Source organism: Heliconius melpomene, chromosome 16, assembly GCF_056956725.1.
Source record: "Heliconius melpomene rosina isolate 202511_hmr_F chromosome 16, ASM5695672v1, whole genome shotgun sequence".
Taxonomy (NCBI): domain Eukaryota; kingdom Metazoa; phylum Arthropoda; class Insecta; order Lepidoptera; family Nymphalidae; genus Heliconius; species Heliconius melpomene.
Window position 1 is genome coordinate 9275309 of NC_140404.1, and position 72089 is coordinate 9347397.

General features: G+C 31.3%; 3 protein-coding genes across 3 annotated transcripts; 2 read left to right on the forward strand and 1 right to left on the reverse strand.

Moving 5' to 3' along the window:
- Window positions 1-13774: 13774 nt before the first annotated feature.
- On the forward strand, window positions 13775-18929 carry LOC146530985 (upstream stimulatory factor 1-like). The gene is made up of 7 exons (XM_085199597.1): window positions 13775-13925; window positions 14107-14150; window positions 14344-14439; window positions 14840-14917; window positions 15261-15382; window positions 15645-15829; window positions 16344-18929. Exons 1-7 carry the CDS (start codon window positions 13873-13875, stop codon window positions 16507-16509), a joined length of 744 nt encoding a protein of 247 aa, XP_085055723.1. The 5' UTR covers window positions 13775-13872; the 3' UTR covers window positions 16510-18929.
- LOC146530986 (uncharacterized) lies at window positions 18560-26276 on the reverse strand. Its single transcript, XM_085199596.1, has 10 exons — window positions 26025-26276; window positions 25756-25949; window positions 25585-25646; window positions 25030-25198; window positions 24403-24662; window positions 23210-23709; window positions 22570-22683; window positions 20273-20421; window positions 20014-20108; window positions 18560-19871 (listed from the first exon to the last, which is right to left on the reverse strand). The coding sequence occupies exons 1-10, from the start codon at window positions 26127-26129 to the stop codon at window positions 19702-19704; spliced, it is 1818 nt and encodes a 605-aa protein (XP_085055722.1). The 5' UTR covers window positions 26130-26276; the 3' UTR covers window positions 18560-19701.
- A 413-nt stretch (window positions 26277-26689) lies between these two features.
- Window positions 26690-27833, forward strand: LOC146530987 (protein FAM177B). Its single transcript, XM_085199598.1, has 2 exons — window positions 26690-26956; window positions 27316-27833. Exons 1-2 carry the CDS (start codon window positions 26798-26800, stop codon window positions 27592-27594), a joined length of 438 nt encoding a protein of 145 aa, XP_085055724.1. The 5' UTR covers window positions 26690-26797; the 3' UTR covers window positions 27595-27833.
- Window positions 27834-72089: the final 44256 nt, after the last annotated feature.

The window sequence follows — 72089 nt, forward strand, 5'->3', positions numbered from 1 at the left end:
CATAGGATAATAGAGCTACGTATATTGGTATAGTGTTTGAAGTTGCTTGCATAGTAAGATTAGTATACTGCTTGCAGACTTCAAGGCGTCGCGGTGGCGTCTGTTTGGCGTTGTGGGAGATGAAGTCATTTCTCTGGCACAAAGACCGTAATGGAGTCACGCGTCGACTTCACTAGCGCTAGTTAGTTTTGTTTAGTATTAAATTTCTATACAAATTAAAGTAGGTAAATAGCTATTTTAATATGAAATGCAATATGTTATTGTCCTTCACGCTGTATCCCGCACAAAGTAGGATAGGCAGAAGGAATCTGATAACCTAGTGTTAACATTTTGTTACTATTAGGTTCCCGTCCGTTCACTATTTTCCATTAAATTCTGGAAGCATTTGTGTAAAGTGGTGAAACTCAATGCCATGCTTTACCTCGTTACCAGAGCAAGAATATGAAAATTAAATATTTCATTTCCTCGAATGTACTGGGGAACTGATTCCACAACCTATCGCCTTTACAGTCCCACGCTTGCTCCTACGCTGCAACTGACGTCAATTCTTCCTTTCCTTTTTAAATAAAATAAAATGTAGAATATATAGTATAGAGCTTAATATTCATTTTTATACCAAAACATAAAGCTTAGTAAAAATATCTAATTACAATCATTAAGGTTACTTCTAATTAAACTCTTGAGCCTCTCACGCACCCCAAAGCAAGTACTGATGTAATATACATGGGATGTTTAAACTTCGCGCGTGATCTCGCCTAACAAGATGAATTAAACATACGCGGCCATACACTTCATCTATTTTTAAAACGTTTTACATACATTTTTAAAGTGATAAATGTATTATTCGCACATTTTTTATCTCTACCCATCCTCCAAATATTGCGAAATGAAAAATAAATTTGATAAATCTCGCTGCACTCTTTTCTTTTTACTTCTTTATCTTCTTTACTTTTTTTATTTTCTTCTTCTACATTATATTATAGCTTTAACAGTCTTTCAGTAAATCAGTCGTAATAAAACATTTACTTACTTCAAAACAGTATTTGTTTAGAACCTAGCTTAGCTCAGTTGTTAGCATTTAATTAAACTTGTCACTGTATTTGTTTTACTTAATGGTTCTAATCGTAAGTACTGAGTTGTAAGCTAAGATTATTATATATAACTATTCTATATTTGTAATAATATAAATTAATGTCCTTCTCGGCTTTTATTTTTACACTGAGACCAGTCACGGCGCTGGAGCACAAGCGTGCTACTATAAACGGGATAGGTGCGTGATACAGAATATAATTAAAAAAATATTTTTTTTACGACAAACATTATCAAAAAGACGTGCTTTTATCATATTTTTTTTGTCTTTTATATACAATATCATATTTTTACGTTAGATTTTTTTAAATGCGCATAGGTATTTAAATAAATAACACTACTGACTGGTTGGTTATTTTAGTTGATAATCATTTATCAACCAAAAAAAATGTTTACTAAAATGTATATATGTAGGTCCTGCTCTTTTTACTAGAGGCATAATAAAACTATATTACAACTTCAGGCTGTGATGGATGTGGATTCTCTCTCGACTCAGAGCAATGAATTATTTTGATTTTGTAGGATACGTTTCCAAAATTAACCAAATAATTCAAACCTTTCAAAGTTTCTCGATTATAATTTAGAGACATTATAGCGAGTCATTATAGTTAATTAATGAATACCAAAGACCATACGACATGTCCCCAACTCATATCATTTAATGACCCACGCCATTAAAGGGCCACGAAACGACTAAATTACACCTACATTGGAAGTACGTCATTAAAACGTTAATTTTGTTTGACCCATCAAACATTGTGCATATATTATTACTAGCGGCCCGACCGCGGCTTCGCCTGCGTGAACTACTTTATTATTAATTTCTGTCTCCATGAGTACCTACCTACGTCCTATAAGTGATTTCCATGCAAAATTTGAGATTCCTAGCATTTGTAGTAACGAAGTTTCATAAAAACTTTCAACCCCAAAAACAACCCCTCAGAAGTCGAATATTGCAAATTCCCGTCTTAGCGAGCACCTACGTCCTATAAATAACTCCTATACAACATTTGAGATTCCTAGCACATGTAGTTTCTGAGATTTCGTGATGAGTGAGTGACTTTTCGATTTTATATATATAGACTAGCGGCCCGCTCGCGGCTTCGCCTGCGTCTCCATGAGTACCTACGTCCTATAAGTGACGTCCATGCAAAATTTGAGACTCTTAGCATTTGTAGTAACGAAGTTTCATACAAACTTTCAACCCCAAAAACAACCCCTCAGAAGTCGAATATTGCAAATTCTCGTCTTAGCGAGTACCTACGTCCTATAAGTAACTCCTATGGAAAATTTGAGATTCCTAGCACTTGTAGTTTCTGAGATTTCGTGATGAGTGAGTGACCTTTCGATTTTATATATATAGATTAAAAACGTTCACGTTCACGTTCAACGTCACGTTGTATCCCTCACACAGCAGGGTAAGAACAGGAAACCTAGTGTTAAGACACTCCGAACCCCACTGATATTTCATTGTAAACAAATGTAGAAAGAAAGTTTATTACAAAAAAATATTATCCCAGCAACTAACAAACAGAAGAAAAGAAGTTTAATAAAAACTTCATAAATACGAGTATTAGGTTAATACCATCTAAGCTTTATCTGATAACATTTCAAAGTGAGAAGCGCCTAAGCCGTAGAACTTTAATATCAATGATATTAGAGAGGCGTTCGGTCTATCTCCTAGGATTAATCTCTTTAGCTAAACTGGAGCCACTTCGCCAGTGGAAAATTCAATTGCATATTGATTTTCCATTTTCAATTCACATACAGGTGTATCTTGGAGAATCATTCGTTAGATTCAATTTTTATTTGCAAAAGTTCCAGATATTTGCAGAAAAATTGATATTTAAATTGTTAATTAAATAAATATACAAATAATGAGACCAATGGTGGCGCAGAAGTACAAGCGTGTAACTGTAATCGCTTCAGGTTGTGGGTTCTATTCCCATTCGTGGAAATGGAATATTTACCTTTATCTCTTTACCTCTGATTGTGAAGCCAATCGCGGCGTTGAATTCCGCCACTCAACACGCAATGCTTCTAGAATTCGGGGCAAAGTGAGAAGCGGAGTCGACACTAGTGTTTTATCTGCCTACCCTACTGCGGAATTCAAAGTAAAGCTGAAAAAAAAAGTATATTATAGTATTCTTATAACAAAAACAGTAATAGAATATTTGTAAAATATTTTCAGTTTTTTCATGCATTTTTTAATAGTAGATAACACATCAATGTGCATTTGCCTGTTCAGATATTTTGACCAAAATATATTTTTTCTGAACCAGTCAATTAAACAAACAAACAAAAGTTACTATAATAAAACTAAATTCTGTTTTCTATCAAATATTTAGTTCAATATATTTAGTTATTATTATGGATACCAAATTAACGTTGCTTTCCTTCGATGACAGATCGCCCCAGGGCTACGGCTTCTTTATGAACAATCGATACTACGAGCGATGGCATAACAAAGCCCCCGTAGAAGAAAACTTCGTAAAACCTTCACAAAACCTTTGCTGATATTTTTTATAAGTAAGTAAAATAAACGTTTTACAAATTGCAATATACCAAAATTCTGAAAAATAATAATAATGAGTTTATGTATAGTCACGTTCAATAGGAGGTCCCAAGCTATCAGAACCGGTACCGAAGATCCGAAACATGCCTAATAATTTTATCGATTGTTATTTTTTTTTGTTCCTTTTTGTTTTTTTTTTTTATTAAAACAAAAAGAAACAAAAAAAATTACATTGTGTATTCTAAATATTTCCTCGTATCTATAAATACTTCATTATATTAGAAAAAACAACAAAAATTTATAAAACTTTTATAAATAAACCCTATTTAGAATAAAATATATTAAGTAAGCACACGTAGGTCCCTCCCGCCCAACTTCCAAAGAGAGAGCTTTTATTTGCACAAACGAAAAGCTCATACAGCTTTGTGAGAAAATGTGTAGGGAAACTTGCACGCTGTGCAGGTAATATAACGAGGTGTGGTAGCCTTTGCAAAAGTACAAAGAATTTGCTTTAAGTATTTTTTTTTTATATAAAATTCCCATAACAATTTACAAAAGAATTTGTAGGAATAGCAACAGTCGTTTCAATGTTTTTATTTCAACATAAGAGTGGCCTCTCGCCGTCGGGCAAGGGCGCTTAAATGTGAATGTAAATGCGACGGGTTGTGGGTTCGATTCCCACTCGAAGAAATAAAATATTCATATTTCCTTGCTCTGGTGTCGAGGCGGCGTTAAATACCACCACTCTACATGCAATGCCTACAGAATTCGACGGAACATGGGGAACTGAGTGTTTTAACTCTAGGTACCCTGGTGTGTGCAGGGTAAAAAAATTAGACAAAAAATTGCAAAAGAATTTGTAAAAATAGCATCAGCCCTCTTTACTGAAGTTTATTATTAAACAAATTAAATAGTTGTAAGTGACGTTCATCATCATCATCATCATCAACCATCTTTTGTCCACTGCTGGACATAGGCCTTCCCCAATTCTCGCACGACACTCGATCCGACGTAAGTGACGTTACGTTCTTCAAAAATAATCATTTATTATACTTCATTATAAATCAAAATAATTTTCTTCATATATATTAAAACACGGCAAGGATAATTGAATATTAATTAAATTCGGGGGCTTGCGCAGAAAACTCATCAGTGAAAATTCGCCTGTTGATTAATGCAATGTTGTTCCAAAAATATACGGACGACCTTCCATTGTTATATACGTAAAGCTATCACATCCAATTCAGTATTTATAATTAACGCACTTAAACACGCTGATATTTCCACAGATATTTATTGGCGGTCAAATCATTATTATGACTGAAAAGTTAATTAAATATGCTTTTAAATGACATAATAAATTAATTATAATTAAAATATATTTGGTCACCAAATTTATATTAATTGCATTAAACACCAAGATATATAGTTGTTCTAGTATTAACTGTTACAGACACCAGCGTGTTTGCTCCTTTACAACTTTTATAACATGAATTAACATACATAACAATGAATTTAATTTTATTAAACCCTCATAAATATCTTAAAAAAATATATATTATCAGCCTCGCTCGCTTCGCTTTCGCTTACGCTATATCCCACATTTAGTAAGGTAGGCAGAGGGAACCTAATGTTAAGATACTTCCTTTCCCACTTTCCGCCGCATTTTTCGATGCATTGTGTGTTGAATGGCGGAACTCAACGCCGGGCCTTGGTGCCAGAATGAAGAAATGAAAATGTTTATAAAATATAATTCATTTCCCAGAGTTCGAACTGAACCCAGAACCGTCGCGTGACAGTCACACCCATGAACCACAACGCCTTAGTAAAAAGAACATAATTATAAAGTAATTTATTTAATTTACTTTTTATTATTTTGTAAACTAATAAACTACTAGGCACAAGTTTATTTATAGTAGGAAGTTGAAAATAGCTCGATTTTATGCCCATAAAGTTTCTCAACGACACTGGAAATTGCGGCAATCGTTACTGAATTGATAAACGGTAGAAACTTTATAATTGACTGCATTTTCAACGTTGATGAATTTTTTTCAATTTATATATAAGTTATACATAAAATTTCGAATTTAACAAAAGCTAAAATCAACTAAAAACTAAATTATATTACTCTTATAATATAACAATAATAAAATCAGAGCAATAAACGCTACTTTCATGCTTATATTATTCCTACTAAGTGGATTATAAGGGACATTTTTAGTTGTAATATTTCAAATAGTATCTTTACAAGCGTACGATTATAAACGCGACAAATTGTGGGTTGGATTTCCATTCGAGGTAATGAAATATTTAAACTGCGGCGTTGAGTTGCGCAACTCAACACGTAAAGCCACCCAAATTTGGCGGCAAGCCATAGTGTCTTAACACTAGGTTCTCTCTGCCTAGCCTGCAATGTGCGGGACACAGCGGTTAAGTGTGAGTCGGGCGCGCCCACCGAGGCGTCCGTACTAATTTCAGGATTGTAGATCAATAGAAACTAGAACTTATGAAACTCGACAACTTAAATTTGCGGGCTTTTACACAGATTTTGTATGAAATAAACTGCAAATATAACTTTGTAATTATTTTTTCCTATGAAATACCTAGACATTTTTACTTTTCGAAAATTGAACCGAAATTGAAACAAATCCCTAAAAATAAGTCAAAAGTAATCTATGAGTTATTTTTTAGGATTTTGCAAAAAAATATTGTTAACATTGAAAGTGTGAGCTTTACTCAACAATGATTGTGTAATCGCTTCTATAGTTTGTATGAAACATCAAAAGCTTTACTCTGAACTTGTAAGTGTTAACTTTAAGCAATCGTTTGGAAATATTTCTGTGTTATTTCTTTATTGTTAAACTTTCTGTTATATGCAAACGGCTTTTGAAAACTATTTTATTATTTCTATAGCGTTGCAGTATTTGCGGGATCCCCAAAACAATGTTAAAACTTAGATCGACCAGCTCATAATTTTAGCCGAAATTGGGAAACACTGGGTTAACATAATATTACTACAATTGACTTCGTAATAATAATAAAATGGAATAAGTTGATATAAAAATATATTAAAATTGAATTAGTCTTATTAAAAAACTGCAATAAATACAATTAATATTTATAAGAAAACATAAACTTTACAATATTTAACTTAAAGCTATATAAAGATGTATTGAACATCTTTAAAAAAAACCTCATGAATCTCAACTGAACATAAAAGATGAATCCTACTTGAACGATATATCATCTGGAAGAAGGAATAAATCACAGACAAGTAGTACCTTTGATTGATGACGGCGACTCCATCCCAGCCTCCTCGTCGTCTCTCCTCCGTAGAGTATTTCTCGGTTGGAGGCTGTTTTATGACGTGGTCTGGATGAAATATGAAATGTGTTAAATTTATTTAGACAAGTATGTATTTTTATTGCTTACTATATTTCTCCATATATTGACTGCCATTGTGTTGATATGTTAGTGTTTTAACGGTTTAGACGTTGTATATATCTCGATTATGGGTTTTTTAACTTCATTCAGTCCCTTCCTCATAGCAGGATAGGTTTAGTAGGATAGGGGTCTGGGATCCTAGTGTTGAGTCACTCCTTTCCCATTAAGATACTTCCAGTCCCCTCTTTCCGCTTAATCCCGGAGACATTGCGTGTTGAGCGAAGAAATGAAAATATTAAATATTTCATTTCCTCGGCTAGGAATCGAACCTACAACCCAATGACGTTTACAGTCGTACACTTGTGCCTGGGGCACGACTGGTTCTTTTAACTCGTTATAAAGATTTTGATAAGTGGTAAAAAATAAACTAATATATTGGTGTTTTCAAAGATACTTAACCAGTCTTAGGTTTGCAATAATTTTTTTTATAATAAATTGTACAATAAAATAAAATACATCAAGTATTACAAGATTTCACCGCTTTTTTCTCCTTTATTTTAATATTAATGAAAGATTTTACTTATTTAACAGTTAATTAATTTTGTATAAAGTACTCATCTAAAAAAATAACAAAGGATCGAATCGCCAAATATAAACTCTATCTTGTTGGTTCGTTACTCTCGGGTTCAAACAAAAGCTAATAATGTAAAGAAACTTGCTTTAATAAAAAATGTAATATAATAAAGAAAATTGACTTTTATATATTACATTTTTTATATTTAGTAATTTTGTTTTTAAAAGCCCTAGAGATGTGGATATTTTTTATTACATATTTCTATTTTCATCAGTTTTATTTTTCTTTGCATATATGCGGCTCTACATTTTTTAATATGAATGTTGTAAAAGCTTATGAAAGTCATATAAAATAAATATTTGAAAGTAAATTTTTACCTATTAGCTTATTTGTTAAAAAAAAAATACTTGATTTATCCTAAATATTACATTCTGCTGCTGTAAAGTGAATGGACTTGCTAACATGGACTGACTTATTCGTACTTATTAATATAGAATCAAAAGTATAATGTAAGTTATAAATACATAATATAAATAAATACTTAACTTTTCGTTCATTATAGGGGAATTGTGCTCAAGATGGCATACTATGATAAGATGACACACTACCAATATTGATGAAACTATTAGCGCTAAGTGCGATCTTGTGACGTTTTAGAGAGTGTCTGTAGGTGTAGGTAGTGCTTAAATTCAGTATGGCTGAAAGTGAATGCAGTATGGCTGAAGATGGGCAAGTAATACATGTTTTCGTTATTTTCAATTGCAACAAATTTTTCTTTCGCTTTTGCTTGATGATGAAAAGACATGTAAGATAAAGATTTTCTCTTTGAACTAATTATAAATGTAAAATAGGATTATTATATGACACAACTAACGCTAAAAGCGCATCCTAACCTATAAACTTTTGTCACAACGGTTAAAATTAAATTCATATATCTATTGGGTAAGATGACATACAAAACGTAAGTATAAGATGGCATACTATCTTACCCTTATAAATAGAATCTATGTTTTTTTTTTGCTTTACCTACAAAATGCCTGGCAATTACAAACGAATATATATTGGTCACAAGAAGACATGGATGAGGCTGCTAGAGCAAGGGCATTCAATAGCTGCAGGTGACGAAGCTTATTTCCCTTTTGGAAAAGGAAGTGACTGATAACGGAATCCAACCTCATAAAATTTGCAACATGTATGAATCCGGCCTTAATACTGTTTAAAAGCCCCTCAGCAAAGAAGGAACTATTTATTTGTGAACTATGCTCGACAAATAATGATGGCATTTTTATGCCACATACTAAGTATGTCATTTTACCCTGTAGATATTTCGTCTTACACTGGTCGACCTAAGTGCGATTTTTGTTTATTTTTATGATGTTTGAAAGATGATTGTTCTGAAACTAAAATAATTTCGTTGATTATGAAATATATAATAGTATACGCAATATGCTGTTCTCAGATCACTTTATTTATTTGAAATATTTGTCTTCAAACAAAAAGTATGTCATCTTAAGCACAATTCCCCTACAGATATTGCCTGGGTAGCAATACTTACAATCTTTTACATTTTTTTTTGTAGAAACCAAGTTTTGAAATTGCTCTCTTGAAGTTATTTAAAATTTCATACGTAACTTCATTATACAAAGTATATAGCTTATTACATCTAAATAACATCGACACAAAGTAAATATAAATATTAGGAAAATATAAAAGAAAATAACGCTGAAATGTTCTCGTTTCAATTATTAAATTATCCGCCAACAATAAGCTTAAAAATGTTATGATACCGATGTATTTACCTTTGATATCACAAAAAACCTTTTTGTAAGAAATATAAAAATGAAATTAAATATTTTTTTATTTCTGTTTTCGAATATCTGTGTAAGCAAAAGAGAATATATAAAACTCAACTTTTTACTGTCTACTAAGCTATAAGTGAGAAAAGTCGTAGCAATTAATTATTGACGAGATACGCGACGGTTGTGAGGTCGATTCCCACTCGGAGCAACAAAGTTTTATTTATAACTAGCGACCCCCTTGCGGCTTCGCCCGCTTTTACTACTGGATTATTCATATAATGTATGTTTGCAAAGCACTTAAGATAATGTGAAAATTAATTAAACTCTAATGCAACCCGCATTTTCGTAGTTTCAATAAGATTTTCCAATTGTTTTACACAGCAAGGATTTTTTAGTAGGTACCGTAATTTTAAATCTGTGCTACTAATCTTTTCAAGTACTTATTAAAATATTTTTAAATGACTATTTTTAGATAGTTAAATGACTATTTTTAAACGGAAAAAATTATAAACAAAAGCCTACCTACTAATAACTACTACAAAAAATATATCGCGCTGAAATAATACATTCAACTCCAATACGTGCAAACGCATCTAAATCTTCGTTGCTATAGAGACAGGCGGGTTTTTTTTCGAGCTTGTGGTTAATGCTGAAGAGGGTATTCTGTCCCTGATGAAAAGCAAGCACTACGTGGCTGCCTGTGAGGAAAATTAAATAGAATGCATTGGCCGGGAATCGAACCCGGGCCCGCGTGGCAGGCGAGCATTCTACCACTGAACCACCGATGACTGCTCATGACGCGCTTGTATAAGCAAAACGTCGCGGGGCGGCAAGGATGTTTTGATATTGTAACATCTTCTAAAGTACTTATTAAAATGAAAAACAGTAAAGACAGTTTTGATCTACATTAAATGGCCAACGTAACTAATATACTTATTTATATGCTGAGAGTAAGGGATAAGTAAAACTTGAGTCGGCACAGCTGATGTGTCAACGGCGGGATGTGTCAACAATTAAATGCGTTTTTCTCTAATACTATTCGCAATTTCGAAATAGTGTAAAAAGCAAATTTTATCTTCGTTTAACGTAGAAAATTAATAAAGTATTTTAAAGGATATGGATTAATACCATTATGGAAAAATATCCCTCGCAATAAAAAATATATTGAAATTACTATTTTTAGACAGAAATATGATCACTACACGTTATTCTTAAAAGATAAAAATATGCTGTCGCGGACTTTTTTGTAGATCTTATTAAGAGGAACAATACTTCAGTACATTATTTTCATGTAGTACTTACCATTAAAGCAGCGCATGCGCGAAAGTGTCTCAACGGGTAGGACTTTAGACACATTTATCGTATTTATGTTAATTTACATAAGAATGTACAAATAATAAACTAAATATAAACCTTCCCTGAAAAATACTCGACCTAATGGTGAAAACCGCATAAAAATCCGTTGGGTGGTTTAGAAGAAGAAGAGTTAGAAAGTTCAGACAGACACGAAAAGCGACTTTGTTTTATAAGATATAGGATAGGATTATGTTCATTTCTTCGCTCTGGCATCAAGGCGAAAACCCGGAGTTGTGTTCTCGCCACCCAACACGCAATGCCTCCAATAATTCGGCGGAAAATGGGGAACGGACTGTCTTAACACAATATTCTCTCCGCCTATCCTGCAATATGCGGAATAAAGCATGAAGCCGAATATTAATTAATTAATTATTTCAATTCTTTCCACTCAATGTAAAAAATTGAAAATTCTTAAGGGAATCGTTACCTTTTAACTAGATATCCAGCCATTGCAATTCTGCACGCGAGCTTAATCCACTTGTACGAACGAGTTCAAGTAAGCAGTAACGATATTGCATACTAACTATATCTTTTTATGAGACATAAGATTTATTTTATTATGTTTTTTTAATATTCTTCTACACCTGTATGCTGAATAGGCCAAGACTTCCCGCTCTCCGCTTTCCGCAAGATTACGAGACATAGTGAGTAAAGCGGCGGAGCTTAATTACGGTCTTGGTGTAGTAAAAATGAAAACATTTAATTCCATGGGTGAAAATTAAATCTACAACCATTTCACCATTAATTTTACCGTTAGACATACGTATTGCCTTACGATGGTTATTTTTTTATAATATTTAGATATTTAATGACAATTAAAAGTGCTAATTTATTATTTGTAAGCTTTTTATAACAGCCTTAATGGGCATTCGCTTGAAACCATTTAGCTTTAGTAATTCGAACTGAACGATACCTAAAATTTGTCGAAGAATTTGTAAACCAATTATTTAGATTTTTAATATATTTTAACAATTTCAGATAAAATTACATTACTTTCTCTAAAAGCAATTTACTGTTTATATTGTTTCTTTTGGAGTATCGTATTGTACCTTACTATGCTCTTGGGAATCTATTCAAGTCCTCGAGTCTTCTTATTGCAATGGAACTTTGCATTTGTATAAAGTAGATACCTAATTTGCACAGCGTAATTGCTTGAGTCTATAATAACTATTTGTTATATATACTGACTTACCTAATATTAGTAATATTTTTTTTTCAGCTTCTCGCTATGTTATATGGCAAGGCAGATAGTGTTAAGACACTCTGTTTTTGCCGCTACCCACCGAATTTTCTAGGCACTGTTGAGTGGCCGAACTCAACGCAGCGCTTTCACCTTGTTACTAAAGCGAAGGAATGAAAATAACTGTAATAAAGAAGACAGTTAACTATGTTTTTTGCAAATGTATAGTATATATTAAAGTTAAACCTATAATATAGTATTATTTGTGTTAAATGCGAAATTCTTCGGGGTTTTTTAAGTAACGTTTAGTACTTTTAGTCCTTTTTTCATTGTAGTCTGTAGAGTATTTTTTAATTTTTATCTGTTATTAATTTTATTAGAAATAAACAATATGTTCAACGGAATGAAAAGGTAAAATTATGATTGATATATCGTAGACAGACAAAATTGGATTTCATGTTCGCTCAACGAACAAATTAAATCAACCTACCGTGTATCTAAAAGGCCTTTATAAAATGTATGTCGAATGTAGATACAATATTAAATTATCATAACATAATTATTTAAAAAAAATGTCATAAGTTAACTATGAGGCCAATCGTCCAGGGATCTGTTCCTGCCGTTGTAAACGGGACAGGTTGTGGATTCGATTACCACTTGAGGGGATAAAATATTTAAAGACGAGTCAGGATTTATTTCATTTCTTTTACCTACAGCTAGCAGAAGATAATTGGGGAAAAAAGAGCTTTGAAGTAAGGACCGATATCAAATGCACATACTCTGTTTACTTTTATACCTGAATAAAAAGAAAAAAGTAGATACATTCAAAAATTTTCTAATCGAATTAAATAAACGAACTAACGCCACACCACGCACCGGCCAAACAAATCAAAAAACAATCGTCATTTTATATTGGACGAGTCGCATTGTGCCTAGTAAATAAAACAAGTATCGGTAAAACTAATCAAAACATTTTTTACTTTTATAAAAAGTAGAGAATCGACCCTGTCAATAATCTCTCTCTGCCTATGAAAAAAAAAACAACTTGCTACAGTTAGAAAAACGTAAAAATTACATATTGATGAATGAATTGAGGCAGTCGTCGCATCGTGGTGCAGTATCTAGCTGTAAGCGCGACAGTTGTGGATTCGATTCACAGTCGGGGAAATATATTATTATCATTTTCTCGCTTTGTCTCGCTTTGTCTCTATCACGTAAAAGTAAGTAAGTTCGTAAGTATGTCGAAAATTGAGTGGAGGATCTTAACACTAAGTTTCCTCTGCTAATACAATATCTACAGATACTATGTAAGTAAAGCTACAAAAAAATAATTATACGTATAAATAATAATAATATATAAACATATTTTATACATTTAACACATTTATTTGGCTGTTACGCAAGTCCCATTTTAGCACTATTACTAACTGATATCTAATAGTACAAGTTGAAAAACTTGAAGAATTATCCATCGCGGTGATAAATATATTAAGATAAATTATTAAAGAGACACAGAATATGGAATACAAAACAAGGCAACGCACTTTAAATTTTTTTGTATAATTTACTTTTTAATATATTTTATTGTATTTATTTCGAAATAGTTTATCCTAAATTTTGTATAAATAATATTTTTAATTTAAAGAAAATAATTGAGTTACAGCGCTATCTAGTGACGTAATATTCGTTACTTCATCGTACGAAGTTGTATATTTTTACCACTAGATGGTGCTAGTAGTTTTTAGTAAAATATTATTATAATATTAATTTTATTAATTTTATTTATATAAAGAAAACAACTACTTTTTATATAATTTTATTGCAATTATGAATATTTTTAAGTTTTACAAGTTTATTGGCGATACAGACAAAAGCTTATGTGGAGTCTGTGGCAAATTGTCTATGGCTTCATCACATGACCACTTTATTTTGTCCCCGTGATCAAGTTTAGAAAATTCAAAAATAATTACGCGCAATGGCCAAAGTGGAAGTTAAGATTGACATGCATGAAAATTCACTCGATAACAGGTAATATGTGATCATGTTTCATACGAATATATAGATCTTCATTATAATTACATAATTCTACCAATCTTAAGTGTCAATGAAGGTCAACATGAGTTTTGCAATCTGGCAAATATTATTTCTTTTGTGATATTATTTTTGTTTAACTTGTTAAATTATATTTACACTTCGTCGGTATTTACAGTGGAGATAGTGAGTTGCTGGGCATGGTTGATGAAGGATCTTTCGGTGAGTTGTACTTTCTAGTTTCCTGGTTTTGTATTTGTTGAACAAGTGACATTTATAGTTGTTTACCAATATAAATTCATATAAATATCTTTACACTCAACTAAAATTTGTCGAATATACTAATAACATTATTTAATTACTAAAATTAATGCCAGTAATAAGTGAGAGTAAATTTAATTATAATTATTTTCAGAAAGTGGAGAGTGTGATAGAACACAATTAGTTTCCCAATCGTACCTGGATAGTAATGAAGAAGACAACAGTTCTTCATACAATTTTAAAGATATATGTAAGTTTTACTAATTTAGATCTGCTGTATAGCAAAGTTTAAATAATGTTAATGGTTTAAATAACATTTTAAATATATATTTCTTTATTATATTTACATACATATACATATTAATACAAATTTTTTTCAATGAGTAATTGAAATATTTACTAAATAAGTTATGTGTAGGTTATTGCACTCAATTAAATATTTATAATTCATTTTTTATTGTTGTTCTTTGAAAAATATGGAAGATCCAGCAAATGTATAAAATCTATTAAATGGAGTGAATTGAGGTGAAAATAAAAATTATTCAATCCTTTTAATAGGATTAAACCCGCAACTATCATAATTAAAGCCAAATGCTATCCCATTGAGTCATTACTTTAGTTATTAGACAGTATATATTGTTTATTTACAGCTGGCGCAGTAACATATAAACTAGTACAAATGACTGGAGAAGAAACACCAAACACAATGTCCACAGATCAGACACATGGTTGGTATTATTTAATATAATTATTGTAATTTTTCATTTACTTTTTAGCTTCAAGCAAATGCATGATTCCTCGGGAACGGCTCAAGGGTTGTGGGTTGGATTCCCACTTGAGGAAATAATTAATTTTTATATCATTATTTTGGTAACCCAACAGAGCATGCCTCAAATGTGTGGAAAGTGGACTGGAATTTTTTATTTTACATTTTTTACACCATCTTCATTTTACATTTTTCTTTGTATGTTATTTCTGTTTATGCCATGATATTCAAATTCAAATCTTTTGTGTATTCATTTAGTAAATTAAATTTATTTTTATAGTAGTGATATTTATTGCTATTTCCAGTGATTCCAAATGGAGAATTTTATGTAATAAGTAATCCTGTACCAGTATTTGGAACGGGCGCTGCCCAAAAGAAAGTTATGAGACGGCAACCTCTACAAAATAAAGCTATCACAGCCAAAAAGGTACAAAATTTTGTCTAATTATGTTAATTGCTTTATGCTTTACTTTTTGAAGCCATAAAATGTCTTAATGTAAATCACTTTCGGGGAGTGAATTAATTGTATATCCTTGCTCCGATAAAACTTGACTTTTGTCACTTAACTTCAAAAATCGGCACAAGGTGGGGAATCTAGTGTCTCACCAATTGGTTTACAGATTCCTTCTGCTTATCCTGCTGTATGCGTGATACAGTATGAAAAAACTAAATTGTTTTCTATTTAACAGAGAGATGATAAAAGAAGAGCAACACACAATGAAGTAGAAAGGCGTAGAAGGGACAAAATAAACAGTTGGATCACAAAGTTGGCAGCATTAGTGCCTAACTCTGGTCTCCCAGATACGGCTAGTAAGGGAGGCATATTGGCAAAAGCCTGTGATCATATTACAGAATTGACAGAGAAACAGAAAAAGTTAGTATTAGTTTAACTTATTGTTTTTAATATTTTTAAAATGGTATCCTACTGTAAAGATATATTGTTATTTGAAATTCTTATATGCTTATTGCAACTAATTTATGTAATTATGTATTTATATAAATAACTTGTAACATTGAATTGAATTTCATGTTTCTATTAACATTATTTTGGAATAAATAAGTAGACAAGTGGCATTATTTTTTTAATTTAGCTTGAGCAAGTTTACTATTAATATTCTTTTATGTGGCTTAAACACATTTCATAGAATACCAAGTGTACCACATGAATCATGCATCAATGACAAACAAGGGTTATTTCAGAACTATGTATTAAATCGTAATGTTATCCTTTAAAAAATACTTTACTATTTTTGATACACTAACCACACTAAAATTTTTAGAGTCATCATCATCTCTCAAAATATGATTTCTTTTTTAAATTTTGTCATTTAATGAAGTGGTATAATTAGAATATAATTTATTGATTCATATTTGTGTTTTCCTTTCAGATTAGAAAAGTTAGAAGTTGATAATGACAAGCTGGTATTAGAAGTTTTAAGGCTTAACCAACAATTATCCGAGCTTCAAAAGGAAAATGACTCATTAAGATTTCAAATAGCTGACAATTGTATAGTGTCTAGTATAAACCATAGACCAAAAGGACAAAAATCTTAGTTTAAATATAATAAAAAAATATTTAGAAGTACCCGAACACAGGTCTACAATAAAAGCTGATTTGATAATTTTTACTAAATTATGTAGTTATTAGTTTGTTGAATCCGAAAATGATTTTTTTTTATAAATGATTACTTAATTTGCGATTTTTTTTACCCAATACCACTACTCTAAAGATATATAAGTAGTATGTAGTGTCTGTGAAGTAAATAAATAATGGATTTTATTCACTTAAATGTATTTAAAGCTCATGCTTTTGAATTTTAAAATTGTTGATACTTTATTTGTGTGTAGCTTGTCTTAGAACATTTGACTGGCTACTTTTTCGCTTTACTTATTTACTTATTTAAAAATGCAAAAAATGTCAACGTCTCCATATATTTTACGATTTTATTTTCGTTTTAATTACATCAATTTCTTTGAGAATCAATTGAAATTGTCTAAGCAGTATTTTTGATTGTAGACCTGTAAATAATGGAAACTGAAGGTGCTAAGTTCTAAGCTTAGTTGTTATTAAGGAAATAATGTTATTGAATTGTTAACTGTTTAATATGGTCTGTGTTTTTTTGTCGATTATTATTATTTTTTTAGTTACTATCAACATGTATATGAATTTGTTCGAAATTTTGATTCTTTGTAAATTTATTTGAAATGTAATTTAAAAAATATTAACATTATTATGAGAAAAATGTGCCAGAATCTTTGAAAATATGTCTTGTCAGTTTGTTATTCTATATATAGTTTAAAAATAATAACCTTTGGTTTTAATTCATTAACATTTTAGCAGGAATGTAATAAATACAGATAATGGAGAATACTATATCGATTTTGGTTGTTGATAAAAAAATATTTTGAATTATTTGTTTGTGTTGGTGAATTTCTTCTAATATTACTTTTTTTTAACAAAATTGACTTGACAGTTTGTAACGTTTGTATTTTTGTATTAAAAATATTTTTAATTCATCATCTAACCGTGATATTCTTGACTTTTATTTTTATTTATGGCACTTTTGATTTAAATTAATATTCCATAATTTGTTCATACATTAAACTTACCACTATTAATATATTAAATGTTATAATAGCGAAAGGTTACAATACAATGATAATAGTGAATTTAATAATTATTATAAACATATTTAGAATACAATATCTATTTAGTATTAAAATTTGTGTTAACAAATTCACATTTTCATTTCTTTTTAGTTGTCACTCATAATATATTTGTACCAACCTAGAATAGGTTTATAAGTTGGCTTGTAAGCATAATTTTTTAAATCATAATTTAGCTCCTTAGTTGTTTGTAGTAAGAGAGTTGTTTAAAAATTCGAAGGTTTGGTTTCTGCAGAAAAACAGTCCTATCGATTTTGTCATTTATTAACCCTTTATTTAATTGATTAGTTAATTAAAATCTCTGCCTAATCTTAACTAGGCTCTTTCTGCCTACCCCGCTATATGCGGGTGAAAAAAAGAGACGCTAAAAAGAGAAGAAAATTAAAATAATCATGCATGCAAGTCTTTTTATCACCCCATACAGGGCTGGTATAGATATATATGTAGTTTTAAATTATCTATTCATGTGAGTACGATAGGTTTAAAGGTCGTTTTTTTATTAAAAAATATGTTAACTTTTGGAACTTAATTATAATGTTGAATTTCAGATAAACAGATATCCAGATAATAAAAAAACTTAAATCGTTAAAAAAAAACAATATATGTATTTATTTTTAAATATTTGGTACAATTACTAGTGTTCATTATTTAGTCATTTAATTTGTCGTTCAATCAAAAGTTATGCGCATGGGCGCATAACATATATATGGATATAACAAGTGATTGTACCTAATTGGATATAAATTTTGCATATCACTATTATGCAATGACAATATTTTAAATAATCACTAAAATTATTTATGAATCTGTTTTTCGGTTTACAATATTATTATATTTTTTGTCAAAATCACTTAGTTTAAAGGTTTGTACCAAATTTTATATTTAGTAATTAAGTTTTAGTTTTATGTAATTGTTATATAATAAAAGAAAACAATTGTTTTTGGACACAATAATAAATGTTTATTAATATTATGATAGTAAACAAGACCATTTTACATTACGTTTGTAGCATTATTTTCGGTAGTATTTTTTTTATCCATATATTTTCTTGGCTAGACCCATTGCTAAGAAGCAAACCTTTTTTTTTACAGTTATTTATTAAATTATTTGTTAATGTATACATTCAAAAGTTGCAACGTGTCTTAAATGATACACCAATTTTTCGTGTTATAGCATTAAGTCAGTCATTGTTTGTAAAAATATGACCAATTTACACGAAATATTGAATAAAACATGTTACTTCTTAGTCCTGACTTTATTTACTTGACATTATTTTGTACATAAAATAAAATTAAAATAAGTTGTAATGGTGTTTTTTTAACATTTTCATAATTCAAGCTTTCTTCTATATTATTATTTATTAGCCAAACATAAATAAAAAGCAGAAATAATGCAATTTTTTTATTATAGAAAAAAAAGAATGTAGCCATAAACTACTATTTCAGTAAAATTTTGGTTAGTGTACAATAATAGTATATACCCAGATTTTTAAACAAAAAAAGAACTAGCTTTCTTATAAAAAAAAACTAGTGTAAAGAAATGTAACAAAAAAATAAAAAAGACTTCTTGCATAATATTAACCCAATATGAACTTCACTTTTTAATCATCGGATAGACGCGGGGACACTTATGCGGTATGCATATATTAGATACTTATATATACGGGCGCCCGGTCACACTACCGCTACCCCGCAAACCATCACAACGCTAAAGTACAGTAGAGCGCGACGCCGAGTGTCATTTACTGCGCCAGTTTGTATATTTGAAACAAAATGGCGTGGAACTTCGCATATGTCTTTATAACACATTTAAACTTCTTGTCAGGATATATCATATAGAAGACATTATAATATAATAAAAAAATTTTTTTTACATTATTTCTTGTTCCTTTAATGGACTGAGACATAATTTCACGAAATTACCAACTGGTTTTTTTATTGATACAATGATTTATATTTTACATTTACACTTAGACCCAACACACAAGGCCATATATATCATAGATATATCTTTATGATTTTGTATAGTGTCTCAACATTAGAGTCCCTGTGCGGTATCCACAGTACAGTGTAAAAAAAATCAGAACACAATAGCTTCAGTAAGTATTATTTGGTGCATAGTGTCTGTCTTTTCCGCAAGTTTTCTTTGTTGTTGTTCAAGACATTGTTTAGATCTGCTGTGGTGTAGCTTCAAGTCGTACGATTTGCAGAATTTTGCATCACAAAATTGGCAGGCAAAGGGTTTTTCACCTGGAAAGAAATAAAATGTAATTATAAAATAAAACATTAAAAGAACTATGATTTTTTCATCATTTTACGAACTGTAGAAAAAATAATTGAAATGTATTATGTAAATATAGATAGAAGAGAGATAGAATATACAATAAATTACCACTGTGACGTTTCATATGTCGGCTCAGTGTGTCTTGTCGCGCAAACCTTTGAGGACAAAAGCTACACGCGTAAGGTTTCTCTCCTGTGTGATATCTGGAATTAATACATAATTGTCATACAAATATCTGCAGGGAGGAAATCATATTACTTAAAGAGGCTTATATTTATAAAATTTAAACCATCCTCCTGAGTGCCCGCATTTAGGAGGGTAGTTAGAGGAAACTAAGTGAAGCTAAAGAAAAAGTATACTTTCTTACCGCATGTGTATAGTTAAATCTGAAGTTCTATAAAATCCTTTGCCACATTCCTCACAGTTTAAAGTGAATTTATTTAGATGTCTTCTTTTATGAATATTATAATTGGATGAACTACTACATATTGCCCCGCATATGCTGCATACATAATTCTGAAAATTGGTTTAATTTATTTTCAAAATGATTTAAAATATTATTCCAATTTCCACATTAACGAAAAATTTTTCTTTTCTACATTAAATCGAATTTAAATAAAAATATTGTTGGTGATAATTATATGTCTCTTTAATTTTATTTCATACTAGCGGACCCGGACGCGGCTACGCCTGCTTGAAATATAAGAATATAATTTCTATAGAAATAAAATTTCAATCTAGATGAAATGCTAAAAGTGACTATTATATTTATTTTCATAAGGATGAATATCAAAATGACGCGGTAACGAACGCGGTCGCGTAGCGACGACGGTTGTTATTAACATGGCAGAATAAATTGCATGTCAAATTAGAAAGTATTTTAAGCTATTAGTATATATGTGTAATGTAATATTATATAGCCTATAGCACTTCTGAAGAATGCAGCTTTCATACAAAACAAAAACAAAGTAAATCGATCCAGTAGATCCAGAGATCTTAGCGTTCAAACAAACAAACAAACAAACAAACTCTTCCGCTTTATTATATTAGTATAGATGATACATAGAATATTAGACTTTTAGTATTATTTAGTGGATTAAAATCCATAACTATATATTTTAATCCACTCAATCCAATTAATTAGAATACTAAAAGTAGAATCCTCTTATAATATAGCTTCATACCCATTATATTCCAGCTTATAAAATACTAGCGACCCTCTTGCGGCTTCGCCCGCTTTAACTACTGGATTATTCATGTAATGTATGTTTGCAAAGCACTTAAGATAATGTGAAAATTAATTAAATCCCAATGCAACCCGCATTTTCGTAGTTTCAATAAGGATTTTCCAATTGTTTTACACAGCAAGGATTTTTTAGTAGGTACCGTAATTTTAAATCTGTGCTACTAATCTTTTTAAATACTTATTAAAATATATTTAAATGACTATTTTTAGATAGTTAAATGACTATTTTTAAACGGAACAAATTATAAACAAAAACCTACCTACTAATAACTACTACAAAAAATATGAAACCAAATATATCGCGCTTAAATAATACATTCAACTCCAATTATCCAATACGTGCAAACGCATCTAACTAAATCTTCGTTGCTATAGAGGCAGCAGGGTTTTTTTTTCGAGCTTGTGGTTTATGCTGAAGGGGGGGGTATTCTGTCCCTGATGAAAAGCAAGCACGACGTGGCTGCCTGTGAGGAAAATTAAATAGAATGCATCGGCCGGGAATCGAATCCGGGCCGCCCGCGTGGCAGGCGAGCATTCTACCACTGAACCACCGATGCGTGTAAGGCAAGCGGGCACGGCGGACGCATGGCGAGTGGCGAGCCGTTTCGCAGCAAGGATTTTTTTGATATTGTAACAACTTCTAAAGTACTTATTAAAATGAAAAACAGTAAAAGACAGTTTTGGTCTACATTAAATGGCCAACGTAACTAATGTACTTATTTATATATAGTAAGGGATAAGTGAAACTTGACTAACATACAGCTGATTCATATTCAACAATTAAATGCGTTTTTCTGTAAAACTATTCGCAATTTCGAAATATTGTAAAAAGCAAATTTTATCTTCGTTTAACGTAGAAAATTAATAAAGTATTTTAAAGGATAAGGATTAATACCATTATGAAAAAATATCCCTCACAATAAAAAATATATTGAAATTATTATTTTTAGACAGAAAAATGATCACTACACGTTATTCTTAAAAGATACGAATATGCTCTCGCGGACTTTTTTGTAGATCTTATTAAGAGGAACAATACTCCAGTACATTTTTTTCAAGTAGTACTTACCATTAGAGCAGCGCATGCGCGAAAGTGTCTCAACGGGTAGGACTTTAGACACATTTATCGTATTTATGTTGATTTATATAAGAATGTACAAATAATAAACTATATATAAACCTTCTACGAAAAACACTCGACTTAATGGTGAAGACCGCATCAAAATCCGTTGGGTGGTTTAGAAGAAGAAGAGTTAGAAACAACAGACAGACACGAAAAGCGACTTTGTTTTATAAGATATAGGATTTATTATCAACAAACATTTTTCACAAATACAGTGAAATATTATAATAATTATTTTCTTGAATTAACATAATGCCCAAAATGTAATTACTAAAATAATAAAGTTATTTCATACCTTCCCTACATCTTTTTTTGTTCTAGTTCCTGTGTGAATGCTTAAATGTTGACCAAGTTTAGCTTCTGATGAAAAGTTTATATTACATTTATCACAATTATATGTTTTCAAATTCTGAAAGAAAAAATATATAATATTATTATGGAACACAAGATCTAGGGACTATCTATAAATTATGTGACAAGGATTTCAAGATTTGACCAGTTCTTGATAAGGTCACATGAGTCTCCTGTACCTAGTGTGACATCATATATTTTGTCACAGAAAAAAATAACTTAATTAAAACAGCACTTCAGATGTTGTTTTGTTTTGTCCTAGTTTTAATATTTTAAAATTTGAAGCCACAAACCTTAGGACCCACCCCTAGTCCCACAATGTCACACTTCAATCCTCTTCCTCTACATGTCACATATATTTATGAATGAATACTTAAGAAATAAAATAAATGATAAGATGAGATGTCGCGACGATTGTGGGTTCAATTTGGACTCGAGAAAAATAATTATTGAATTACTTCATTTACTCACTTGTTACCACAAGACTCAACACCTCGCAGCTTAGGCGGAAAATAGAGAACGTATCTGCTATATGCGGGATACAGCACGAAGCTAAAAAGTATGATAAGAATAAGATAAGATACCTGATGACTAGCCAGATGTTTGGTAATACATCTCGACGACATAAAGATTTTCCCACAATAATCACATATATATTTTTTACGAGTCCGTTTAGTTTTGGGGGTCTCTATTCTAAACTTGTGATGTTTAGTACAATGCACTTTCAAAGCAACTATGTTCTTGAACTGCCTTTCACACATTTTGCAATAAAAATTTGTTATACAATATTTATTTTCTATACTATTTATTTTTGTATCTTCAATATTTGTCTCTTTATTTAAATAATTTTGTATATGTTCAATTTCTTCAATATCTATTAAACTGTCTTCATAATCAATAGATTTTTGTTTACTATCATTCATTTTGAGGAATTCATCTAAAACATCTATGTCTTCTTGGCAAACATTGTTTTTGTTTGTTTTCTGTATTTCTTGTGTTGAACTTGTAATGTTGTCATCACTTGTATTGCCCAGTAACATATTTATTATTAAAGGTGTTGATGGTGCTGATAAATCTTGTAATACTAGAAAGATACATAGAAATTGAAAAAAAAAAAGGTTTTGGTGTATTGTTATATTCAAGCTGTAAGTGCTACACTATAAAAGATCTCCAGAAATGAAAAAGCAAGATTTTACATTGTACAGTCAAAACTCCAGAACATCTCTTTGAAATTCAAGGTTGTAAAGAAAAAAATGAACTACAATAGTTTCAATCCAAGATAATAAGTAAAAAATTCGTCATGACGTAGCATGTTTATTACATTTTTAAAGTATTATTATTATTATATATATTTATAATATTATTATCCCACGCTTGGGAAAGAAAAATACTTATTAGAAAACATATAAAACTTTATTATATTTTTCTTTCCTAAGTGTGGAATAACACTTTAAAAATGCAAAATATATTTAATAAATAAATAGCATTCTCTCATTTATAGCCAAATGATAATTTTAAGCAATTATCTCCCTGTAGAGATGCTAGCAACAATGATAAGTTGTAACAAGCATATAGGAACTTCGATGTAACCAATGAGAATGTATGACTGAGTTGGTCAAAGTGCTTAGACGGTTTCCAAGAGGCGCAGGTTCTCCAATAAGTATGACATAACATGGTCTATGTTATGGAAATTGTATATATGTACATCAAATTCTAACATTTATGTATATTAAAAAAATGGTATATTTATGAAAGTTTAAAATTAAAAACTATTTACCTGGTGGTGTTAAAAGTATTTCATCCAACATAATTTTTTCAACATTGACATTTTTTAATGCATTTTCCAAATTAGCATCAATTATGCATTTATTTTCTTCAGTATCTGTTTCCTTATTGAAATCGTTTATGTTAAATTCTACCACAGTTTTTCCTAAGTCTGAATTATTATCTTCACCTTTTATTTTTTTCTCTTCTTGTGTGTCTTCACTAACTTTTTTTGGAGAACCATTATTGATTGAATTTGTAGTTGAGAATGGGCTGAAACAGTTTAAAAATGTAATTGTGAAATGATTATATCCACATAGTTATTATTGTTTTCATTAAATACAAAACCTTTACATAAATTATGGCTATACAGATGTTACATATTTGTAATATGTCTTGTACTTAATTTTAAATTGTTAATGAAGTCAATTTCATTATGGGGCTGCCATGGAGTAGTGGCACAAGGTTTGACTGCAACTGGGACACATGTAAATTCGATTGAGACTTGAGAAAACTGTAATATTAAAATTATTCATTTCCTCACTTCAACTCTGGTTGCAAAATGCCGAGCTAAGTACCAGTATTTAACAAGCATAGTGGCAAAGACTGCACCATAACAACCTCAAATAAAGCTTCATACTTATAATCAAGTGGCACATCTTCCTGTAGCCAATGTGAGTCGAGTGAATCTTCTAGAATATCTGCCTCCTCTCCTAACACCTCACATATGATACGATCGTCAATATCTCGTATTTCGTCCGTGGGTAAAATATCTCTCATAAAGTTCTGTAAACTTGTGCATGTTGATTCTGTAATGTATATTATAACATTTAATTTTTCAAAAAATATAGCGGAACTCAAAGCAGTGTCTTCAGGAAACCTCCTAAGTCTCATAAGGGCACAGAATAGAGTCACCACATAAAGAGAAAACCTAAAAACCTAGTGTTAAGACACTTTATTCTCATGAAGACATTTACATTCCCAGTTCCCCATAAATTTTTGACGCATTCAATTTTGAGTTGTGACCTCAATGTGGCATTTTGTGTCATGACCAGAGTGAGGAAATTAAAATATTAAATACTTTTTCCCTCAGAGTGGCAATCAAACTCGCACCCTTCTCGGTTTTAATCACATGTCTGTGGATCAGCACCACAATGGTCTCTAAAATAATTATTATAATTACTAATTATATTACCATTATCATCATCTTTAATTTTGTTATAAGCTGGAGTACTATTACCAATTTTTATTGGAAGCCTGTAAAGCATAAATATTAACTTATTAAACATGTAATGTAGAGTTTCAATGTAAATAATAAAAAAACTCTTCATTTCCACAAGCTCAAATAGGATACAATTAATGTTACCTCAATTTAAATAAATCTTCATTATTTTTAAGGAATGTGACTAAATCTGTATTATCACCAGATTCTTTGTTCTTCAAGTAGTAATTTAGCTTTTTATCAGAATTCCTACATGTTTTCTTAAAATTACAAGCATTTCTCATATTAACAGAACATTCTTTGCAAAGTTGAAAATCAAAGGCATCGTTACGTTTTACCTAAAATAGTAATAAATTATATTATATTATAGCCAATACTCAATATAATATTTAAACACTGTAAATTTAAGACACCTGCAACCCCGTGGAATAAACAAATAGCCTTCTATTTCTTTCAGTATACTGAAGTAAGTCCACAGGTTCACATTTTGTTAAACAACCTCGGCAAAAATTATCCATTATAAGCTGGAAGTCGTTAGTAACATGTCAGAAGTAATAAATATATATAACACCGGGAATGTTAAAATTAAAAATGTTTAGCATAGTAAAACCCGATGAATATAGTTTGTTTTTGTTATGACTTTTCAAGTAGCCAGTTGCCAGGTATATATACTGACAACTGTGATAATTTTGCCTAATTTTTTATGATATCGTTTATATCAAGATATCAACAATATTATAAAAAAATACGAGAAATATTGGTCCAATTTTGGTCTTAAAATAAATAAAATAAGATAACAAAATGTTTAATATTAACCATACCAATATCTAGTTCTATTTCGATTAATAGATAATTTTTGGCTCTGACCGGAATCCGAATTAAGTGGTGGGATCATCGATCATCAATCATCGTAATAAATTACGAATATGACACCTATAATTCTTTTCAGATATTAAATACATAAAAAAATATGCGATTTGAGTTTGAAAGAAGAGAATGAAGTTAATATAAGTATATTTTTAACTGGCAACTATATTTACAATAATCAATTTCTCATAAACTTTGACGTTACGAGTTAATAACAGAAATCATCCGTCACAAATAAAAATAGATTAGTATTTATAATCAAGGCCGTATTAGTAAACAATGACGGAATATCTAATATTGTAATTTACAAAAGGACAAAATGGAGTCTACACAAGAAAATAATGTTGCTGATGTATCTCTTACCATTAATAGATCCATTAAATTTTTACATTTCAGCGACGGCGTTGAAGAGGAATTACAAGAAGAAAAGATAAGTGAACTTCAAAGTGCGCCAAATGACAGTGAAAATGTAGACACAGTAAGTAACAACTATATGTATTTTTTGGCTTCACGTTTAATCCCGTAAATAATGGTGGGCAGAGGGATCCAATGATACTCAACTCTACGCTTTGCCTTGTTACCAGACCAAGAAAATGAAAATATTTAATATTTCATTTGAGTTCGTTCCACACTCAAACTCATGACTGTCTTTATAGTCACCCGTTCTGTCCCTATGCCACAACTGCCCTCAAATTGAAGTTCGTTTTTAATTATTATAAGTATTAATGATTTATTTTTTATTTGTTTTATTTGATAAATTTGTAATGGTTAATTTATTTAAGAAACCAAGTTTATTTTTTCTTAATTCTTATAACAATATCATATTTGTTGTTGTAGAAAACTATGACATGGGGTCCATGGTTATCATATTATGCTTGGAAATCTGGCAGTAAAGTTTTAAGTGCAGTAGATACTGCAGGTGAATCATTAGCAGGTTTGTTTGGCATAACAACTCCAAAATACCAAATTGAAATAAGTGAATATGAGAGGATGCAAGAAGAAAAGAAAAAACTGGAAGAAGAATCAACTGGATGGGTGCCTAAAAATACTGGAGGAGATGTGCCTTTAGTGATGAATGAACCAGTAAAAGATGTTGAAAGAGCAGCAATTGCCTGAAATATTTTATTTGTATTTGCTTTTATTGTATTATGGTTAGAAAAGCTTTAAACATTTTTATTATATTTTTATAATTATAATCACAATTGCAATCAATCTTATTAATAAATGCACATAATATAAGTGATAATTTACAAAACTAACAAATTAGCAAACTTATTTATTATCCTGTTATAAATATTTTGTAAAAGTCTTAATCAAATTGGTATTTTATATTACATTACAATTTGCTTATTTTACTTTGTGTATCAATTATTATAGTTTAATGTAAATAATTCTTTAACAACTTGATGAAATGACTGCTGACTGTAAACTAACGCTAACTCTCTTTCAAAAGATTAGAATTACTATTGGCAGAATTTAACGCCGCACTTTGCCTCAATACCAGAGCGAAGAAATAGAAATATAAATTTGAATAAATATTTCTTTTCCTCAAGGGATTGAATGCACGACCAGTCGCGTTCACACTTTGTGCCCCTCCGCAACGACTATCCTCGAAAATAGTATAACTGGGTCAGAAACTAAAATATATTGAGTCTAAACTCATTTCAGATAATGAAGCATTATTTGTATTGTATAAATCACCTTTATAGTATTGATAGTGTAAAAGCTCCTTTATAGTAAGCAAATAAATAGCGACACCTATTGCCAGATACAGAAATTACTTAAAATTTCGGGCTTAAAGAAGTGACACCTGCGTTCTTATGTAGTTACGTAGAGTTATTCATTTATCCAGCTAGATGACTCTACAGTAAATATTTTATAGTTATTAATTTTGAAATGTATATTTACTATAATAAAATATTCATAAATGGCTAATTAGAAGCTTTTTTTATTTAACTATTATCAATTCTTATTATTATAAAAACTAAAAATCTTAAAATAATTTACATGATCGATACATGACTACTGCAGGGCTAAATTATAAAACAAGAGAAACTAATTAATTGTTTTACATATTAAACAAAACAATTAAAATAAACTATCATAACCGAATTTAAGAAGTTAAAACTTTTTTTAATAAGAAATAGAGTCTACATTCCGCCTTTCTAACCAGATTATAAATTACACCTATCCAGCGAAACCTTGTGTCACAAGCGACACTAATTTCACTATTGCATTTTCAACTTTATTTTTAGTTAGATAGAGTTTAAATTAATAATAACTTACCACACATGATTGTTTGTCATAGTTTAGTGTGTGATATGTCGAAATGTAAACGGTTCGAGCTGTGTCCGCAGATCAATATGCGTGTTGCGCGAGGGTGTTTAGCCTCGTGCGATTGGCCGGCGTGTGTGGGGCGGGGCCCGTGTGTGAGGCGCGGTCTGATGACGCCGAATTTTGGCGCCAAATCGCACGTTCCATTTTCAAGATTTGCTGCTGGATGGACCATAGTGTTGCGTTTTTTTTTTTTTTTTTTGGGAATGATGCAATGGTTTCGTTGTATTGGTTTGGAATTTTGTTTATATTTTCTTTCATACTTTTGTTGTTATGTATTTTTTTAGATGTAATTAGATGCACGCTTAATTATTATGTAAATCATAATTTTATTTGTTATTTGTGTATAGAGGAAGATAGTTCAGTCTCATAGGTAGGTAGGTAGGTACTATATTGTATTTCAAATGAAAGACATAATTTATTTCAGAAATTAATTTAAACCATTAAATTATCTGTATTACTAAGTTAATAAAATAGACACACAAATAAGTAGGTTTTTGTTTTTAAAATTCTTTATATAAATAAGTATGATAACAAACATAACTTAAGCTAGAAAATATGTTGTTAACATAATTTAAAAGTACACTTAAAATTACACAAGAACAATTATTATCTACATGTAGCCTTACAATGTTTATTAATATAAATATTCAAATCATGACAGATTAGCGTCTTTGGCGTCATCTTTTCTATATTTCAAAATAGTTTTTTGATATCATTAGCCAATCTTGAGATATTTCTTCATATTATAAATAATTAAATTAAATAATAAATTAAGTAAATAATTGAGCAATTAGAAATAATTTACTTTGTTTTTTCTTTAATGGCATGTAATAATTGTATCAATTGTTGGTGGGCCTTATAAAGAAATAAATAAATAAATAATCTATTTATATATTGTAATTTTAGATTCTTTTATTTTTACTCTATCTGTTTTTTTTATAAAAATTGAAACTTATGATTTACCATTTGAAGTATATTTCTTTTATCATGTAGTTCTCCCATCTACATGCCATTAGGTACTTGACGTTATTGTTATGGCGATTCGCTATTTTATACTAAAATTATTTAAAAACTAAATTTATAGGATAGATTAGTTGCAGAGATAGTAAAAATTGCTAATTCCTATCATCATATACATATCATTAAACACGGCAGACATTTACCAGACATTTAGAAGTTTGGATCTACATTTTTGGTGCTAGGGAATAGTTAGGAAGACCTACGTCGTTGTTCTCGTGTAAAATTATTGCGTTCTGAAATGTGTTACCATAGGTACATTTACTAAAAGCAAAATAAAATGAAAAGAAATCGATTTAGTCCTTTAACACATTAGAAATAACCACAAACAGACAATAAATCACACGAGCCCATTTGAAATAATTTACGACGAACGCTATAATTATTAGCTAATTCAATAATTCGTTAACAGGTAACACTACAATGCGCCAAAACTTGTGTTACCAGCGCAAAAATTCACCCTAACTCTTTAAAATATTGCGAATAATAGAGGCGCGTGGTAAAACTTGTTTTCATTAAATGGAGTAGAATATCTGGTTTTTCTGGTGTTATTTTGCATAGATTCGCATACTGCGGCGAATTTGTAGTTTTTTATTGTCTAGTATTGAATCGTTCACGCTGTGTGATTGTAAATAAATAAAATCTAACGCTATTGTTAACTATAGTCCTGTTACTGCTTTCCCGAAATTATCTTAATAATCTATGGATACATAATGACTGAAAAATAAAAATGATATGTATTATATACCTACTTATTAAAGTACTTCCTAACACATAAATGTTAATTATAAAAAAACTTTTCTATTATATCGAGAAGATGTCTTAGGTCTAATTATCTACCTATAAAAAAATAAAAATATACCATCCATCATCATTTGCCTAATATGAGAAAAACTAATGAAAAAACTCGAAATTTTGATATAAATGTAGAGTTTGAATACTTACATTTTTTTTTTAGAAATATCTATCTTCTATTTCGGACTTTTCTATCTTTGCATTTATGATTTTCATCTACAAAATCCAGAATAAGATTCTATTACTTTTTTGTCTAATGATAGTTAATGATCATAGTACATATTATAATATCACCTTTCATATTTGTAACATTCACATATTAATACACATATAATAAGAATAACTAAATTTTAGTAAGAATCTAATAGTAATATACCAATAGATTATATGAGGGCTAAGCTTGAAAAACAAAATTTAAATATTAATGTATCGATTATAGAGATGCAAATTGTATTGATGAGTTATTTTTATTATTACCATTCCTATTGATATACAAATGTAGCAGTTCCGATGCAATATTCAAATTTCTGCACTCACCTATACTTTATGCAAGGGTTTAACAGCAGATGTTCTACTTTTGCAATGTTGTTTATTAAAAAAATCTTTTGTGGCCATTTAAAAAAGTGAAACTTCCTAACAATGCGCCATGCAAATTAGAAAGGAGTTTGCATTGGAAGGGTATAAAGAATAATTCTTTGATTTGCAATTTTGATTGCTATTGTAATAGCAAATTCGTTTATATTTCTATAATATATAAGAAGAATGCAAATATTATTTTTATTTAAACATTTTTAAGGCACTATAGGCCTTATAAAAGTGTTATACAGGATAGAATCGGATGTACGGTGGAGGAAATTTGCATAAGCGTCGCGCACCTTTCCGCTTATCCTTTCTATGGCAGTTTGACTGACAGGGTTTAGCCTGAATGAAATTTGAATCAGTGATAAACCGGCATTTACTTTGGTTATGTATAAAATAGGAAGTATTTTTGGTGTACCAACTATGTACTTACGTTAAGGTATATATAACGCAAAGTAAGAATTTGTATATGCAAAAAAGTATAATATTAATTTAATTTTTCAATCATAAATAAGTATACTATAGTTATTATTGTATTATCAAAAAGACACTACACACTAATTATATTTTTACATTTACCTTTTTGTGGTTTGAACGTCTGAACAGAAAAAAACGGAGAAAATGAAAAAATGGGAATGTCGAATTGAACGAAAAAAATGATAATTAACGAAAACGAAACCAAACATGGACAGGAAGTGGAGAACGGAGTGACTTAACATTGTATTATCGCTACATAATCCGCTAAATGGGAGAGATTGCGCTTGCATATTTTTTATACCTAAAAATCTAAATAATTTCATGTATGGAGTTAAAGTATGTTTTATATGAGTGAATTATAAATCTAGATTACAGTATAACATAATAAAAATTTTTGTGTTAGGTATATACTTACGCCCTAAGCTTATTTATTATAAACAAAGCTTTTCTATCTTTAGAACTTTTCTACAAGTAGGTGTATATGTAGGAATAAAAAGCTATTGTTTTGTTAAGATTTTATTACAGTAAAATTAACAATAACTTCAAAGAAAAGAAAACCTTACTAACAATTAAAAAAAATAAATAGTTCTAACTTAGAATTTGTTATATGCATTCGTAAAATATCTAATAAATTACTTTAAATAAATATTTAAATTAACACACATAAAATAAAGAAGAAGTATATTTTGTAAATTTATCCAAATATTAGCACAAATTATAAAAGCAATCAATTAACCTTAAAATTTATATGCAAATCAAACAAAAACAAACGAATCTAATATATCAAACCAACAAAAACGCGGAAATTCATCACAAACAAATGCATTACATAGAACTGGTTTCGTTATAAAAAAAAATTTGCAAACCGGTACCGAAGCCCTAAACTGACGGGGGGACACTTAAAAACTTTTAATACGAACACAATAGCCGGACGGACGTTTCGGGCGGGTACTGACCAATACAAAAGGCATACTAGCCGATTAATTCGCTTCACAATGACCAAGGGTCCCAAAAGGTTACATTTAGGTTAAGGGTCAGTAAGGGTTACTGGTAAATAGACGCGTATGCCCCACCAATGCGGAGGGAGTGACGGCGGCGACGCAGTTACCAAACATTCGGACATTGCACTGGGTTTGTAAAATTTATGGGGTTTTGGAGGTTTGAAGAGAATGTTTTAACGAGGTTAGATTTGTGTCTGTTTATTCGTATGGAAAATTTTCGTTTACATTGATGTTTGCTTCATATCGATAGAAGGTTGGTTTATACTGTAAAATAAAAATAAATCAGATTTTTAAATTTCAATCTAGCTGTACTAGCTTTTTTTACCTATTTTATCTTTGAAACTTTTGAACGTAATTTTGCCCGAATGGAACAGACATGTTGTTTATTACCAATTACTTACAAAAAGAAAAGTAATTCAAAATATAACTAAATTATATATTTTTTTCAATGAGGTTCGTAGTATAGATAGAAGCATATACCTATGCATGCACGTAAGAAGCATTGCTTATGCTTATTAAGCAGGTATCAACGTTTATTAAGCTCTATGAAAAAAATGGTCTATTTATAACAGCTTTTTTAACAAAATGTTTTGAGAAACTTTAAAGTTTTGAGTAACTCCAGAATTCGACGGAAAATGGGGAACAGAGGATCTTAACACTAGGTTCCCCTACCCAGCGGAATACAGCGTGAAGCGGATTTATTTATATCATAATTTAATTACTAAGCTAAGCTAAGTTTTACTCATAAGAAGAAGATTGAAAACACTAAACTAGAACTCAAACCACTAAACTCACGTACTGATACTTACCTATCTATATCTATATCTATATACAGTATACACAGTATAAAATCAAATAAATCTAAACCATTGTCACACGAAGTCAATAGAGTAGAGAGTTAAGGACTCTTGACACAGCCGACGTCGGCAGATGAAATGGGAACGATAGTTATCTGTCCAAATAAAGCCCCTGGAATGTTGGAGCGCGGAGTGTGAAATTTGCAGATAAAATCTATGCTTTTGTATTTTGACACAAGATATGGCTGTATTATGATGATGATGCTTCGCTGGAGGAAGCTGCAGTATTTATTAATTATTAGATTATGCATGAATCAAATAGCAAAATCGTAAAAACGATGTGACTATGACGTAGGAATATCGAGGGCCGTATGGCCTCGGCCCACCCCAGAATAGTGTTGTGCCCAACGTACAAATATTAGTAACAAAATATTTTTCCCGAAAACTTTAAAAAATAGCGTTTAATATTTGTTATGATAAAAACATAAACCTTTAAGAGAAACGGGTTTATAAATATCACTTTTTAAAATTTAATTATGGATTTTGCAAAATAGCAAAAGTCTTGTGAAACTTTGTTCCAGAACGGAACTCCACTTTCCACCTAAGAGAAACATAGATTTTTTTAAATATTTATTTTACAGATACATTTTACTTTAACACTATATTATAATTAAACATTATCTGTAGTTAAGAACATAATTCCAAACACAAATCCAACTTTAACACCGCTATAACGAAGCATCACGAACCGCAGTAGCAAAAGCTTTTGTGCGTATCACTAAATTAAATAAAAAAAAAACGTATTCAATGGACGTGTCTAACCCTTTCACTATGCATAAAAAGACCAATTTTATATTCGACCCCGGTGTCTCATTTCAATAAAGTGTAATAAAAAAAAAGATAAAACTTTTTTACCCACGATTCTTTGGGGTCATATTTTTTATGGGGTTGAATCCTTAATTTGCAACAAGGTGCATCGCAGGCAAAACAGGGGATGCTCAGAGATTTAAATGAGTTGTAAAGGGTTGCTGGTTACCGGTTATTTTTTCCCATCACTCGACAAAAGATGTTACTCTTGCTTGACATTGATGTGTCAAAAATATTGAATCGATTGTTCATTGATTATATCATCGATATTTAACTAGTCTTTGGTTTTTGAAGTTGGCTAAGAAAAAAACCATATTACTGTGACAGTTTTATTTTCTGTAAGATAATCTTTAAGTTTTTATACTTCCTATATTATGTGAGGTCATTGGAGAAAATTTTGTTTTTTTATTTAAAAGTCATCATCTATCGTATCTGGCCAAAAAAGAAATACGTGTATTTTCAGTAATTAAAATATTTTTTAAAGTTTAAATTAATTGAATCTATGATAATTCTTTCTAGTACCACATTCTTCCAACTGCACCGCCGCGATGGCGTCAACACTTATTCAAGTAAAGCAAATTATAACAATTTCCTCGACGATGTAGAGCGTTGTCGCATGTTGCTAATTTATTCCGAATGAGTTTACTTTTTTTAACCGACTTCTTACATTCTACAATGAAAAATAAATATCTATTTAATTTACAATTCATAATATGCATAAAATAAAAAAAAAACAATTAAGGATTTTAAAAAAAAAATAATTTAAATTATATTTTTTTGTAAATATTCAAAATATTGAATTGATACATCTTAGTTTAAGTGTAGGTACTTATTGATAAGTCATTTATTTAGTAGGCAATAAATAAAAAAAGAAAAAACGAAAACATTCTTAATATTTTTATTTTGCAGCATACAAGGTTTAAAAAAATCGAATGAATGAACTATAGCAACATTAAAAAAAAAACAAAAAACTACAAGCTAGGGCTACCACATACCCAGCTAAAAACAACCAGGCCATGCAAATCAATGCGTTTGCAAGTCAAGGGATGCCTAATGACATGAGCGACCCTAATACCCCACCCGTCCCAGTTATCTTACCCTTACAGCGTATCTTCATATATACGAGTAGGTAGTATGAACGTGTGATAAGTTCTTTTGAGAAGAGTATGTGATAACATAGTATTGTATTTATGTTTCTTATTTTAGATTTGAGACGTGCTAGTTCAATTACTAATTTGAATGCAATGAAAATGTAACACAGATTGAAAGAAATGAGAAATATTTCTATTATATTTGTAAATTCATTTTTTTTTAGTTTCACACTTTGTCCTTTGTCAGTCTAGGCAGAGGGAATCTAGTGTTAAGACATTCTGTATTTGTTAAGACGCTTCCGTTCCCCAATTTTCTCCGAATTCTGGAGGTATTGTGTGTTGAGTGATGGAATTAACGCTGCGCTTTGCATCGTTAGAGAACCAGGAATCGAATATAATAAATATCTGCGCCACGACTGACTTTAAATTTAATTTTAAATTAGACTTTAGACTATAAAAAAGTTTAAAGGTGTTGTAATCTTTGAATATACAAAATACAAAGAACGATTGTCATCCCATTTTTTAATGAAGTGTAGGTACTAGTAGGTACCTATATTTTCTTATTAAATTTTGGACTCCAACGTATCCCTTTAATTGAAGTCTAAAATTGATTTACGAAACGCTTATATATATGCGTTATAATAAATTTAATTTATCAAACTAATTTTTTTATTATGTATTTTTTTAACTTTACGCTGTATTCCGCATACATCAGGGTAGGCAGAGCGAACCCAGTGTTAAAACACTCCGTTGGGATTATGGGCTCAATTGCTATTCGACGAAATGAAATATTTAATATTTTCATTTCTTCGCTCTGGTACCAAGACGTCAGTTGATGCGGGTTCCGCCATTCAACACGCGATGCCTCCAAAATTCATTGCAAAATGGGGAGTGCCTTAACACCAGGTTCCCCCTAAAACTCTCAGCGTGAGACTGAAAAAAAAAACCCAACTTCTGAGTTTTAATTTGATCTCCTCACATTAAAATCAAATAAAACATATATTAGACAAAGCCTGGCCTCGCTCAGCACCAGCGTAATTTTTGCTCGTATCACAACTAAGAGTGTGTCGTAGTGGAGTATCACTCGCAGGGTAAATATAAACAGTGGTGTTTGCAATCAGTCGGTAATCACGGATCGCGTGGTCGTATGTAGGTAGTGGGTAGGTAGGTACCTAGTGGGGGGTAGCGTCAGCAAAATAGTTAGTTTTGTTGGTTTTATGTATGTATTTTTTTTTTATTATAAGATTTATTTTACAATTTTTAGTCTATTGTTAGTAATTTAGTCATAAGAGCATATGCGCGAAAAAATATATAGAGGTCGTCGTTGCGCAGAAACACAAGCGTGTATTCTTGTGTATTCGATTCCCACTCGGGGGAATGCCATTTTTAATATTCCATTTCACCATTCTGTTAACGAGGCGCGGCGTTGAGTTTCGCCACACGCACAACAAACAAGAGTTCGGTTGAAAGTGGAGAACAGAACATGTTCGTTTCTTCTGGAAATTATAAATTAAATAACAGTTAAAATAAACGCATATAATAAGTGCAATTTGTAATAAATTAAAAAACTTTATATTTTGTCCATACTAACAATCCTAATGACATCCTTTTTCAAACAATACAAATAATATCTACAAAATGAACCATCAGAAAAATATTTTAAACAAATAAATACAAAAACTACATGCATCGAAGAACAAAATTACAGCATAACTAAGAAATGATAGCAAATATTCAATAAAAACATACATATTCTACATATATAGCGTCAATTTACTCTGCAATCCGTACTTTAGATACCTGAGCATCACAAGCGGGCAATTTTAGAGCTCTGTCCTGTACAGGATTTCCCTTTGCGACGTGTGCCTTCAAACAGGAAAATGTTACCCCCTTGCCAGCCTCCCTCGCTGCTTAGTTGACGAACAAAGATCGTGGTGGAAGTCATAGGAGGTAGCGGCTTATATTTTTAATTATAAATAAATTACTTAAGGTTAATATATTTTGATGTAAATGGTAATTTTAATTATGTATATATTAAGCATATAAATATAACAACAATATTATTTCGTTATCTCGAAAATATGTTATAAGAGAACTAGCTTCTTTTTGATAAAAAGAAACAGGATTATGATTTAACTGGAGAAAACGCACTTTTGCCCCTATATTACGACAACGACTAAATACTACGACTATATATACTACTACTAGATATACTGTACGACTGTACGACTATACGACTATATACTGTAATAGTTAAGTGTAATTTGTTCTAAAAATCTGATTTCAGCATCAGACAATTTAAGTACAGAGTTTCTCCTTTCGATCTCTTTTTCTTCAATATAATAAAGTATCATACATATCTTTAACAATTTAACAATTTTACAGACCACAGCTTCGATTTTTCTCGAATAGACATATATTTATTTCATATTTAAAAAAATAAACTACTCGCGTTACGTAAGCTTTGGGACTATAACATTTGAACCATACGCCTAAATACGCGCACCCACCCTGCTTAGGCGACCAAACAGGGTGGCTATGTACTATCATGATATATAGTGCCCCTTAAACTTAAACGGATTACCTTTGATATATTACGTACATTCGCAATTCAATCTCGGATAGTTGATGTAGCGATTGATTTTGGAGACGGAGAGAGAGAGAGAGAGTTATTAACGATATGCTTTGATCAACAATCACCGATTTTTAGTAGATAATAGTTGTGAAGTCTAAGTGGAAGTATATTGAATTATGTAATATTAGAATTTTTAATATAAATTAGGAGACTACAATTAATTAAATATGTATATAATGAAAGATATTATTTCTAGTAAAAGTTATGAGAAAATACGCGGTTCACAACATTTCATTTTGTAAGACAGTTCATGAAACAATTTGTACCTACATACGTGTTTGTTGTACATTTACAGGGTGTACATTTAAAGAAAATACAATAAAATATAACCATCGTAGAATTTTATGTTAGCCTGTATTTATTAATTATTTTATTTTAGCTCAATGCTGTATATGTATAAGATGAAACCTGGGAACCTAATGTTAAGATACTTTCCCACTAAGGCACTTTGAAGGCGAACGACGAATTCTGGAGACAATACCTGTTGCGTGGTGGAACTCAACGTCGCGCTATGTCTGGTTGTCAAAGCGAAAAAATAATATATTTTAATAATTTTCTTTTCTTGGATGAGAATCCAATCCAAAATTTGTCGCATACAGTCGCAAGTTTGTGCTGACTGGCCTCAAACTACAGTTTTGTTAGTTAAAACAAAAAAAACCACAAACTTAAAGGTTGTTTTAATGTGAGTATTTCATAATATGTAACGTAGTTACGTTCAATTGCTTTTACCATTTAAAAAAAATTTACACGTGACGGAGTGGTCTTAACACTAGGTTCCCTCTGCCTAGCCTGGTGTGTGCGGGATAAAGCGTGAAGCTGATTTTTGTTGTCAAAATTTTTATTAAATGGGCATATTGCCGCTTTTCATAGATTTTGCGTAAAAGGTTTAAAAAATGAAATAGACATTCCATCGCAAACGAATAAATTTAACTTTTTATATATTAATAGCATATGTAACTTTTCTTATCATCTGTACAACACACAAAGGGACTCTCCATCTCTTATATCACTAACGCTTTATCATTCACAACGAGGAAGCCTTTCATATTAAGATATATCCAAAGTAAACAATGCCTTTAGAATCTTGAAGCGCCATCGTTTTCATTACTATTTCTACACCATTTCACTGACACAGGTGGGCCTTAATGGCGTCGCCCTCAAGTTTAGCAGAGCCTGAGAGCTGAGAGCTGAGAGTAAGCCACAACAGAGGGGTGTATCACACGTCCTTTCATCACTTGGTAAGGAGCGAAGGGCATGCGTTGAGGTTTGGGAAGGAAATTCTTCTTGGATGTGGTACTTGGTGTAGCATTTTGGTTATTTTTTTTATGGGAGATCTTAACATTAGGTTTCATCTGCCTGCTTTGCTGTTTGCAGGATATAGGGTGAAGGTGATTTTTATAAGTTAAAAATCGTGTTTGTTTTTCTATAGGTGTTAGTTTTCCTACAATTATGTTGATTCTCTTCTGTGAGAGGAAAAATATTTTAATTAAATATGTTTAAAGATATTTTAATAAAAAATTTGCACTATATGACATTTTACACAATAAACATTGTAATAAAAAAACATTTATCGCTCTTTTGGTGAATGACAGTTTTTTTTTAATAAAAAAATTATATATAACTATAGGCGGATATAATTTCAACAAATAAAAGTTTGATGCGAAATTCAAAAAGTGCAAATACGTCATTGTTGCACAAAACTAGCGGAAACTGTTTCAAATTACATAAAAATTATAATTAAGATGATATGACATAAAAATTAAAGTGTTTTAGCACTACATTCTTTCTATAATGCTAAGAAGAGATACAATGTTTGAAGCTAAAGAAAATAATAGTAAATATTTCCTTATGTATATAAAAAGTAATATCCATTATACCCTACTTCGACGATGCAGTACACAAGCCGTGTAGGAGGAGGGTGGGACGCGCGTGGACAGGCATTCGAAATGAAGAGTACTCCACAACTAGTCTGTCTGTCCTCTGTCATCTGTTTGTATGGCGATGGACTCTGGTATGTTTTCTCTAGATCATTATTGCGAAATGTACTGGAAATAAACTTTGTGAAGATAGTGAAAAATATGTTGAAATAGCGCGGTTTGACTATAGGCGATTTTTTAAATATAGTTTTTGTGTATAAAGTTGTTTTGTTTAATCAGTCGGATTAGACAAATTTGGGGATTGAGATAGGTATTAGATGTCTAAAAGTAAATTTATTCGCTAGACCAGCTAAAGGGAAAGAAAAAGAATACTGCCCAAAGAAAACTCCTTAACTTAGTAAATAACTTTTGCTAATGTGCAAGTTTTCTTTGATAAATAAAAATTATTGGATATTGAGGCCCCCGTGGCGCAGTGATAACAGCGTCTCACTGTAAATGGTAATGATGGTGGTAAGTTTGATTTCTATTCCGGTGAAAAATTAAAATCGTGAAAAGCGTGGTCTTTAGTTCTGCCCCTCAACCAACCGAAACCGAAAGGAATAAAAAAGAAGAATTAAAAAATCTTGAAAAGAGAACAAGTAAGTATAGGATGAAGAATAATAATAATTAGAGAATATTTAAAATTATTAGAGTATTATTAGAAAAATTACAGAATCTTATTCCATATTATGTAATCCAGTGTAGAACGAGGGTAGTGTCGTCCTCATATCTCAGGATCGCAAGCGTCCCGCCCGACTTACGGCGGACAGCGTTTATATTGAAATACCCTACCGAATTCATGAAACAACATCGTGGGCTGTAAGCGTATTGTCATCCCTTAATAAAATATTAAAACATATAGATATGTATTTATATTTAGGTCGTAGGAGCATGAGCGGGATTCCTACTAGAGGAAATTAATATATAAAATATTAGATTTCCTCAAATAGGAATCAAACCCACAATCTCACTTAAGCATTTTTTAAATGATTGAATTTATCAGTTCCAAGGGAGTTTTTTTCTCCATTTTGTTCATGTTTTTTCTCCATTCCAATTTAAAACAATAAAATAAAATAATTAATAAACAATAACATAAACAATAAAATAAAACAATTCCTACATATTCTTCAAATGAACGATTAACTACAATATTATTTCCAAATGAATTCGTCACGGACGTTTGATTAGAGAGCTCCCCAGCACACGTACTCGTAGGTAACTTTAAGATGCTACGTTCAACCCTTGTTTGTGTTCAATTACGGATTAAATATATGGAATATTGTCTAAAGTGTTTCTAAATTAAATATCTCGGGGGTGTTTTCGATTATTATTTTTAAGAGGTAAAAGATTTTTTTATAAATAAGTTTACTAAATAATTAGACGTTATAGACTTTATTGCGATTGTTTAGTAATATTTAAGGAAGTTTAAGTTTTTTAAACTAAACTTGTTAAAACTCTAGAATTACTGCCACTATTATGACAAAAAGAAGACATAATCGCTAGATTAAAAGAAAAGCTAAGTTTATACGTTTTTCGATATATTACTAAATTAACAAAATAACATTTGAATAACTTAAAACTAAACGTTCTTAGCTCTGCTTCCACCAAAACGAGTTAAGCCCAAATAAGTATTTTTACCCTAAATCTATTACTTCCCACGAAGGTTCCACACAAGTTTCAGCCATAAACAACAGAACGCTCGCTATTTACATTCAGGTACTGGTACCCTGGTACAGACAATTCGCGGTGTGTTGCCATAGCGACGGCAAGATGGCCGACGTCTGCGGTCCCAACTTCGTAGAGTTCCAAATTGTTAGGATATTTTAGAGCGGTGTGTGTAGGATGCATAATTACATTATGTACGGTGGCTATGTATGTACCGTTCGCACTAATTACTGGTAGCGTCAGCAAATGAAGCTAGTAAAAATTTGTTAAAGTTATGTTAAGATAAATTTCTACTTTTACAAATGTTTTAAACGTACATACTTACGTTTATCATGATTTTTTTAATATATTATTACAAATGAATTATTAGTCTGAATTTTATAAAAAAAATCAGCTCCACGCTGTATCTAGCGTACACCAAGGTAATCAGAGGGAACCTAGTACTAAGGCACTCTAGCGTCGACACTAGAGCGAAGAAATGAAAATATAAATTTTAATAAATAATTCATTAATTCATTTCCTTAAGTGAACATCGTACCCAAAACCAGACTAAAGCGTCTGGTAGTAAGCGTATTCATACACTTGTGTCCCCAGCACCACGATTTTTTCCATGATGTTATAATTTACTTTTCAACACAAATACATAGCAAATAAAACAGAATATTATAATCAAATTGACAGTCACTATCTATAAAAATAACAATATAGTTAATATGTATTTATATTAAAACATACAATTCATATCACCTCAGCTTACTTGATTAGAAATAAACAAAAAAACAAATTTAAAAACTTAAAAGTATTTCAGTTACATGCTGACCGTACCCACTCGCTAAAGGATTAGTTAAGGAGGATTTAATAAGAGTTCCTTAGATAAGTGTAGCGGGGCTCTATCTAATACTCTTCAATTTGAACACCTTGAGCTAAGCTTAATTATTAATGCAAGAACTTTGACCAAACTCATGCATTCGTTATATTGATACTTTATTACTTTATTAGAATACGTTTTTTATCTATATATATTTTTAAATAAATGTTTTTGTTGGAGATTTGAAATTTTTGGTTGTTAGAACATGATATTTCCAGTCTTACAGTCTAAAATAAGGAGTATTTACACGTTAGTAAGGAGTATTTACGAAAAATGTAAATTATTAATCTATATATATAAAATCGAAAGGTCACTCACTCATCACGAAATCTCAGAAACTACATGTGCTAGGAATCTAAAATTTTGAATGGACGTCACTTATAGGACGTAGGTACTCATGGAGACAGAAATTAATAATAACGTAGTTCACGCAGGCGGAGCCGCGGGCGGGCCGCTAGTATCTATATATAAATATATTAACTGGTATAATTGAACCCACAGTCATCGCATCTAGTAATAAGTCTTAAACATCTCTCCACCTAACATTGACGTTACGTAACAGTGTTTTATGGTAGCTCGTTTTATAGTAAATTTCAAGGTGACACGAGTCCGCATTCGTAATCTTCGTATATTCTCTCCATAAAGAGTTGTGTAAAAGTTTAAAGGAATTTTAATATTTGACTACGTTTTTCCCGTGATTTTGTCTGTTAACTTGGAAATTGGTCCAAGAATTTCCAACATAATTACCTACCTTTTAGTTAATTCTTATTAAATTCAAAGACTTAGCTGATGTGAATGTGGCTCAGTTATTATTACTATGTTAAATCAAACGTTAAGGTGTTAGCTATAAATATATAATAAAAATTACATTAAATCAGCCTTACATGAAGGAAAAATGTATTTATCTACTAAGTTAAAATAACTGTTTTTTTCTAAATTAAGACTTATTTCTTTATAACATAATTTTCATATAACATATTTATTAACAACATAAGCATTTTACATATTTATAAGATAATTATATTGTTAATTATGAAATATATACCTAAGTAAAACAAAAGCCGTCATTTCATACATATATTGAATCAAAATTAATTACAAAATAATAATTTCATTCCATAAATTATTATACCACGCATCATGTTAATCCATCAACAACAGGGTTTTGTAAACTCGGAGGATTACTCCTAACACCGGATATGGCTGTAAAACAATATATATGTAGGTATATGTTATTGCTAGCGGCCCGCTCGCGGCTTCGCCTGCGTGAACTACGTTATTATTAATTTCTGTCTCCATGAGTATCTACGTCCTATAAGTGACGACCATGCAAAATTTGATGCTCGGGCGCAGGGGCACGAAGTGTGGATTCGATCCCCAGTCGAAGAAATTTGTTTAAATTTATATTTCCATTTCTTCGCTCTAGAGTCGAGGCAAAGCGCGGCGTTGAGTTCCGCCACTCAACCCACAATGCTTTCAGAATTCGGTGGAAAGTAGGGAATGTCTTAAAACTAGGTTCCCTTAGCCTACCCCGCTGTGCGGGATACGGCGTCAAGCTGATTTATTTCATATATAATACAGAATTTCTTTAAAACCTCGAGACAACATGTATCGTATATTATATAAAACAAAAAGCCGGATATTACTATCTGGATCATCCGGCATCGACCGGTGTATATGACAATGTGATGTACATTTAGTATGGATAACCAACGGATATTATAAGGCTTCTGTGAAAGAAGGATATTAAAACGATTTATGTTAGATTTTATAGGAAATTTGTCGTCTGTATGTTAAAATGTTGAAAATAGTGTTGTTGAAAGTTGTTGTTTAATTTAGAATGAGGTTTTAATTTGTCTTTTTAAAAAAAATGTCATAGTTATAAATTTGAATTCTAATCATATTCATATTAACACATATTTCGCAATTAATAAAATAAATAGTAAAGGCCCACGTTTATTCGTATTATATCGTAAATGTAATTATGTAATTACAATATAACAACAAACATCTAAAATTGCTTTCATAACCGACATAATCTCTAGCTCATATATTAAACAATAGCTATTAAGAAACAATTATACAGCACATACTATAATATTAACGCCCAAAATCGTAATTTCCAGTAAACTAAGGTAATAAAACTTACGAAACCCTTACACAACTCGCAACACAATTACTTCTAAGCACATTCGGCCCCACAAAGGTTCCCTAAACGCCGAATTTACCCACTCCCACCCCCAGGGAGTCACCCCCTTCGCCGGGCTCACGTCTATCCATTTGCCAGCTAGTTCCGAGCTAAATTAATTTCAAAGCTCCTTATGTTACGTGCCTTGCGGCTTTACTTTGAATGTGTGCGATCTGAGCTCGTGTGTACTTTCGGAAGGCTTAACTGTATATATACGTACATACATACTTACATATATCTGTATTATATATAATATATATACATATAATATATATTGGACAGTAAGTCTTGTCTTGTTAAGGGTTGAATTAGAGGGTATAAATTAGTCAGGGTAAATGAGCCTCCCAGTCTAATGCCTATAGGGTTTCTCCAAATAAACATTGATGTCTGTTTCGGATAGTTTGGAATTAAAGCTTTTGTGGCAGTTTATGTGTTTTAATCTAAGTTTCTGTTAACTTCTAGTATATATATAATTCTCTATATTATGTTTATTCTGTTTGTTTGTATAAGTAACATTTAGTGTGTACTTATCTATATATATAAAATCGAAAGGTCACTCACTCATCACGAAATCTCAGAAACTACAAGTGCTAGGAATCTCAAATTTTGCATAGGACTTACTTATAGGACGTAGGTGCTCGCTAAGACGGGAATTTGCAATATTCGACTTCTAAGGGGTTGTTTTTGGGGTCGAAAGTTTGTATGAAACTTCGTTACTACAAATGCTGATTCTCAAATTTTGCATAGACGTCACTAGGACGTAGTCATGGAGACAGAAATTAATAATAACATAGTTCACGCGGGTGAAATCGCGAGCGGACCGCTAGTAGAATATATGAGTAATGACGAGTTCATTAAGACGTAGTATGAGAAATTTAAAATGATTATAAAGAGTTTGATTTGTACTTTTTCTGTTAAGAAAAGACGCAGCGTTGAGTTTCGCAATCCGCAAAAAACGCAATTTCTTAAATTCGGAAAATCAGAGAACGTAAGTATCTTAGCATTAGGTTCGTTCTGGTACTACAAGTAGGAAAACGTGTAAAAAATCAAAATAGATTTTATTTGAAACAAACAAAAATTATTTATGTCAGCATAAAGTTTACATATTCTTATTGCACTGCTATTTACAACATTTTTCTCCACAACGTTTCATAATGAAAAGGTTCCCACTTGAAAAGTCCTTTACATTTTACATCTATGGGGGTCGAAATTAAGTATTTAGTTCCAAAAATTCTTACATATTTTATGAAGCAGTGCAAAAAGCGATGTTTACCTCATCGTAAGTAATTCTCGACTTCGCCTCCCAAATCTCCACATGCTCTCGCATAATAAACCTACAGCGATACAGAGCGGATATTACGTCGGCCTACGCGGATACATGTTTTATATTAGAAACTCGTGTTAAGTATGAAATGGAAAATGTTTATCTGAAAGAGAAACTTAGAAATTATATAATATTTTTCCTTATGTGGCAGGGTAGGTAGAGAGCCTGGTGGTAAGACATTCCGTTCTGCAATTTCCGCAGAACTCTGGAGGCATGCGCTTTGTCTCGACACCAGAGTGAAAAAAATAAAAAATTTTGAATATATCATTTTTTCGAGTGGGAATCGAACCCACAACTTATCACGTTTAAATGCTTGTTGCCCCTGCGCCATAACTAGCCTCAATGAGAGAATTGCCTAAATCAAAATATTAAAAAAGATATAGAAATTTAATAAAATATAATATAACATATTTCAACGGATTTCAGAACTTAAACAATTTGGAAAGCACAATATTTATTTAAAGGGCAGTCACACACGTTTCATGTCAGTTTTTAAATTCAATTAACATATCCTTGGCTGTCACCAGCCCTTCTATTCATTCTAAATATCGTGATCAAAGAAATAAACGGAGATTAATTTTCGCTCTCCGTAAACAATGAAACGTAGAGTATAGAAAGGGTAACGACAATAGAGTTTTAGTCTAAAACTCTGCATGTGACTCAAACCCTTTGTTTTAAGCAATTGTGACCTTAAAACAATGCTAGAATTAATTCAATGCAACGCTTTTATTTTCAAATTGAAATCCACCATTATTGGTCATTCATTGTATTTGAAAACATGAATAATTAACTGGATCGAATTTTGCAGTATGTATTGCCGACATTTTTATTATTAAAAAAAAAAGATAGCATATCGATACAAAACAAATAATGGCACAATAGAACGTTGTTTTCAATATTAGAAAAGCATCAGCTATAAATGAGTTTTAGCTTTTAAATTAATGATCATTTATTCTTTTATTTATTTTAAAAAAATATATTAGCTTCATCCACACAGTTGAGCAGAGGGAATCTATTGTTAAGACACTCCGTTCCTCATTTTCCATCGTATTCTGGTGGCATTGCGTGTTGAGTGGCGAAACTCAACGCTGCGTTTTCTTTCGACAACATAGTGAAGAAATAAACATATAAATTGTAAAAAATATTTTATTTTATCGAATAAGGATCGAACCCATAACCAGTTGCGTATACAGTCCCACACATGTGCTCCTGGCCACGACTAGCCTCAAATGAATCCTATCCTCCTATTTTTACATCCTGAAATATAAAAGTTAATATAAATTATAATCAATGTGTAAGGTAATAGTAATATGTAATTGAAAAAAACATTAAGTAATCCGTTTCATATTAAAATGAAAAGAAAAGAGAGAAAAAAAAGGAAAGAAAAATAAATAAATATAATTTAAAATTGCGGCAATTTTTATTTCGCGGCAGCTGAATCGTGGTATAGCATCAAAAAGTCCACCAGAGCGGAATATACAGTTCGTCAAATGTTAATCAGAGGTATTATACATTATGGTTCAAATATCAAAAGTATTGCTGCCATGAGATTTTTTACTCGCCAAATGAGAAAATCGCTGTTTTAATATAAGTACGTGGGGACGTTTTCTTTATTTAGAAAAGATAGATACATTTGGGAATATCTTACCTCGAGATAAATACCAGAGCGAAGAAACAAAGATATTAAATATTTCATTACCTCGACCGGGAATCGAATTCACAACCTGCCTTGTTTACACTTTGTGCAACTGCACCACGACTGGCCTCTTATAATAAGTTAAAGTAATATCATTATTCTATTACAATAAGATATTGAAATAATTTTCCCATAAAAAAATAAATAGAAATAGAAACAAGAAGTAAGTCTCTATTCGGAATTAGAATTCACAGTTAACTCGTACGTCGCAGTGCCGCCGTGCTCGACACAAAGGATGATTGGAAACCATCGGGAAGTAGGGCGACATATATCTCCTACAATTTGTTATAGGAGTGCATTCAAAAATTCTATTTTCCGGTACTACTATAGTAGTACCTAGTAGTACTTTTCAATATATATATTGAATATATGTGAAAGCTGAGAATGTGCTGTGAAACTTATAACGTTTACATTTCCATTTCTTCGCTCTGGTGTCGTTTAGTTCTGCCGCTCAACACACAATGCCACCAGAATTCGGCAGAAAGTGGGGAACGGAGTGTCTTAACTCTAGATTCCTCTGCCTACCCTGCTGTGTGCGGGATACAGCGTGAAGCAAAAAAATATATATGTAAAATGGCAGTAAATGTGATTTATATTTATTACATTGTAGGTATATTGCGTATTTATATGTAGTTAAACTAGTTTTTATTTAAAGCTTTAGTTATTATTGAGAATATTATCTTAAGTAATTTCGATTAAATATCTGTAGATATTTTGGTTTTAAAAATTAGTAGCAATTTGAATATTGCTTCTATTAAGGTGCTGGAAATATTAATAAAATATTAAATGGTTGTTTTGAATCTGTGTCTATTATACCTAATCATTTTAAGTTTGTATTCGTTCTTATTTTTTACAAGAAACCAGTGTCAAGACACTTCGTTTTGCCAGCATGGGGAAATATAGGAGTATATAATTAATTCCCCCGATTGAGAATCGAACCCACAACGCTTTCATCTCTACCAAGCTCTATCATGATCAATTCTTCTCATTACGCGTAATTTTTCTATATATCTTATCTTTAATAGATATATATCAAAAGAAGACATACATATCCCCATAACTTGTCTTATAAAGTAATACCGGTGGTTTGCCCTGAAACATCTAGCATCATCAACATCAAAATTAGTTATTTAATCTTTATGTCTAATAGCATAAGGGTCATATTGCAATGGCGAGCAAAAAGTTTGCAGAACGAGATTAGTTTCTATCTTATTGTGGCAGAGATATATTGGTCGCTCGACACCCCTCCCTGGGGGTAGTGGACTAACTAAATAACTCTGTACTCTCTGTTCTGTTGCATTTGAAATATTTATTATGTAAGTCATGTTTTTTTTTTATTATTATATGGTGAATATGTTAGAACTTATTTTTTTTTATTTATTACTTTTTTTTTTTTCAAATGTGTTATTATTTATTAAATTGTTGTTATTTATTTAAAAAATAGCTCAGCTTTGTGGGAATATTTTGAATTTTTGATTAAAAGAAAAGAATTATTGATCGAGGCCAGTGGGTTCAATTTACACTCGAGAAAATGAAATAATTAATATTTTCATTTCGTCGCTCTGGTAACGAGGCAAAGTGCGTCGTTGAGTTCCGCCACTCAACACCCAATGCCTACAGAATTCAGCTGAAACTGGGGGACGGAACTGTCTCATATTAATGCACTGCTATGAGCGGAATACAGTGTGAACCTAAAAAAAATATAAACAGCATCGAGCTTTAACACTTAGAGACAAAGATCAATCACTACGTCTTATTTGTGCTTTTCGTACAGTATGCTCCAAATAAACATCACACTATATATTATCCAAGTGAAACGAATGAAGCAGGGAATTGTTGGCATGGGATTGAACACGCTGTATACATTCTAAATATACTAAGATGCTTACGACACGTCCTTTATACGTATAGTATTTAAAAGAGAGAAGATTTCTTAATATAATTTAAATAACAAATTATACCTGTATCTGTGTATATAATAATTATAATTAAAAAAAAAGATTCCAACGGATTCCCTTAATCAACACCTAACCAAACTGTCATCAAATTTTTCCAATGAAAAATAATCATAGAAGTGAGTTTTTGGGATATAGAGTTATTCGTCCATTTGTCGCACACATGCTTGATTCAAAAAAAAATGTGAATTTATAAATGCCGAATTCTCTCAAATTTCAGCTTTGAAATAAAATAAGAATGATCAATATCGATTCACCCAGTCAAAAGCTCTGAAGTAACAAACATAAAAAAATACAGTCAAATTGATAACCTCCTCTTACAGAAGTCGGTTAAAACTCAATTTTTCTATTTGTTTCACAAACTATGTAATATTACAGGCGAGGACTTAAATGAAGTCTGCTGTAAAATTTTTCAAGAGCTTGCTCACGTGAATGCTATTAATATTCTTTGGTACAAAAATTGTTTGCATTACATAAAGTGGCTATTTGAAAACATTAAAAACAAGGAAACATATTTTTTTTCAAATAAATATTAATTAGGTATAATGTTATAATTGTAATTCACAAACGCAACAGGTTATAGGTTCGATTCCCACTTGAAGAGATAAAATATTTATTAATTAAATTTATTCGGCCTGGTATCGAGGCAAAGCGCGGCGTTGAGGTCCACCACTTAATACGCAATGCCTCCAAAATTCAGTGGAAAAAGAAGAACGGAGTGATTTAACACTAGACTCCCGCTGCCTACTCTGCTACATTCGAGATATAGCGTGAAGCGAAAAAAATAGACTTACATTTACATATATACACCGAATGTTTTTTTGTCCAAACGAGCCTTCTTATCAAAAGAACAAAGAAATCACAAAAAAAATACTTAAAAGGAATTAAAAAAAATAAGAAATCATAAGAAAAAAAAACTTAAAACGAATTAAACAATTCAATGTAAGCTGCTCAATAAAATTTTCAAGCAAGGTAAGTATAAAATTGAATTTTATTAATACGGTTGCGTATACCGTTTTATTTAAAGATACCTAATTTAGAGGCTTCGGAGTCACTCCATATATTACACAGAGGGCGAATGCCTCAAACACTCACCTAATATATATATACTCGTATATATATGTTCAGTTTAGAGGGCACATAACGTCCCAAAAGCTCTGAAAGTCACGTATGGCTGGTAGCCTCGCAATGTTATTATCCAACACTTACGCACAAACGTACGCACCCTGTATAGCCATACAATGTGCTCCACCGATGTGTGGGAGGCTACAGACGTAGGTAGGTCGCCCGGGCATCAGGGCCTATACGACCCCGGCCGAAGGGACAAAGCGAAACGGGTTTGTCCCAAGGGAAATTCAATATTCGGGACTAAACCTTAACTCCCCTTAAGACACCCCGTCTGCCTCCCCCGGAATGCTTATATGGCCACGACGTGTATCGATTTTCTTGCCAAATGGAAGATTGGTGTCGAACCGATCTCGGCGGACGAATGAATGATGTATCGGTATTGGCGACTGAATATTTTACGTACGAGTATGTGCACCTCGGGGTTTTGTGTTTAGCAAGCGTGTCGATGGGGGTTTCTTTATGGGGGTTTCTTTGGGGGGCTATGAATCTTTTACTTTGGTAATGCATCAGTCTATTTTGTTTTTGTATGGGTTTGAGCGACGTCAATTACGGCTTAACGTCTTGGGTTAGTGATTAAATTGAAAGGTTTTAGTCACAGTTGTGCTTAAAGCTTTACGAACTTTGTTTCCGTTAAAGTATAAGTAAATGGAAATAAATTGGTAATAATAAATAGCATAAAGAGTTAATACAATTATATAAACTTTTATGTAGGTATATCATATGGGGCCAGTTTTATGTATAACAGTCCAATCATGGCGCAGTGACAAAGCGTGCGGACGTAACCGCGATAGTGTGTTCGATTCCTACTCGAAGATATGAACTATTTAATATTTTCCTTTCTTCGCTTTGGTGTCGAGGCAAAGCACGGCGTTGAGTTCCACTACCTATGTAGATATGCTCAAAAGAGTTACCTAAGTTAAGTTTAATTCATAAGTGATAATAATTGTGTTCCTTCTTTCCACATTTTAAATCATTATTATTTGTGAAATATCTCTAGGTTACCTCTAGGTAACGCGTAAGTTTTACTTGCGAGTAAGTATATGACCTACTAAGTTATTCACGAGCAAACCGGCTACGAAATCTGTGCTTTAGTACATAACAAGTCATAAAGAGACGCCATAAAATGCATCGTAAAATAACGTAACTAAATTATTATGAATATTAACTTTAATATCGACTCTATGAGTATACCTACTGGTTTATGGAATTAAGGAACTCTATGTTTTAAATATTTTAGTAATAATGTCATTATTTTTTTTATATACAATTGTATGAAATATTTTAAAATGTGTCTATGATACGGTTAAGGCCTTTCGTTTTTAAAATGACAAATTTAACAAAGACTCTTACATTATAATAAAAAATAATTTACGTCTAAATATTAAATAAAAAAAAACAGCAAATTTTAAAATAAAAAGAATTTAGAAATAGACTAATCTAAGCATTGTCTATTCTAAACATCTTATGAATGTTTTTATGAGCATATTTTTATTAAATTCTAGCATATTTTTTTAAATTCTAATAATATTATAAGACAAAACCTTATATAGTTCTATACATATATATAAACAACCCACTATATTTCACACACAAACATCTAGCATTACGAAAAGCCTTTGAAAATTCAAAGCTCAAATCAAATTGAGCCGAAACAGGTTGACTATACACACACGCATACGTACACGTAGAGGACATTAGTATTAGTAGGTTTCGGTCTTTGAAAGGCCCCTAAGATGGGGGTTGGGGTAAGATTGAGTGGGCGGGGGTGGGATCCAAGATGGCGGACCGTGCCGGCCATAAGGGTAAAACAGTATATTTATATGTATACTCGTTGGTCAGGCGGCTATTGATTTTGAAGTATTGAAACAACTCGGGTATTTTGTTTTGAAGGGTTTTATAGCTTTATTTGTTTTTGGATTTGAATATTGTACTGTAAATAGGTATTAAAATAAACCGTTGTGTCATAGGTGCACAAGCGTGTGATCGTAATGGTAGTGGGCACGATTCCCACTCAGAGGATTCTTGTTTATTAATATTTTCATTTCTACGTTCTGGTACCAAGGCAAGCGCGGCGTTAAGTTCCGCCACTCAACAAACAATACTTCGAAAATTCGGCGGAAAGTGGGGAACACTTAGGTTCCCTTTGCGTACACTAAAGTAATAATAAAAAATATAAATAAAACATTATTAGAGTTTATTTGTCACAGTGAAGAATAATGTGACAAAAAAAAGCACGCCCCTATAAATAGACTTGTGAATTTATTTACTTATCAAGTTTACTGCTCTTGAAAACTTGGGGAAAAGTCTTGAGCTTTTTGTGCAGTTCTCGCTTTCATAGTCATCTGTTACTTTATAAAAATAGTTAATTTTATAAAACTGGTATTTTTTATATTTTAATTTAAACAAATTCATATGAGAGATTTATATTTCCATAATAATAATTGAGCTTATAATAATAAAAAGTGTTTTTTTTTTTCAAATAAAATATAATTGGAAATAAATGAAAACTAATCCACAACAAAACAGACGATATACAGGTGTTTTTTATATATTAAATATATAGTAAAATACATACATACTTCTAACACAACTATATTATAGCTTAGCTATTGTATACAAAAAGGAACAATAATCCCACTCAAACTGGCCGCCATATTCCGTTACCTAGCAACGCGATGTCCACGAACCCTTCGTAATTCACTGCCCTCGGAGGGCCTGAGGACTGAGGGCATACGGATAAACTGTAAAACCACCCACCCCTTATAAACAGACGTTATTTATGACACTAAGAACCCTTGCCGATGGACTGGAATGTTCGACCCGCATTTCTGATTGTATATAAACGTTTTTACAAAATATCTTATTTATTTATTACTTTAAGAATTTTTGTTTAAATAAGTAAAAACAATTATTAATATTTTCTAAGCTTTTAAATGTTATAGAATAATATAATCCAAAATGTGTTTTAATATTTGTATCTGCGAGGATTCCTTTTAAAAGTTAGCAGAGTATCAAGTTTGTACGCTTTCCATACGCGCGGTCAAGCGGATTTTTCACACAGAGTAATTTTTACAGATGATATATATTTTTTATTTTATTTTATAATCGTGTTTTGTTATATGGCAACAATATAATTTTAAATGCTATTCCACAGATTAATTTATATGAATTAAATAGAAAAATAAAAAAGGAAATTAAGAAAACTAAGTTGTAGTTATATTGAAATATAATTAATAATTGTTATGATTAGAGGCCAGTCAAGCCGTGTGATGGAGGAACGTGGGGAACGGAGTGTGTTAACACTAGGCTTTCACTGCTTATCCGGGGTACAGCGGAAAGCTGACAAAAAATATTATAATAGCAGTCTATTGATAAAATAAAATCACTACTAAATTTATGTTGCTTTGCTCGCAAAACTTAAATATTTAGCAGTAAGCTAGTATATAACCAAGCATACCACGCTAATACCAATTTATTGAACAAAGTAGTCATAGTACAACTTGAATGGCACGATTAATTTAGATTGATTAAGAACTGTTCGAGATGAAAGCAAACTCTAACAAAGGAAAACCAACAAATACGTTGGACAATTTTAGAAGGCGACTTGCTCTGTGGCAGTTGACAATGTAGGTGGAGGCGTGCGGTCTGTAGGGTGGTGGGGGGGTGCGGCGAGCGCGGCGGGACGGGGCTGGAGGGGGGAGAGGTGTAGTGACACAGGCTACCGGTCACCACCGCTCGTATTGATTTGTTGTATCGCTCGTCCTGCAAACACTGTCCCTTTCGCGCCCATTCTACCCACTATAACCCTATTTCGCTCACACGTGTGCCACACGGCCACATATGCCGTGTGTGGGTGTGCGCGTGTGTGCACTATGTGCCTATATGTTTGTTGTTACGCTAGTGTGCGTGGGGGTCCGAATGTTATGTACCTACGCAGCGTTTTCGTGACGTTTCCCAACTACAGACACAGGTGATGTGTACCTAAGAGGTACCTGTGAGGTACCTGTGAGGTACCTATGAGGCCGACGCTTGACTTTTTTGTAGCCTTCGTTTTATGAACCCTTTGTCGTTTCTTTTTTTCTTATGTTTTTGTATGTGAGCTCCATTAACGAGGGCCGCCTTTACCTTTGAGTTCTTGGATTAATAAAATATTACTTTTTTTTTTTAATTTTGACTGTCAACTTACTTTGGTGATTTTGTATTAGAGACTTTTTTAGTACTAAAAGTGCATGACTCTGTGGCATACTCTATTTATATTCTATTCTCTTATTATAATTGTAACGTTGTATCGCATTCAAGTCATATTTTTTATTAGCCTTAATACACCCATAGATATACTCAAAAAGTTATTTTCAAATAGTTTTACAATGTATGTGTAAGATTTTCCTAGTGCTTTATGTTGCGATTAATTATATATTTATTACTTATTCAAGATTTAATTTATTTGTTATAAATCCTATAACATGTTTGGTGCAAAAAACGGAAACAAAAGAAACTATATTATAATATAATAAAACCTAGCTTACTCCACAAACAACACATGTATATACTAAGAAAAGCTTCTTCATAAAATAAACATACATTATACACAACTATAATAAAAAAGATACGTATTCCCAAACCTCCATCGCTATATATCACATAAAAGGGATTGTTTCGGGTCTGCTTTTTATATAACTAGTGTTAAAGTAAACACGGAGAGGGAAAGTTTTCTCATTTTTCATCCGGAGGGCACCTCGGGAGGGCCGCAATACGAATTTCCTACAAAATAATAGCGTTTGCATTTCATTTCGGAACTCCGATCATAGGTATATCCATATATTATGTATACGTTTCTTAATATTTTCGATTGTCAAACAGTTATCTATATTGGAAGCTTTAACGTTGTTTAATATTGATATAAGATATTTTTCGGAACCCTCTTTTTCGGAATTATATAGATTTTTGACTTTGAAAATAGCTTCAAGTTCCTTTTAGGTTATAAGGTCCTACTTTCAATAAGTTCTAAAGCATATCTTATTATTGAATATTAAATATCACTAAAATACATAATGCTAAAATCCCCTAAACAAGGCACGCGCGACATTAAATCACAAATTACACGTAAAATTCACTGGCCCCGAACCGGTTGGGCCAAGCTGCGAAAATATTACAAAGTTTGTACATAAGTAGCCACGAGGCCGAGGGGTCATCGGCCAATCGCCCCTGACGCGCGCCGGTCACTAGAATAATGTCATTCAGAAAAGGAACGAACAAGCCCGCCAATAAACAAACCGTATATCATTCGTTATTCAAATATATATACTTTTTTTTTGTGAATGGTTGACCCGTGAGCCCATGACCATTTGATGGTTAAATATTTTTAGTGGGCTGTATATTATAATATGATTATTCTTATAATTTATGATGAGTGAATCAGAATATTATTTTTTACATGATTTTTACATTTTTATTATAAAAAATAAATATGAAATTAAAATAGTTTTATAAATATACAACTGATAATACAGCGTTAAGTTCCGTCACTCAACACGCAATTCTTCAGAATTCGGTGGTGAAAAGTGGAGAATGGAAGTTTCTTAACGGAAACGGAGTGTCTTAACACTAGGTTTCCAGGTTCCTTTTATCTATCCTACTACTTGCTGGACACAGCGTGAAGCTCTGTCTGAACAGATAATAAAAAAAAAAATGAAAGTAATAAGTAAAAAAAAAAACAAAATGTATCTATAAGCTAGCCAGCTATCGTAAGCTTAAGGAAAATATTATCACTTATTCTCTGTTAAGCAATTTGAATGTAGATGCGATATAAAAAATACCGAGATGGTTATTTAGCGTTCATTAAGTGATACCACCCTAATTGTAACGATCTCTTTTATTAATAAAATGACTTGTAATTAGGCGGGGGAGAAAAAGGCGGGAAAATTGTATTACTTTGCCTTTTAACACGACTTTAACGCAGTGTTTTCTTCCCTCACCCCAGTAATTGTATTAATTGTTGTTTGAGACGCTTTTGATTTATTTTTACGATGAATATTAGATATTATACTACTTTATAGGATTTATAATATGTTATCTATATATATAAAATCGAAAGGTCACTCACTCATCACGAAATCTCAGAAACTACATGTGCTAGGAATCTCAAATTTTGCATAGGAGTTACTTATAGGACGTAGGTGCTCGCTAAGACGGGAATTTGTAATATTCGACTTCTAAGGGGTTGTTTTTGGGGTCGAAAGTTTGTATGAAACTTTGTTACTACAAATGCTAGGAGTCTCAAATTTTGCATAGACGTCGCTAGGACGTAGTCATGGAGACAGAAATTAAAAATAACATAGTTCACGCGGGTGAAACCGCGAGCGGGCCGCTAGTTTGATATAGATATATTGAGATATATAGGTATTTAATTATGTTGGTACCTTATTTCTTTAGCTATTTCTTCTTAGATTAGCGTTACTATAAAAAAGATACTCATCCCTACATAATATGGTATACGTATCTTTAAACATAGCAACTAACGTAAAAATTGTATTACTAGCATTATAAAATACTTTAAATATTTTTATATAGGTATACTTTATTTTATATTACTCTTCAGATGGTTAACTTCGTAAAACTATAGTTATAAATTTGAAGGCTGAAACAAATTTATGATGTAAGGGACGACATTCAAATTCGAACATGGAACATAAATTCCGAATATTACCTATATTGAAATGGTTCGGATTGTAAAATTAAATTTTGCATGCAGAATGTCGTGGGGGGACGTCGTTTTATTTGGTAGGCGTATATAATTTTATTGCGGGGACCAATGGTTTTTGAAACTTGTCAGGCATTCCTTTTCATAAAATTCGTTAAGTGAAAATTTGAATGATTTTGATAGCTTGTATATTTTTTAAGAATCCGGAGAGAACAAAAAATAGAGAGAAAGAAATCCGAATACTAATCAATAAGCACATTAAACAAGTATAATTCTTTCCGTTCCTAAAATAGTTTAATATAGCATTTTATAAAGAAAAAAAGCTTATATCCATAAAGTTTAAGGACATCCTTCATCTTTTCAGTAAGATAAAAATCGTGATAAAATTGCACAAAAGTCACGCTTCCACTAAAAATAATAACACATTATCTTGGAAGTCGGTCTCAAACACCCTTACTCAACCCTCCAATAATAACTCCCCTCACATGGTCATAACGACTGAGATAAGGGTCTCGGAGGCCCAGGAACACCCTCCTTCCCCTCCGGCCGGTATATAGCGACAACGGGGTTTGTGTATAAACGGACATTCGAACTTATTTACTTCCCTTTCGACTCTGATATAGTATTTTGTAGTAAATTTTCTTGTATTAAGCGCAATAGAATATAAAGTGCCGTCGGCTTTTTGTTTTATCGATGTCAAGAAATTCTATAATATTAAATTTGTTGTAGAAATGTAGTTGTTTTTTTTATTTTAAAATTAATAATAACTTTTGAGCTCATATTATAAGAAAATATGATAAAAAGTCGAATAAGAGAAAATTTAAGAACTGTTTCGAGAACTAACTAATCCACTAACATATTTATAATAACAAATTGTAATATTTCTAATCTTCGTTTTATAATTAATGTCTTTTTATCTTTCCTTTAGATTTTCTTAAGATAATAAAATATCACTATAACTTAAAATTTAGAATTGAACTTACAGCATCAGTAGTCAATTGAACATTTAAAATTTGATTATTATTAAGATTCTAGAAGACATTAGATTTGTCAACATCGTAGACTTTCCAATTTAACGAAAATTATTACCTTAACAAAAATAACCTCTTCTTCATACCTAACATTTTTAAATCATATATATTTTACTTCTAAAAACAACGTAAAAGCAATATTAATATATAAAAAGTAACATTAGTACGTCCTTCCGCTCATATATGTCTCATAACACCGTCGTACCGTAAGTAAAAACCATTAGTCCAAACAAAAATCACAGTTGACGTGCCCTCGGCGGGGCCTTAGATACCTTCCCTGGAGTTTAAGCCTAATGTTTTCCTTCTATTTCCCTCGTTCACCTAACCTCGATGTTTAGCTACATATCTTATGACCAGGTTTCTTCATATATTTTCATGAGTTTTACAATATCAGTTTGAAATGTTATAGATATTTGTTTTTTCGATTTTTTTATATATACGTAATTTACCTAAAAACCCTTCCTTAGCAGTCGGGAAAAATAAAAATAGAATATTTATATTGAAACAACTAAAATAAAAGTTCATCATAAAGACATAATTTTCAAGGTACAAAACACAATTTACATTGAAATCCATTTATTTTCGCACTGATGAGTAGGGCCTGTACCTTTTTCTTTTTCCATCCATCCCTAAGCCGAGGGCGAGGGTGTGATCGATTTCCTATGCGAGGGCCACCGTAAAACTATGGTTATTGGATATTTGGGCTACGTCATCTTGGAAAGCGTCTTGGGGCGAAACAAAGATTAGGGTAGATGTTGCATTATATGATGGAATATAGCGCGGGTGTTTTTGTTTTTGTATAACATTTTCAAAATTTAGTCTATGAAAAAGATTATATATCAAAGAATTGGAGTAAAATTACACTAAGTTGTAACTAGCATAGAGATAGAAAGATAAAATGGTATGTTAGTATAAAAAAAAACGATACTTACATCTATATGATATGTTTCATATAAAATTAATTTATCTTTTTACCCTAACACATTTTACCCACATATTTAATAACAACAACCTTTACAAACTTAAAATTAATTCCCTCACCGAACCTTGGTATATATTATGAAAGGCTCTATACCTCTCTAAGTCTGCTGAATAGGGGTGGATTTATGTTAACGGGAAGTGCCCCGGCGAAATGGCGTCCTAAGCCTTCAGATACGGTTTGTGTACGTGTATGTAAATATATGGATAAAGCTCCTTGTTGTTCCATCGATCGGTTTATATTATTTTTCAATCTGTTTTACTGGTGCTGGTACTGAGACCTTCGGAGTGGATGATCATTTTATAAAAACATTATGTAGAAAATTCACTCAACACGCAATGTCTCCAGAAATCGTCAGAAAGTGGGGAACGGAGTGTATTAACACTAGGTTCCCTCTGTCTACCCTGCTGTGTGCGGGATATAGCGTGAAGCTGATTTATTTATAAAATCTTGTGTGACGTTTAACGATTTTTGGTTTGTTTTATAGAAAAATATTAAATTTGCCAAATTATTACAAAAAAATATTAGTCTAATCTTTTTGATAATCATTTAATTGGAACTTTATAATCTAGCGATATTTTTTCCAATTAATAAATTAATAAAGTACACATAAAGTACTTACAATTAATATTTCAAATTAAAATTTCTAATGAATTAATGTTATTTTAACTTATAATTAATATTTATAACCTTTACACTCAGAAGAAAACTAAAAGCGAAGTGAACAGCATAATTTTCTGTTTCTACTACTTTCGTCGATTCTCCAAATTCTTCTTTACATTTCTTCACCACTTTTCACTTATTTAGTTCTTTTGTACCACTTGCACCTTAAAACTGATGTTTTCGAATCAAACATTAGTAACATACTAAACTTATGAGTCCCAAACTTAATAAATGCAACATCGTGAATAGAAACTGAATAAAGAGTTAACCCCTTCGCTACCTCGGCGTATGCGCATGGAAATTAGATCAGTAGGTAGTTGTAATGGGCAGTGCTTCTCAAATAGTAGAGTGGGGATAAAAATCAGCTTTAAGAGTAAAAGCAAATAAATTAATTGTGCTTTGCTCAATTTAATTGAAAAACATATTTTTTTATAGTAAAAATTATTTTTTATTACGATTTTTTTTATATATTTTAAACATAATTAAATAAATATCTAAAAATGAATAATTTGTGTAATAATCGTACGTTGTTCATAAAGCTACTAGTACACCAGGTATATCCCAGGTACAATAGTACAATTTGAGAACTTGTGCTCGAGATCGTATATCGGGTTGTATATTTTTTGCGAGTGCTCATTAATTTGGAGTCGTAAGTTCAGACAATGGCCACCCTACCTCGGGCTCCTCTATTGTCCTACTATCACTGCATTTGTATTTCCGGCAGCATCTTTTTATTATGCAGATTACTTTATCAACACGGGATTTAGATAGCGCTTCTAAGCTTCATTCGTATGCAAGCTACGCTAGCGTGTATTTTGGATGTAATGTTCTAAGATATTTACAAATAGTTTAAATATTGTTGGCGGATTCGATTATTTAATTATTTTATTTGATGAATTAATTGTTATTTTAATTATAAGCAGGCTGGAGCAGGCAAGGCGAGTGTTGATATATCGGAACTGCTCCATGCTCCACTTCATTTAGAGACCGTGGGTAACATTAAATTGTAATTACCATTCACTTCTAATATCTTAACAGGTGATTTGTACCTTAGTAATATTTTTTTAATATATTTAACTTCTGATTTCTAACAATATATTTATTAAAACTGTTTTTTTTATTTTAGCTCCCTCACATATAAAATAATAGGCACTAACTGCCGATCGACATGACCAATCATGCGTAACGCGAGATCAATGAGAAAACAGCAGCCATATAAATCTAACGAGGACTCTCACATCTGCATGTCACTGGAATAAATCAAATCACTATTGAATACATCCGTTAAATATTTTTGAACTGTTTTGAATGTACCTTGTGTCTGATTCATAGAAAAAAAACCTACCCCCGTAAGTTAACCCGTCCACTGACACGTATACAGCCGTTACAAAAAAAAAGTTACACCCATATTTTGCACTTCCCGATATCCAATAATAGGGTCTATTTATGCATTCTCGATAAATGAAGTGTATTTTTTTACTTCCATTATAAATCAAAATGTATTATTTATCTTAACAGATTCCGAATCTGCATCCTATTGTTATTCGGGTTATGCGGTATGTCAAGGGTTCTTGCAGTGAGTTCGTTGTAACATTATAGGATATTATTATTAGCATTTTTTAATGTTTTATTGTTTACTCTTTGGAATAATAAATAAAAAGACAAATGTACTATAACACAAAAACGCAAATATAATATAAATATAATAATGTTGTTTAAAAATCGTTTAAATTTATTCATATAATAATTGTAAATATATATAATTTATAGAAAATATATTTACATAATGTTTCAATGGAATTCTTTAGACATTTTATCTGTATTTCAATCGCGATTTCAACCATTTTGAATATTTTTAGTATGGGGGGTGTATTCGACCGTAGGGCAGTAATTATTTGATTGAAGTCAAGAGGTCGCATGCCGAGATAGCGGCCGGGTTTTATTGTACCGCACCTACTTCGCGTTCTGCTTACTCAAGTATTTTATTGTTTGAAATTTATAACGTGCCAGACTTGCACCTACAGAGATCGAGGGTAACCGTTAAGAGATGTATATGAATATAAGTGAAATTTTGTATAATGTAGAAGTAACAAATTCCTATTATTATTTTTCAAAAATTATGTTAATTGATCGATAGAAAAAAAAACCTCATTCACATCCGGATTTGGATACAGCTTGCGTTGTAATGTATAGTATTAAAAAAGCTACTATATAGAAATAAGTATTCAAACATTTTATAATGCAAAAGAAAGGTGACAGGAACAGAAAAAAACGTCACTCACAGAGACCTAGTACCCTTTAATCCGGTCTATTATGCATATAATTATTATTTCCGATGCGATATCAAAGAAATAACAGTTCTTTTTGCATATGGGACTTTGTCGGAAGTGTGAATAAAAAATGTCACCCCCAGGTAGAGAAAGGGTGGCCGAAAATGGTTTTTTTATAAGGGCAAGGGTAATCCGAGATTGCATTAGACTTTTAGAAGATGATTATTATGCAAGCATTCTCAGGAGGATTTAATCGACGTATTGCCTGAGGCATGTGTGAAGAGGCACAAAGTACTTCCGTTGGTCGTTTAGATGGGGCCTGACATTTGAGTGTTAACGGAAAAATTGCAAGTGGCACGAATAAAATATTATAATTTTCTGTAATATAAAAGGTATTTTTATTGTAGAGTTAGAATATGAGAATTTTTTTTTTTTAATTTAGATGAATTTAAGTTATGACGTGTTTTACTGAATTTAAAAACATTATAACGTTCGCTATTAAATAAAATTTAATTCATGAATTTTCTATAGTAAAAGTAATATATATAAACAAATCATAATTAGTAACTTAGTACTTATTGAAATACGTAAAGTATTAAAAATATTAAGAAAAAGTCAATTTACGTATACAGGTGAACTTTTTTATAAGCAAAAAAAAAGCTTGGGGTTACCTTTTGTACTTCCCATGTTTGTTTGGTTTATTTTTTACGAGACTTAGTTCAGGTAATCCTGTGTCCTCTCGTGTCGTTCAATGGGTTTTGACATATAAAAGGATTATTTTTTAATAGATAATTAATGATGGTGTGGTACAGCTTTGTGCATTTTTATATGTGGATGTCGATATATTTGATTATTAATAATAAATGTCATAGATATTTTTATAAGTAATAAGATTAAATATAATTAAATATTTGAACCGGAAGTGGTCTCTATAACATTTTTAATTTCTAATATATAATGTTTTAACAATGTATATAAGTGAAGGCTTAGAAGCTGCCTCTTCCGTCACTTATAAATTAAAACATATTAGAGATAAGTATAACAATTAATTTAATTATAATTGATAGTAGTAAAAAAAGTCGAGGGCTTGAGGAAACAGAACAAAAACAAAAGACAGCTGAGAGTTCGTCGACCTACGGCAACGTGGCCGTAACTTTCATTCTTAAAGCGAACCAAGTTGGTAACCTACTTTTCATTAATAAGGCGAGACTAAAAAAATGCACGAAGAAAGTATCAAAGATTGAGCGGAGCGCGAACTTCGCTAACTGCCGTACTAATTTTGTGTGGATACGACGTTTTATTGAAAATTATGTAATATTTTATTGTTTAAGGTTATAATAATATGTGCGAATATAATTTAAATTAAATTCCATATAATTTGTTACAAAAAAAAACAAAAAATAAATAATAATTTTATGATATGGCAACATTAATAATACAGCTATTTAACTGAAGCAAAAACAATCATAACTGAAAACTTAAACTTACTTGAAATATATAACATATTAAATCAAGCACACCAAACAATAAATCAATATAATTTTTTAATTAAAAAAGAAATTCAATAAATAAATGAAAAAAAAAATAAACACATCACGCATAACCTCAACACAATTTTTCCAAGCCAGACGCCGAGACGCTAAAAAAAATAATTAAAACGTGGCGGGCGTTGGGCGGGCGAGAGTGAAAGCGCGCCGTCTGCCGCGTAATTAGTACAATGGAGGTTCCTGACTTTGAACTTTGAATAGTATTTTTTTTATTTTTAAATTCCTCCTTGTCTTGCCGCGATCTTCATTCAGATCTTTATAAGTTGTAAATATGGTAATATAGTGAAAAGTTTGCAGCGTCGTGCTTTTACGTTGTGCTATTTTGTTTTTGTAGTGGGATAGTTGGGTGTTTTAGTGTTTTTGTGGGATTGATTTTGTAGTGTAATGAACTTGTGTTTATATTTATATAGAAATGTTATAGCTGTTTATTTTTTTTGACTTATCTGTTTCTGTTCTTATCTGTTATCTGTTTGTAAATTTGTTTCTTAATTTTTTAATTATTCTTAGAAATACGTAATTTCAGTTGTTATACATATCACGGATCACGAGCACCTATTTCTATGCCCATGTATTTGGGCGGAAACTTAAAAACGTAGTGTTTTTCTCTATGCCTACACAGCTGTACCTGCATATGTTGGCGTAGAGTTGGAAAAATATTAGTAATCCAGTGGCGCACGCGCATCTTAATTTTTATTTTTAGAATACGATTTACACATACATTTAAAAGCACCTAAATCATATTTTTAATTTATTATAAAGAAAAAAATATTATCACATTCATATATCGTATACATTTGGTATCTGAGAAATATTTTTTGCCAAAAAAAGTAGCTTTATGCTCACATATTTCGACATATTTGTCGGTCCGTCCGTCCACAGTCATTTTTAATCATATTATAGCTATAAATACTTTAAACAAATTAGGTTTTTATACATGTGTATTTAGTATAAAAATATTTTACAATTTGATTCACTTTTTGGGCAATATTATAGGAATATAAAAGACATAAATTCATAAAATAATATTAACTCACTTTTATTTTTCTACAAGTATAATATGGGACTTTTGTTAAAAAATAATACTGTACCTAAACAATACTACCAAATGTACTTTCTATTTTATTTATAACAGATAGATATTAGGAATACAAACCTTATTTCAAAATAAAAGGAAATACCTACTATTGAAAGTTTTTTTGTATGAGGAGTAAACGAAAATATTCATCCATTTCTCCATACTGAAAGTAAATTCCAAATATAATAAACCAAAAGTTTTCCATTTTAATTTTAAACGAAAAACCAAAAAATATACGTAAATCAGTGAACAAATTAATACGTACGTAGGAACGTACCTACGAACACACAAACAAAACTAATTTCCAGTTAAACAGTGAAACCCTACACATATTTAATTTGCCGTCACTGATACCAACCCACCTTCTCAAGGCCCACATCCTCATTTTTCTCCTTTACTTTATTGAAAACTTGAAAATTAATTCCTCCACCTAATTTCCTCCACGTGAAATATGAGGTCGCACGCACACATGCGTGACGTAAATTTCGTTATGTCGACATAGGGTTCCCGAAACTACCCGTCCCCCTCCCCCCGCCGCATCAATCTTCACCCCCGCGCCACCTACGTCTGTATAATACAATAATATATGTCTAACTTTCGGACCGGCCCTGTAGGTAGTCGCGTCCCTGTCTGGCGGGCAGGTTAGCGCGGGTTCGAGCGGGATGGCGGTAGTGGGGGCGTCCTAAAGGGTGTAGGGAGTGTGTGGGGAGCTATTGAAATTGAAGCGGGGCTTAGGCGCGGATGACGCCTGGCTGTAGAATGGATGGAAATTTCCTCAATTTAGCGTTTTCGCCAACAAAGGACGTTGTTTAATTTTTGGTTTTTGTTGCCGTGTTCAGGTGCGCGCCGGTGTTCGTATTAAATCGTATGGGAAAATGATTTCTAATCAATGATATGTGAATATATTGATATTTTTTCAGATTCCCGTTGTATCCCGCATAAAGCAGGGTATGTAGAAATTTAAACACTCCGTTCACTTATCGTAGAATTTTCGGGGCATTGCGTTTTTCCTTCGTATTAGAGCGAAGAAATGAAAATATTAATAAATAATAGTTCATTCTACCGAGTGGGAATTGAACCCACATCGCGTTACAATCAGACACTTCTTACTAAGGTGTTCCTGCTCCAAGACGACCCTAAAGAAAATCCTATTTTTTTTTCATATTACATTTACCCATGTGTTATATTAAAATTTCATTTTACGTCAATTTGTTTATTAAAAAAATGATCTTATCTTAAATTATATACTTATCACAAAAATAAAGAATATATAGATCTACTATCTATATCTTCTAAATAATACAAAATTACATACAAATAAACATCAACAAAAACCAAACCGTCTAATAACATAAGAACAAACAAAAGTTACACGTTTCAGAAACTCCATGCAATCTGCGCGGTAATCCGAACACAATTAATTAGGCCACGAATTGCGAACTTTTACTGCAGCGATTTATATTCCACGCCTGTCCCTATTTCCTTTACATCTCTATCTCTCTATCTCTCTATCTCTGTTTAGAACTACGAAACCGCAAACGTTATACGACCGTATAAACTTTATAGTGCCTTGTTGCCGAATGTGCTCTTTGTATTCTTCTTTATAATTCTTCTTACCTTTTATAGTAAAGTAAAAACATTATCTTACTACTTATAGCTTATAGTTTCAAAGCTTACTGTATATAATATAAGTATATAATACAGAGAGATATAACACTAAAAAAAATTTAAGTATAAAAGAATATTTTTTATCTCGCAACTTCGAACGTAACACGCACGCAGTTCACAAACATGAACGCTATCTTCAACAATAACCGTATAACGTCCATGCGTAAGTATAGCGTTATTCAAACCTGTATACGCGTTATCTCTCCCGACAGGCACATTTGAACCCCCCGGGGTAACTTGAAATAGAAATAGCCGCATTAGGCCTTAAAATTACAGGCGACCGTCATGGGCTAACGTGGTAAAGCGATTCTGCCACCTGGGGGGATAACCCTCTCTCGCAAACTCGAGGCTTTTAAGCCATTTACGTGAATTTTAAAGTCAACCATGTTGCGTTTCTTTAGAGTTATTTTTGAAATGGCATTTTAATCTTGGACTTGGAGCTACGTCTAAATGTTACCGTTTGACCCCACTTCGTATTTCGGGTCCGTGTGGCGAGAGGGGGCTGTTTTAGTCATCAATAACGTAAGTAGGTTAGCCTTACAGGAGATATGCACGGTCGTTATTTTATATTATACTTATATTATATGGTATAATAAATTTGTTACTTTTTAAAATACCAATAAATATAAATAAAATTTGGCTTAATTTATAATATAGGCCAAAACATTTATTTCTATACTAGACTATCGAATCCTATATACTAGAAAATGGAACCTCCTATCATTAATTCTGTTCACAATCTAGGGAAATCAACTTGTTTAATTCAATCACGTATATATCCATACATTTCCAAATATGATTAGATAACATACATCAAAGACCTCATACCTCCATTCCATCAGTATATGTATGTATGAGTAGTAATAACACCTAAACATAGTAACAATTTCCTTTAGGCTTATCCCCATTACTGTGGCACGTCACGACAATCTCGCGGGACGCGGCTTATCAATCACCGTTGATGGAAACCCGCCAGACCGTGGGGACTCACTTGGAGATACAGCGCCTATCGCTTTGTGGAATGGTTTTTGAATAGCAATGTTTATTGGAAGTAGGTAGGTAGGTAGGTAGGAGAAGGTAGATACTTCGATTCCTTTTGGTATTAGACGTGCTCGACTTTTACGTTTTATTCGGATTTTAATTGGATTTTCGATTGTTTGTGAGTGGTCGTTGCGGATTTTGTTGTTGTTTTTTTTTTTGGGCACAATCATGAGATTAAAGGAAACTAAAAGAAGAGAAAGAGAAGGTTGGGATAATGTTTTCTTTTTTCTTATAATGAAGAATTTTTTAAATGGATAAAATATTGTGTAACAGGAATAAGTTTTTTTGCTTTGCTTTGACTTGCCCATCCATATTTATATCCATATCAATAGTTTCCTTATACGTCCAACTGCGCTACTAGCATCTAATTGCATGTACTGTCTATATTGTGATACAGTTATAGTACTTTTAAGACTCTGAATTTCAAATTTTATAAAAATCGGTGCCGATTGAAATTTTTTTCCATACAAACTTTCCACCCCTATTTCACCCCTTTAGGGTTAAAATTTTTCAAAATCCCTTCTTAGTGGATGTCCAGATTACGAAAGTAAACATCTGTTCAAATTTCACGTTTCTACGCACAGCGGTTACGGCTGTGCGTGCGTCTTACCTCAGTCAGTGAGGACAAGTCCTTTTATATATATAGATTACTTCACAATAATATGAATTAAAAATTTATAAAGATAATTTTGGCTAAAATAAAAATTTTGGCTTTGGTGGATGTTGCCACTAACATATTTTATCGTTTTACGGAGACGAAAATAACTATATAAACCTACATATAATCTATGTATTGCCATTATATTACAGATGACGGTTACTTTATTTCTAATAATACACATTTTATTCTTATAAGAATTTATTAATTTATATTAAATATTTATAGTAAAGCTTGTATTCCATTAAAATAAATTAACTATAAACGTCCTTCAATATTTTCCACGGGTTTAAACTCTTTACTCAAGCCGTAGAGCCGTTGAAACCAATACATGGGCGAACTTAGCGGTAATCCGGCTTATCTGCCGGATAAGACAGTTACCGTTAGATATCCGGGCTTAGCTATGTAAATGCTATATTTCAAGATGTCAATTTGTAATACTTATTTGTAAATTATGTTATTTAATTTTGTGGAGATTTGAAAGATTGATTGTTATTTTTTCCTGTTAAAGTATAAAAATATAATATTTGATAACACTTTATAATTTTGTGTCTATTTTTTAACAATTGTTAAAAATAATGTACCTATATATGATTTCAAGTTTGTAATATAATTGTGACCACTGTGTATTTATCTCTATATATCCGCAGTTTATTTATTTAAATATAAACACATTTTTTTATAATTTAATTTAAAATAGAAATGTATTTGCGAATACCTTTCTAAAACCATATTTTTTCCTTGTTTTTTTAAAGCGATAAAGATTTGATATTAATGCTGTATGTCCGTTTAGCATACATATACATTTCTTATAAAATATATAAATTTATTATGAATAAAAATATAGTGGAAACAGTGCTTGAATTAATAAACAGATATTTCACTTTGTGCTAAGAGATGCTTTGCTTAATCTATGCGACAAATATGAAAGGTATTCCTAGCCCGACGTACGAGTAAAGAATTTAGTCCAAAAAATAAACCACTGTAAATCAAGCTCAGCACTCATTCCTTATCCCGAACATAATTTACTAAAGAACTAGGCCAAATCGCGAATTTCTAAAATTTGAAAGTGATTCAAAGATCTCTTTGTTTCACACTAACCTTTGATAGTACCTATATTGGAATTAATGAAAATAACGAAAAAATACACTAAAATAGAACTAACAAAGCTATTTTTGTTTCAAAACTAGTCTCATTTCATAATTTTAGAACAACACACCACTATTTTTTCTATGCAAATGAATTTCCCCGCGTAACCACGTCAAAGGCACTGTTCTACCCCGCCTCCCCGTAATTAGACCGCGGGCGTACGAAGTTCCTTCATCAAGATACGCGTTAGTTTGGTCTTAGTTTAATGTATGCACATTATCTAAGCAACTTCTCCTCTATTTCAACCCCCAACCCCAACCCCCACTCCCACTCCCACCCTCTTATATACCCACTTATATATTTGGAATCAGTAATTTGCTACATACGGTAAACGTATGTACTTCTACCTGCTATTTTGGTTAAGTGCGAGTTTTGTTTAAATAGACATACAATTAGTGTGTGTTGCCAGTATGATAAAAAGATAATTTTGTAATTTTACCATAACAAATTTGTGAGCTATAAGCTTGGCTTGTGAGCTATTATTTCTTTTTTTATTTAATAAAATAAGCAATCTACGTTTATTTTTAAGAAATCTTTTATTAATAACTACAATAAGAAAAATATCATAGTTTTAATCAATTTTGAAGAATCCAACTAAATTCAGTTATAAACGCCATTGCACTAATTCTACTGCAATACGTCGAGTTACAGCTTCAATTTGGGAAATTGTTCGCAACTTCTGGAATAATCCCGTTCTATCTGGAGTTGGGAACACACGCGTAACTTTAATGTCTTCTAGCCATCGCTTTTCACTTAGTCTACCCGATTGTAACTAAAGTGGTTTAAAATTTTAATCTTGATATATGGAAGAAGCATGAATAATTATGAGGATTTCTTATTTTGTTTTTCTATTTATATTATAATAAATACTATTTTATGATACATGGGTTTATGATTCTACAGCTAAGTTATAAAATCAAAATAAAGATTTTTCTGTATCCCGCAAGCGGGCTAGGCAGAGGGAGTGTTAAGAAACTACACTTCTCATTTTTCGCAGATTCTGGAGCCATTACGTGTACTCAACGGCATCTTCTGCCTTGACACTATATTGAGGATATTGAAGAAAAAGAGCGAAGTGAAGAAGAATATTTAATATTTAATTTTCTCGAGTTGGATCTGAACCCAAAGTTGTCTAAAAAAGAAATTAATTAAAAATAAATGAACGAAGAAAAAAATAATTAAAAAAATATAAGTTTAAAGATTTAAAAAATTATACTACTTCAAAATTCTACAATGTAAAGAGTAACGTGACCGTGTTCACGTCTGTTGCAGTTGTACAAGAAAATTTATTGAGCCAAATAAAGTTCAACAATGCGATGTTTGTACGAGTTTTTTGTTTTATTTCTTTTTTTCTAATAAATGTAGAAAAATATTGAAAATTTAATTAGAATTAAATCTGGGAAACTGTTTAAAATTTTCTATTGCTAGAAAAAAATAATTAAATATTTCATATTTTAAACTGATTTTGAGTGCTTCATGAAAAAAAAAATTCTGAGTAGAATATAAAATTTTAATAAGTACTTACTATATTTAATCTTAAAAGTAGTTTTTATATGTAACTAATGTTTATTGAAATGATTAAGATACATTAATAAAGTATACTGATTGTATATTCAAGAGAAATACAGGGAGAAATTTAAAATGATAGTTGTATATATCTCATGTTAAAATTACAGATGGCAGAGTTTTACTGTAAGAATGAAATGTGAAAAGGCCAGAACGTATGTTGCTACAATATTCTTACACATTACGGACATTTCTTGATAGGTATACGAAAAGATAGAAGAATAGAAGAAAAGATAGAATAGATAGAAGTTTCTTACTATTTTTATATCAGTTAAAGCCATAATGAAGTTATTTTAATTTTTTTATATTCTTTGGTAAAAAATATTGTAAATATTTTCAAGACAACATACGAGATATTTAGTTTTTTTATTTTTAGCAAATCTTATATTTACTTAATGAATATGTATGTGTAATCTAAAATCAGTAATGTAAATCGGAGTGAAACCCACATAGAGCTAAACATACATAAGAGGTCCACGGCGGAATACATAATGTAACTGAAACAAAGCTTTTACATAATGCCCACCAAATCTAACCTTCTGAGGTCTAAGGTACTAGCGGTTTACGATTTTACAAGAAAAATATATAACTGAAAATACAATGTCTACTCTAAATCTCAAAATCGGTCTTTTAGGCCGAAAATTGGTCTATGAGACTAGCTTATTAGAACAAATTCTAAATAGTTTTCCCACATATAAGATCACTTTATAATATGAGTTAATTCAAATAAGATTACAGAGAAATTTAAGAGTAACTTTCGGCAGGTAAAATATTCGAAAATACAAAATTACAGGTTTTATTAATATTATTTATAAATATTTTCTTGAAGCGTACTCGTGCATACCTTGGACCAGCTCCACAGGGTGGAGTAGAGCAACAAAGGAGAAATTTCACTAGATCCATCCACCCACAAACAAACAGAGTTTCG

What these genes read in the sequence shown, in the direction of transcription:
- LOC146530985 (XM_085199597.1), top strand. Translation starts at nt 13,873, where the DNA reads ATGGCCAAAGTGGAAGTTAAGATTGACATGCATGAAAATTCACTCGAT. An exon ending in GAAAATTCACTCGATAACAG is followed by an intron (nt 13,926 to 14,106) that starts GTAATATGTGAT and finishes CGGTATTTACAG; the next exon opens with TGGAGATAGTGAGTTGCTGG. An exon ending in TTGACAGAGAAACAGAAAAA is followed by an intron (nt 15,830 to 16,343) that starts GTTAGTATTAGT and finishes TTTTCCTTTCAG; the next exon opens with ATTAGAAAAGTTAGAAGTTG.
- LOC146530986 (XM_085199596.1), bottom strand. Translation starts at nt 26,129, where the DNA reads ATGGATAATTTTTGCCGAGGTTGTTTAACAAAATGTGAACCTGTGGAC. An exon ending in AACATCTGGCTAGTCATCAG is followed by an intron (nt 22,684 to 23,209) that starts GTATCTTATCTT and finishes TTTTTCTTTCAG; the next exon opens with AATTTGAAAACATATAATTG. An exon ending in GATTTAACTATACACATGCG is followed by an intron (nt 20,109 to 20,272) that starts GTAAGAAAGTAT and finishes TATTAATTCCAG; the next exon opens with ATATCACACAGGAGAGAAAC.
- LOC146530987 (XM_085199598.1), top strand. Translation starts at nt 26,798, where the DNA reads ATGGAGTCTACACAAGAAAATAATGTTGCTGATGTATCTCTTACCATT. An exon ending in ACAGTGAAAATGTAGACACA is followed by an intron (nt 26,957 to 27,315) that starts GTAAGTAACAAC and finishes TTGTTGTTGTAG; the next exon opens with AAAACTATGACATGGGGTCC.